The following is a 72089-nucleotide window of genomic DNA, read 5'->3' on the forward strand; positions in this document are numbered from 1 at the left end:
AAGCCTTCATAAATTCCAATGACAAAAACGTATAAAAAGTAGAAGTCCTAGAAATTAACTACAAAGGCATTAAAAAGAATACATAGATGCTACACCCTATGGTTGTGACCCACACTACTCGGTTACCCTAGTCTTAAGTCTCCATACTTTCCTATCAGAGGTCATGTCCTCGGTAAGGGCTAAATCCTTCAAATCAGATCTCAAGAAGTCTACCCACTTCCTCCTTAGTCGTCCTCTCCTTTTGACACCTTCGACTGTAATCGACTCTACCCTCCTGACCGCATCCGACAGTTGTCGCCTAAGGACATGCCCAAACCACCGTAGTCTTCCCTCCCTCTATTATTCGGATCCAGGCACCACCCCCATGGACATCCGAATTACAGAGTTTGGTGTCATGTTCCACAGAGTCCTACCACATGCCCATCGAAGTAATAAATATAAACAAATAAAGTTAATCTAGTTAAATAATTCAAATAAAGGATAAATATAAACAAATATCATTGTCAATGATAAATAATATTATTATCAACGCTAAAATAAATTTATATATAATAATCAGGCAAAATTCGTGAGATAATGGTGTGGAAAAAAATTCATGAGATAATGTTATTGGAGAATTAATTGCTGAGATAGGGTGTTTGTACAGGAAGAACATTGGTCACCAAGCCGTCTGAGCGTCCTCTGTGCAATGCTGAAGCTGTGCATGGGCCATGCACATGATCCCATCCCACAATGGAGGTCGACAAGTATGACAGGCGACTTTATTTCATGCACGTGATCCCATCCCACAATGGTGAATTAGATCTTTGATTGTATAATTGAGTTGCTTAGTGCATTACAATGTTTTCACATTATCCATTTATGACATTCTTTGTGTTTATTGGATTAAAAATATTAAACTCAAATATTTTAACTAAAAATATCCCATGTTGTAGCCTTAATTCAAGTATTACTCGTGTTTGTTGCTAGTTGATTTCAAAGAGGCGTGAACCTAGAACTAAACTGTCGTGATTCCCTACTGCTCCCCTCATGCATGCATCCCTTCCATTCAGCTATAATAGTTGCATTATTGCAGCATTCACGGGTTCAATTATTGTAGCTGCATTATTACAGCATTCACGGGGTTCAAATGCAATAATTGTTGCATGAATTTTTGGCAACCCGTGATCCCTTATTGCATGCAATAATTTGATGTATTTGTAGCTAGGTTTAGGGTTATATATTGGGTGGGAGGGGGTTCGATTGTAAGAAGAAAGAAAGGGAGAAGAAAGAAAAGGAGAAGAAAGAAAGGAAAGGAAGAAGAAGAAGGGCCCGTAAGGTAATTTTTTAATTTTTAAATTAGTTTAAATTATTAGTTTGTTAGTTAGTTAGGGCATGGTTTAGGGTTAGTTATATAATATTAGTTTTAATTTTTGTTAGTGTTGTTGAAGAATTATATTTAATTTGTTTGTTGAATTATATTAAATTATATTAAATTTATTATATGTCATTATTTTATTAAAAATAGTTATAATTTAAATTATATTAATTTTTTTATTTTATGTCGTTTAATTTATATTAGTTTGTTTGTTTGTTGAAGTTATATTAAATGAAAAAAATTAGTTAATTATGTTTTTAGTTTGTTAGTTTAAGTTAAGTTAGATTATAATAAAAAAATAATTTATTAGTTTAAGTTATAATTTGTTATTTTTTGTTCTTGTGTAGTGTAAATTAGTTAGTTAACATTAGATTATATTAAATGATTTTTTAAATATTTTTGTTTAATTTTTTACAGATTCATTCGAATGGCTGAACAAAATCCACTGCTGAGACTTGACAATCAATATATTTCTACTCATTTGGGAATAATGATGTTATTATTATTTAATAAAATAAAATATTTGTTTAATGAATTATTATTATTAAATATTTGAAAATTATTTTATGATTGTGATAAATTTTTTGAATTTTTTAATTGCAGGAGGACGAGCATCGAGTCATTCATCATCAGCTAAATATTCCGGCCAAGCCACACCAATTGATAGAAGAAAACTTGCAACATGTTGGATTTTACTATGTAACATTTGTGCGAGAATACAAGTTGGTCCCAGGTTTGATCAGTGCGTTGATTGAACGTTGGAGACTAGAAACGCACACATTTCATTTTTCGTGTGGAGAATGTACGATAACTCTGGAGGATGTGGTAATTCAACTCGGGGTCCAAATAAATGGGATGCCAGTGGTAATGACAAATGAGTACAATAATATGGAACAACTTTGCAGTGCATTTCTTGGGAAAATGCCTATAACACCAGAGTGTAAAGGGTTGCGTGTGAAGTTGTCATGGTTGAAGAATCAATTTCAGCTCCAACCATATAGTACGAAACAAGAAATTATATATGCAACACGAGCATATATATTGCAGTTGATTGGGGGAATTTTGATGCCGGATAAATTCGGTAATTTTGTTCACGCTCAGTATCTTCTATTTTTAAGAATTTTTGTGAATACTAGGCAATATAGTTGGGGATCGACAATATTGGCGTTCTTGTATCGTGAGATGTGCAAGGCGTCATTAGTTGTGAATAATAATAATATAGTAGAAATCGATGGATGTCTGATGCTGCTACAATCATGAGCTTGTCATAGACTTCTGTTTTTTACACCGATTAGTCGGACTACGGTTGACTTTCCACTTGCCGGAAGGTAATATGAATTCTCTATTTTAATATAAAATATTAATTATAAATTATTTATTTTGATTAAAAATATTGAACAAAATGGTCATATTTTTGTTTTGATTTATATACAGATGGAGGCATAAAATAGAAGATACGGGGTTGGTGCACAACAATATTAAAAAGTTTAGGTTGAAGATCAATATTAAGGGCAAAAAGGAGGTATATATAATATGTTATTATTAATTAATTTAACTATATTATTTTATTTAAATCAATTTTATTGTTATTTTAATTTTACAGTTTAATTGGAGACCATACGTAGATGCAGAAATTATGGCGTGTGTGTCGCACGATGTTTTTGATGGGTGTAAATATTGGTGTGCTGTTACACCATTGATTAATTTTGTTTTTGTTGAGATATAATTTGCGGATAGAGTGTTGAGGAAATTCGACTTCCACTAACCTATTCCGCAAAGTCCATGGGATCATGACCTCCTCCACAAATTATATGATTGTCGTCAAGTGAATTAGGTTGAGACGCATGACCACCTCTACAAATTAGATGGTCGCCGTAAAGAAAAGGTGAATTGGGTTGAGAAGCATGCAACCTATATTAATGTTTGGAATAATAGAGCTTCATTCTTGCCAACTCTTGAACCCATTCAAGACGATGACTTTAATTTTAAGACTTCGACTTACCTTGATTATTATTGGGATAATGGAAAGTCGTTCTTAAAAACAAGGGTAGAAAGGCGACAGCTTTTGAAATTTAAGAAAAAATTTGGTAAAGCTGAATACTCTCTACCGAGTGGGAGTGGGAGTTCATCTCAACAACCTAAAGCGGAAATAACTCATATGGATAATAGCGCACCACAACCGTTCGACGATACGGGATCGTTGCATCATGCATTGGATGACTCTACTATCCCGACATACGTACCAGAGTTTGTGCAGCCTCAGGCACCGATCTACTCTCCCATGTTTGAGTAGACGTATGAATTTGACCAAAAGACATCTATGATGTCAAATACCAGTATTTGCCAGTCAACGTTTTCAAGTGGAATGGAAGAGCAAACTGGTGGAATGACAGAGTGGTTGGAATATATTGACAACACCAGTTGAAATGCCCCCAATGAATGAGGAGGATGGGTACTATACTCCTGAGCAACCGCAATGACCACAATGCATTAGACGTCCGCTCGACATTATCATTCAACAACACCCCGACATCGAAAATAATTATAAACTCATTTGTTATTTGTTTAAAATTAAATATTTAAATTAGACTAGAATTTTATTTTGTAAACATAAGTTATGTATTTAGATTTTTTTTAACCTTAACTTAAAAACTTAAATTTCAATTTAAAATAAACTTAAATATGTTATGTTAAATATTATTAAAACTTAAATATTATAATATTAAATTCGACTATTTATAAATATAAATTCGACTAGTTATAAATAGAAAAATTTGTGAGATAATGGTGTGGAAAAAAAATCGTGAGATAATGTTATTGGAGAATTATTATAATATTAAATTCAACTATTTATAAATTTGATTTAAATTGAATAAATTATATTTAAATATTTAATCATTATTAAATAATTATTAGTAATCATTATTAAATCATTATTAGTAATTATTATAATTTCATTATTACTAATCATTACTAAATCGTTAGTATCAAATCATTAAATATTAATAATAAATCATTATTAGTAATCATTATTAAATCATTAAATATCAAATCATTAAATATTAATAAAAATGAACTTAAATATTATTTAAAAAACATAAATTCGATATAATAATTATTAGTTATAAAACATAAATTCAACTTAAATTCGATAATTCAAAATTTTGAATGGCGGATACTAAATGAAACAAATACTAAACTTTATGTATGATTTTGAAAATATTGAAAATTTAGGTACTAAAACAAATCAAAACTGATAGTTTATATACTAAATATGAAATTTACCCTAAATACAAATACTAATCAAATTACTAATTTTCATCACATATATTATATTAATAATATATTTATTTATCTAATAAGAGCATAGAAAAAAATCATCATTTTTTAAAACAAAAATTAAAAATTTAAATGAAATTATTGAATTTTAAGTCGATCAAATTATAATTTCTCTATCAACAATTGGTTGATATAGTGGGATGAAATATTACATCCCTTAAATAGTATCAAGAGTTTGAGTCTTAGTATTTATGAAAGGAGAAAACTTAATTGAGAGAGTCGTCTCATAATAGATCTATTTAAAATTCGATCTGATATAATCGATTAACACATTAGATAAAATACTGCAAAAATTACCTATAATTTCTCTAGTTCATCAAGTGGGTCATGCCCCTATTTGCCTCTAGGTTCACGCCTCTTTGAAATCAACTAGCAACAAACACGAGTAATACTTGAATCAAGCCTACAACATGGGTTATTATTAGTTAAAATATTTGAGTTTAATATTTTTAATCCAATAAACACAAAGAATGTTATAAATGGAAAATGTGAAAATATTGTAATACACTAAGCGACTCATTTATACAGTCAAATATCCAATTCACCATTGTGGGATAGGATCACGTGCATGGAATAAGGTCGTTCGGCATACTTGGCGACCTCTATTGTGAGATGGGATCATGTGCATGGCCCATGTACAGCTTCAACAACGCACACAGGACGTTTGAACGGTTTGGCGACCTCCTTGGTCGCCTGGAGCACCTGGCGACCAATGTTCTTCCTGTAGCAAACACTCTATCTCAGCAATTAATTCTCTAATAACATTATCTCACGAATTTTTTTCCACACCATTATCTCACGAATTTTTCCTAATAATCTTCATTATTTGATAAACTTACATTACTATAATTTAACTATAATTTATATTGGATAATTATTGGCGTTTATATAATCCAATCTAATGTGGATCAAATAATCACATTAGTAGTGATGTTCTAGAGAGGGTGAAGAAGGAAATCCGGCTCATCACGTCATTCGTGGTCTTTACCAATAATATTTTTTCATCTCATTTTTACCAAGGTAAAATGGAAGGCGAGATATTGCGATTGGATGCTAATCACATTTCAAGTCATTTTGCCAATATGATAAAAATATTAAACTATGTTATTTTTAAATTTTTGAATATTTTATTTATTTAATTTTTTTTAAATATTATTTCAAATTTTAATTCGTAAAGTTTATTAATTAGGAAATTGATTTTATATTAGAAGTTTTTATTTGTAACAACAAGATGAACACACCGCGTTGTATATGGTGGTATTTATCTAAGGTTGAATTCAGTTACGTAGCCAAAATTGTTGGAGTTTGTAAACTTGAACTCACCCTCATTTCTACACTAATTGAGAGGTCGATGATAGAGACACACATTTCATCTGCTATGGGGGAGTGCACCATTACCCTAGAGGATATTTTAATGCATTTGGGCTCCTAGTAGATAGAACTATTATTTGTGGTGTGGCTGATAGTAATTGGCATTCTTTGTGCATTGAGTATCTTGGAGCTTTCTTGACGAATTTCAACGATGGTTGAATAACTTTATCGTGGTTGTAATATAATTTTAAAGAGTTGAACAAAAATTGTTTCAAGGATGAGGAAAAAGTATTTTTCCGAGCATACATATTATGAATCATTGGAGGGATATTGATGCTTGACAAATCTTGCAACAAGGTCCATTGTATATGGTTACCCCATCGATTTTGAAGTAGCCGACACATTGAGTTAGGGCTCTATAGTTTTGGGATTTGTATAGAAAAATGTGTTGGGCAACGAATTATAGTAAAACTGCTATTGTGGGTTGTCACATTCTTCTCCAATGTTGGGCATGGTATCACATGTATTTTTATGTTCGATCGTGAATGAGTCATTTGTCTTCCCGTTATTATTAAGGTAATTTCAATATTAAATTTATTTATAAATTATTTTTTGAGTATATAATGAAATATATTTTTATATTAAATAGGTGGTCATCAAATGAAAAAAGTCTTCGTAATATCCCTGATGAATTATAAGATATCCGATTACTCATTGATCAAAAAGCTGGTTTAGATGTACGTTTTTAAATTTTGATTTTGATTTAATTATCTTTATATAATTAGAATATTATTTTAATTTTGATAAGAAATATATATTTTTGTTTTAGTTCCTTAAAGAATGATGATGTGCTTATAGATTACACTCAGGAAAGGCTAATGTAGTGGCAGGTAAGACAATTATGTTCTGGGAGTTTCGAATACGTAATTATCTTTAAAGAAAGATGGTGTTTTGATTGTAGAATTAAAGTTAAAGCCTATGTTGCTAGACCGAGTAAAGCATCTTAAAAAAATGATGAAAAGTGATTGTCAAAGCTTGAACAAATGGAAAAAGTTGAAACCAAAGACCTTGAAGTTGAGTCTGATAGATGTTTGTATTATCAAGGAAAGAGTTGATACTAGTGGAATGCATGAAAAGAATCATCACTGAGTTTGTTTCTAAATGATGGATATGTTGACAAGTTAAAGTAGAACATTAAGTACCTTCTTAATTATGGTAACCGATTTCCAACCCTTAGTGGGAATAGGAACAAGTTACAATGGACTTTTTAATAGGTAAAGATTATATAAGATAATCTCAAGAGAGATGTCAATCCTCAAAAGACATATTCAGATTTGAAAAGAAAATATATATTATATTAATCTGGTGATAAGTGTTTTAAAAGTATCAATTAGACATTTCTTATTTTATCACACCAGAATATATTAAATTCAGTCAGAATTTGACCTATGAAATCAATACTTATAAAAGTTCGTTAGAGAAATCAAAAGTTGGAAAAGTTATTTGGAATAGAGAATAAGATATGAAAGAGAAGTATCCTCATCTATTTACATCATGTGTGCATTGAAAATTTGAGGATGAATTTTATTAAAGGAGAAGAATTGTAACACCCTAAAATTTTGGTTAGTGACCAAAATATAAATTTTGAAAGTTTAGCAGCCGAAGTATAAAATTTAGAAAGGTTTAGGGACCAAAAATGTAATTTTCAAAATTTAGGTTTATTGACACCATAAATGAAAATTTCACCCCCAAGAATGAAGTTTTGGTGGGAATCGAATTTTTGATCCGGAATTTATGTTAAAAGTTGTAAAGTGTTAAAGTCTCGTAAAATTTAATAAATCGGATCAAACATAAATTTTGAGAATATTTGAAGGATTTTGAGGTTGTTGAGGCTGTAGAATCATTTCCAAGTTTCTTTAATGATCAAAACTACCTAGAAATGTTATATTGATTTGTGGTCTAAACCCTAAATTAGGGGAAGTTTGTGATTTAATGACATTGAGTTAGGGGTTTGATTGTAGAGGTTTTGAAATGTTGAATAGAGGTTGATTTCATGCTCAAATCAAATTTAAATCATCAAACCCTTCCACTTAACATTCGACCTAAGCTTTTGGAAGTCAGAAAAATTATGGAAAAATTACACAAGGGTTATAAATGATGTAAGAATGATCCTATAAGCTTTAGAAAGTTATTTTGATCAATTTGTAATTTGAAAAAGTTGGGGGCCTATTTATAAATTATGATAAGTTATGGGGTTAATGTGTAGTTGTTAAATAGTTATACTATGCAGGAAACTTATGTTAGAGTGTTGAAATTGATGTTAAAATGTGGAATTTGGTCATTTTGGGAAGTTGAGAAAAGTTAAGGATAAAATCATAAATATGGAAAAGTTGGGAACTTAAATGAAAGAGTTATGTGAAATTTGGATAAATTGGATAAAAAGGAGTTGGAATGGTCAACTTGAAGTGATAAAGTCAATATTTATGTTGTGATATGGAAATTGTATCGAATGAGTATCGAAATGTTTTTAGGAATTTATTTTCCATTGTGAGCCTATGTTTGTGAGATTCTAACATGTGGCTTGAAATGTATATGTTTTATAATGATGTTCATTTAGATTATGATTAAAGTCAAGATCAAGCAAAATTAGAGTTAAGGATTAATGTGAATTTTTAAGGAAGATTTGCAAGCTAAGGATGCCAGTGTGATGTGATCACAATGACACAAATAGATCCTGAAGTCATGCCTGAAGGACCTATCACTCGTGCAAAGGCAAAACAATCCAGGGAAGTACTTTCTCATAAGTGCCTTAACGTTTTTAAATCTTTTAATGAGAAAGAACCCTTAGATAATAGGTTGTTTAATATGTTACATATTGAATATTAAATAACCTATAGTTCACATTCTTATATTATACATTATGTAAGTTTATATAATTAGTTTATTTCTTTATATTATGCATGTAGGCACATTCAACCAATACTTGGGAGCTACATTGGAGCTAAATGTAGCATGCAACAGCAAGGATACTTACATGGGAATGATTAAGAGAACATAAGGAGCAAATTGGTGAAAAATTGTCTAGAAGCCGTGAGCTCATAGCTGGATTGAGCTGAAGATTTGAGCTACAAGATGACCTCCTTTCAGCTGGGGAGATGCACCATCATCATCACCACTTAGGACACTTCAAATATGTCCTAAGTCAAAATTTGTGAAATAATACCTTTTCGCGAATAGTTGCCACCTCAAGAGGTACCTTTTCACAAGGAGCTTCCATAATGTTCACCATGCTACAAGTCACCTATGGCCAGCTCACCTTTAGCTCATTTACACCATAAGTAGCTCAAACATGAAGGGTTACCTTTCTCAAACATTGTGACCTTTCATGAATGATGCTGCCCATGAAAATGCCTTTACATCCAAAACCATGCTGGTGAAGACATTGTAATCATTGGAGGCTTAAATCACCATGGGACATGATATAAAGCTTCATATATATTCGGCCATAACACATGCTATGCACATGAGAGTATTTGGCGCCAACATAAGGAGATACAAGCCCATTCGGCCAAAGAGAAGAAAATGGCGCCAAGATGAACAAGCATGCCTATTCGGCCAAGGAAGTTGCCTTCCCATCCTTAGTCGAATCATCAAGCCCCTTCATGAAGGGATAGTCGAACCAACACCAAGCCTATAGACATGTTCTTTTATTTTGAAGCATTATGTATCTTCCTAAAGTCATGTATCTAGCCGAAACATCATGTAACCATTCGGCCAAGCCATCTCATTTCCTATAAATAGAGTGGTTTGCCATCATTTATACTCATCTCATCTCATATATAAAAATTACTCTTGTGAGTTAATTTCTCTTCAAAGTTCTTTGTGAACTTTATCAATTAAACATGTATAATTCCTATACTTGTGGCGTCATTCATTCCATCCTGATTCCAAAATTCCTAGATTAATATCTAGAAGGTTGAAGACACTATCACCACCCCTCAAGCAAGTTTGTGAAGATCGGGATTGTGCTCTTTAGCATTGTTTCATCTTTGGCGTGCTTAAGATACAACATCATCACCATCTCCATTTCATTAACATCATCCATAAAGACCATCAATTCCACAGCCATCTCTATCCCTTCTTTATTTCATTTCATTTCTTATCTTTATTATTTCATTTATTCTTCCTTTATTAATCATCTTCCTTTTCTTATCTTTGTTGTAGCTAAACTTATAATTCCAGGACATCAGTACTTGTCAATCCTAGATCGGGACACAATAAGGCTATCTACTCTCTTTCATCAAAGAGTATAGATCAACCTACATCAAGCGGTAATTAGAGCATAGTTGGATTGACAACAAAAGTGTCATTGGTGTGAAAAACAAAAGAAAAAGACTCATTCAACAAAATTAGAGTGCAAAAAGAAGAAAAAAATTCAGAAAAGAAGAAAAGAAAAAGAAATTCAAAAAGAGAAAGCAAACCAAGGAAAGTGCTCTACCATTGCAAATACATCAAAGAGGCTTATCTATACTAAGAGAAGATAACCTTATTGTTTCTTGAGAAAGGTTGCAGTAAGTGTTGTTTCTTGAATTGTAAGTCACCTCTTCCTTTTCTATACCTTCATTTTCCTTGTTTTCAACCATTTCTTTCTTTTAATACATTTGAATCCTTTCTTCTACCTTTCCAGTTTTCTTCTATTCGTTCTACCCTAATCTATTTACAGCCGACGCATACAAGGAAAGAATTAACTTGTTCTAATCTTGAGTAAGTTCATCAAAGGACTTAGAAAGAGAAATTGAGTGGAAAAAGGCTATTAAGAGAGTGAGATCAGAAGGGGAATTGTTAAAAACCAAGATATATTCTCGAGAGTAAACGCGAGTGTTGAGTGGAGTGATCTTATCATTTCTTTGGAGTGAATTTGTGAGACTTTGTGAGTGTGTTGGTAAGGTTTATTTTCGTTTTATTTACTAACAATGTCTCAAGTTTCAGGACAAATTTTTGTAGTGAAAAGAGCCTTGAATATTCAGTCCATGGAGGATAACCAGAGAAAGATCATTTTTCACACTAGATGTCATGTAAACAACAAAGTTTTTTTCATGATTATTGATGGGGGAAGTTGTACCAATGTTTCAATCACTTTATTGGTGGCTAAACTTGGACTCAAGACCATTAAACATCCTACACCATACAAGCTACAATGGCTAAATGATGGGGGAGAAGTTAAAGTCACCAAGCAAGTCAACATTTTCTTTTCAATTGGGAAATATCAAGACCAAGTCCTTTGTGATGTCATTCCAATGAATGTGTGCTATATACTCCTAGGGAGGCCTTGGCAATTTGATAAGAAGGCTATCCATGATGGTTTCACAAACCGGTACTCTTTCTATCACAATGAAAAGAAATTCATTTTAACTCCTCGTTCACTAAATCAAGTTTCTGAAGATCAAGACGCTTTGAAGAAAAGCATCGAAGTTTTCAAATCTATCAAGAAGGAGGAACCAACGAAGATGAACATATATGCTGGCGGAAAAGACATTAGGAAACATTTGTTATCCTATAAAGCTCTAATTGTACTTAGGTACAAGGAAAGCTTAATTTTGACTAATATTCCAGAAGGCTTGCCTTCCTCTATTTCATCTTTATTGCAGGAATTTGAAGAGTTATTTCCGGAAGATATCCCTAGTGGATTGCCACCTATTAGAGGGATCAAGCATCAAATTGACTTTACACTCGGTGCATCCATTCCAAACAGACCAGCATATAGAAGTAACCCCGAAGAAACCAAGGAACTTCAAAAACAAGTTGAAGAATTGATGGGACTACCAAGGACAAAGAATGGACGAGACTCAATATTTGTTGTAGTAGATCGTTTTTCCAAGATGGCACATTTCATACTATGCCACAATACAGACGATGTAATGCATGTGGCCAACTTGTTTTTTAAAGAAAGTGTGAGATTACATGGCGTTCCAAGAACCATAGTCTCCGATAGAGATGTCAAATTTCTTAGTCATTTCTGGAGGACATTGTGGAGTAAGATTGGAAAAAAACTGCTATTCTCCACAACATGCCACCCTCAAACAGATGGGCAAATCGAAGTGATGAATCGAGTATTATCAACATTATTGAGATCTATCATCAAAAAGAACATCAAAGCTTGGGAGGAATGCTTACCACACGTTGAGTTTGTATACAATCGGGCAGTCCATTCAACAACCAAGATGTCACCATTTGAGGTAGTGTATGGATTTAACCCCTTGACACCTCTAGATCTTCTTCCTCTGCCTCAAGAAGACATGATCAACAAAGATGGCAAGAACAAAGCTGAGTTCGTTAAGAAACTTCATCAGCAAGTTCGAGAAAATATAGAAAAACGAACAAGGCAATATGAACAGCAATCGAATAAGGGACACAAGCAACTAAAATTAGAGGAAGGTGATTGGGTGTGGGTGCATTTTAGCAAAGAACGTTTTCCTTCCCAAAGGAAATCCAAGTTGTTACCAAGAGGAGATGAACCGTTCCAAATCATCAAAAAGATCAATGATAATGCCTACAAATTGGATTTACCTGGTGAATACAATGTAAGTGCAACTTTTAATATTTCAGATCTCTCTCTATTTGAAGACAACGATTTGAGGACAAATCGCTCAAAAAAAGGGAGGATGATGTGATCACAATGACACAAATAGATCCTAAAGTCATGCTGAAGGACCTATCACTCGTGCAAAGGCAAAATAATTCAGGGAAGTACTTTCTCATAAGTGCCTTAATGTTTTTAAATATTTTAATGAGAAAGAACCCTTAGATAATAGGTTGTTTAATATGTTACATATTGAATATTAAATAACCTATAGTTCACATTCTTATATTATACATTATATAAGTTTATATAATTAGTTTATTTCTTTATGTTATGCATGTAGGCACATTCAGCCAATACTTGGGAGCTACATTAGAGCTAAATTGAGCATGCAACAGCAAGGATACTTACATGGGAACGATTAAGAGAACATAAGGAGCAAATTGGTGAAAATTTGTCTAGAGGACGTGAGCTCATAGGTGGATTGAGCTGAAGATTTGAGCTACAAGATGACATCCTTTCAGCTGGGGAGATGCACTATCATCATCACCACTTAGGACACTTAAAAGATTTCCTTAGTTAAAATTTGTGAGTGTATTTACTATGTACTTATAAGATATGAGGACGACTTGCAATGAGTCAACCTCGGGTGCTTTTACTAAGCATGTTTTTAATGCATTCTGAAGTATTTTCATAAAGTTTATGAAAATGATTTTATTGAAGGATTTTAGGGTATGAAATGCTCTAAAACAATTGGATGTGTTTTACTCTATTTAACTTCTATTAGTGTTTAAGAATAAATGTTTAATGTGCATTTTGGGGATATAATAGCGTATTGTATGTACATTGAGAGTTATAGGTGCATTTTGACATACTTTGAGTATGATGATTATTGATCGATTTTGTTTAATGCATTATTGCATTTTTTTTACTAGTACTTTGTGTACTTGAAGTAGTACTTTGTGTACTATGGCACTATGTTTGCAATGATGGTGTTCATAATGAGCACTTGTTAATACCTTCAATAAGGTGGTTATCGATCGATTTTGTTTAATGCATTTGTTGCATTTTTCGTATTAGTACCTTTGCGTACTTTCGACACTATATGTGCATTGATAGTGTTCATAATGAGTTTGTGAATTATTATCTATATATATATTAGTATAGTGTTATTGTTACTACGCCACCTATACTTTCGTTTAGCACTTATGTGCAATTTATGTACCTTGCATTCTCATTTGTCATACATTGGATTGTGAATGGATATTTTCAAATAGACCAATTGATAAGTATGCAATGCATATGAAATAATGTTTCACGTGTTATGTGACAAAAATTTGGCTTATCAAGTCAGTTTTATATGTTTATATATATATATATATTATATGATTTAATTCGTATTTTGATCTTTTATGGCTTACTTATGATTTAAAATGTTTTACTTATTCTTCTTATGTCTCACTAAGTGTATACTTAGCGTGTGATGATTTTCACGCATGGGTAAAAGGAACGAGTGGAGTAAGGAGCTGAGCTTGGCATTATTCATTAAAGACCACTTATCGGTATCAGTAATGACATACTACTGTCGTTTTAAATTTCTAGTTGGCATGTATACGTGTAAAAAGTGTTCGTATTGTTTTAATATGGGTTTTGAGACATGTTATAGTAGAATAATATTTATTTATTAAACCATTTTATTTTAAAAAACCAAATTTTATTGGTTTCAAGTACATAAACGTTTTAAAAGACATGTAAAATCTACGACTCATGTACGGGGACATATATGGAAGATGAGTGTTACATTTATTGGTATCATAGCTATAGGTTTAGCCAATTCTCGGTCAAAAATGTGTGTATTTTATGCAAAAAGTGTGTAAATACCACTAGGATGTCATTATTATTGATATGATGATTATATGATTCGATTGATGGCACTTCTTACTCACGAAAATGAATAAGTATAGTGTAAGTATTAAATGTTTGAAATAGAGGGTTCGAGGAATAAGCGGATAGTAGTTGTAACGTAGTTAATTACAACCCTTCTGTTCAGATTGATTTGTATAATGCACTGGCACGATAGGAAGTTCTAGCTCAAGATTAAAGAAACTGTCATTCATAAGTATGTACAGTATTGGCTAAAGAAAAAGGACATTCAATTAGAATTGATCCTAAGTGATACATGTGTGACTAACCCTTTAGGCCAGAGTGCGAGGGTGAGTCATATTTGTAGACAACAACTACCTGTTAAAGATTCAATGTGTTAAGTTTTATAGAATCGATAGAATTACCTTTCGAAGGTAAATTTTAGTATGGATTAGTGGCCTTCTACCATGTTACAATGAATTATCGCTTAAAGCGATTGATTTTAAAGAACTTGAGAAGTATCGAGATGATTTTGGTAGGAAAAAGAGTAAATCCATTTATTAATGTGATTTTAGCAATAACTGCTATGAAGTCATTACTACAAGGTTGTTAAGCCTTCCTAGTAAAGAATGTGGATACTCAAGCTTTCAAGGTTAAGTTGGAAGATATTCCAACTGCTCAAGAATATCCATAGGGGTTACAATGAGAGTTAATTAGATAATCTCCATATTGAAATGTAGAATTTAATATAAAGGTACTATTAAGTATAATGTTATTCTGTAACCCTGTATGGAATGGCTCCGATTGGGCTTATATAATTAAAGGCATAATTACTAGAATTGTTATGAATGGGGACTTTATAGACCAAGCGTGTCATATGGGATGTACTAGTGATAGTGGTGAAAAAAAAAGATGGATATATGCAATAATATATGGATTATCATCAGTTAAATAATGTAGCAGGGAGGAATTATCCTCTTTCAAGGATTGATGATCTTTTGATCAGTTAAAAGGGTGCATTGCGTTTACAAAAGCTTGATCTTTGATTTGAATGTTATCAGTTAAAGGTGAAGGAAGAAAGATCTTCCTAAGAAGTTTCCAGGACTCAGTATAATGCTACAAGTTTGTAGTAAATCCATTTGGTTTTGATGAACCGAGTATTTTAGTTATACTTGGACTAACTATGATAATGTTCATCAATGATGTTCGAATATATTGAGAGACTAAGGAAGACAAGATGCATATCTTCATATATTGTTTCCAACTCTTCAAGAGAAAAGTTGTATGCTAAGTTAACAGAGTGTGAGTCTGGTTGTCTAAGATTGTATTTTTTTGGACATGTAGTTTGGTAGAGGGTTTAAGGACAAATCCCAAGAAAGCAGACTATGGTGGAGTGTGAAACTCCCAAGTAGGTCCAAGGTTCAAAGTTCTTGGGATTTGTTAATTACTATCGAAGGTTTGTAAAGAAATTTTCAATGTTTTTCTCTTCTCTAACCAAGTTATTGAGAAAATATGTGTCATTCATTTGGATTGACTAGTGACAAGAGAATTTCAAGACATTAAAAAGAATACTGACAGAAGCCCCATTGTCAGTGTGATCCAATATGGAAAATATATGGTTTATGCTTCATAGAAACTAAGAATAATGAAAGGAACTATCTTACTTATGATCTTGAGTTAGCAAGAGTTGCGTTCATGTAACACCCCCGACCTGTACCCGACCCGGATACGACTCTAAGGTGTCACATTGACTTCTAAATCTTTGACTCTCTAAAAATTCGACTAAAATTTAACTTTTATTGGACAAATGAAAACATTTTTATAAAACATATCAGAGCATCTACAATTTAAACATTTATAGTACATGCCAACAACAATTTAAAGAACAAAACACATACAATTTTCATTTCACTGATCTGACAGTCTTCACTGGTATGTTGTCATTCCCTTGCTAATCGACTTACTCCTCGAAGCTCTTTGTACCTACGTGTGAAACACTCACACGCTAAGTCATTGACTTAGTGAGGCATTATGAGCAATATGAAACAATAAAACATTTGTATAAATTTATAAAAGAAAGTTTAAATTACAAAACATCACAAATCTTATAACTTATAACATCTCTTATTAATCACTGAAGAATTTATACTTATTTTATTCTTGATTATACTTTTCATGTCATTAATAATATAGACTTTTAGGTAATGTACACTTTCATAATCATTTTTAGTTTCATATAAACTACATATAACTTATACACTTTTCATTTCATATTCATTTGTTTAAGTGGCCCAATGTATAATACTGAGAACTCAAGATATGTGAGTACATTGGGTTGTGCACTAATGTTGTCACCACAACTCACATAATTTACACCGAAGTGCCACATAGATTTGCACCAAAGTGCCACATAGATTTGCACCGAAGTGCCACATAGGTATTTAATGAAGTGCCACATAGGTTTGTCCCGAATGACCACATAGATTGTCCCGAAGGACCACATAAAACCCTTGACTCTTGGCATGCCAATTGTACCTCTAATTCTTATACATATACCTTGGGCTTTAACTTATAATTATTTTGTCACTAATTAAAGTGTATCTTAATCACATAGAGTACTTTCTCGTAGTTTACTTTCATGTAGAATAATTTCACAGAGATCACATTTTTCACTAGATCATTTTTGCATCACATCATTTATGTTCCATAAACATATACACTTATCACATATTCATATATACTTCCTGTAGATCTTTGTCACATAGCCTTATCAAATTTTCTTATTTATTCACATTCAAACATTTATTCAAAGTATTTTATTTTTCATAGCATTTTTCAATATTTTCCTTTAATCACATAACATATATTCATAGTGATTCACATAACTATTTCATATTATATATCATTATTTCACTTATTCATTACTCATATGAATCATACTCATATCGAAAATCTTCACATAAATTTATGTCATTTCATTTTATTTAAAAATATTTTTAGGTTGGCTCATCGAAAGCCTTCCTCCAATCATAAATTATTTAAATAAATAGCTTTCACCTTTGCCTCAATTAAGTCCTAAGAAACACCTCTTTCACTTTAGCTTACTAACTTTGCATGTCCATTCGTTCAACACTTGTTTCTGATCAAATCTACACATTAATATGACCCATGAATGTTAGATCTCAATTACACATACCCAATTAATCTTTACTTAAACGAAATAAAACACTAAATTTAACCTTTCAAACTAACTAGTATCGATACTCTGCCTACAGTACCGATACTTATCTTCTATGGTACCGATACCCACTTCAATACCGATACCATTTTAGCATTATGGAAATCCCTTTTCAACTACAGTATCGATATTATCCTCTTGGTATCGATACCTCCACCTAGGTACCTATACTAATTGAATTAGTATCGATATTATCCTTTGGTTCATACAAAATTCTTTAAATTTAACCTTAACCTTACCCAGAATTATTCTGGTTCATTTCGAAAATTTACCCATCTTCACTTAAATCTCCTACTTTATACCCCATTCATGCCTTTAAACTTACTTACACTTACCCCAACTAACTCCCCAACTAACTTATATACAATAATCCCTTTAAAATATCCAAATTTATCCATATAACTCTTAAGACTAAAAATCATATCACTTCTTCACACATGTTCTTAAACCTTTTTGATACTTTTAATCCCTTAATTAAACCCTTGACAAGTCAAATATTCCTTTAGAATTCAAATATTCATCATTTCCTAACAATTCCCTCAAAACCCCATTTTACTAAATCACTATTAATTTATCCATCTCTTAGTTTCAACTCATATTGAAGCTCTATTAAGCTTATATATTACCAAAAGAACTAAAACCAAATCAAAAATGAAGGAATGAAACAACTTCAATTAACTTACCTTAAAAATGGAAGCATATGTTGGAAGAGAAGACTATCCAGAATCCTCATTTCCTATTTTTTTTCCCTCATTTCCCACATGCTTAAATAACCTTATAAATGAATTTTTAATTCCTTTCCTGGCAAAAGACCACTTTACCCTTCCATCCTTCAATCTTTAATAATAAGTCCTATATACAAAATTTTCCAAATTAGTCCTTGAACTTTTCTATTTATCAAAATTAAACCACTAACTTTTAAATTCTTACACTTTAGTCACTAACCTAATATTTGGGGTGTTACAGTTCACCTCATAAATATAACGCCACTAACTATCTGGTGAGTGGTGTTATATTTACATTGATCGCAAAGGTCAAAAGTATGTGTTAACATAAAGGATTGAAAAATAAAGGAAATGGAATAAGTTACTTAAAGAATGAGGATGTGCTTATAGATTACACTCAGGAAAGGCTAATGTGGTGGTTGATATGATAAGATCGAAAGATAATTATGTTCTGCGAGTTTCAAATACGTAATTGTCTTTTAAGATAGATGGTATTTTGATTATAAAATTAAAGTTAAAGACTATGTTGCTAGATCGAGTAAAGGATCTTCAAAGAAATGATGAAAAGTGCTTGTCAATGATTAAACAAGTGGAAAAAGTTGAAATCAAAGACCTTGAAGTTGAGTCTGATGGTTATTTGTATTATCAAGGAAAGAGTTGATACTAGTGATAGTCATAGAAAGAATCATCACTAAATTTGTTTCTAAATACTTTATATGTCGACAAGTTAAAGTACAACATTAAGTACCTTCTAGATCTTTCTTATTAAGTACCCTTAATAGAATATCTATATTTTTTTCTAAATATTAGTGACAAGCATAGAAAGAATCATCACTGAATTTGTTTCTAAATCTTTCTCATTTTATCACATCGAAGGATATTAAATTCAGTCAGAATTTGACTTATGAAATCAATACTTATAAAAGTTCGTTAGAAAATCAAAAGTTGAAAAAGCTATTTGGAACAGAGAACATGATATGAAAGAGCAGTATCTTTATCCATTTACATCATGTGCGCATTGAAAATTTGAGGATGAATTTTATTAAGGGGGAAGAATTGTAACACCCCAAAATTTTGGTTAGTGACCAAAATGTAAATTTTGAAAGTTTAGCGGCCAAAGTATAAAGTTTGGAAAAGTTTAGAGTCCAAAAGTGTAATTTAAAAAAGTGAAGTGTTTTGACCCCATAAATGAATAGTTCACCCCCAATAATGAAGTTTTGGTGGGAATCAGATTTTTGATCCGGAATTTATATTAAAAGTTGTAAAATGTTAAAGTCCAGTAAAATTCGCTAAATCGGACCGAACTGAAATTTTGAGAAAATTTGAAGGATATTAAATTCAGCTTAAAAATATTATTTGCACAATTTAAAATGATTGAAAATAATATTGACCATTGGATTTGAGAATTTATTTTCATGTTCAATTTGGACCGTTGGATGAAAAAGACAAGATTGAAATTCTTGGAAAGTTGCATGGATAAAGTTGTCAAGGGTATAATATTTTGTTCATATTTGAATTTGGAAGATGACAGCCAGTTTGTGGCTTGGTATGAATGTAATTATCAAGTTTCATTAAAGGTGAAATTCTCATTTCCTAATTAAATTAATTTCAAATTCATTTAAGCTTAATAAATAACAAATTAACATGAAATTATTCAAACTCCATTCCTTGCTCCTCGTAACCTAGGTAAGAGAGTTTTTTCATTTTTGAGCAATTTCCTTTGGATTTTGGATCGAACCGTGAAATAGAAAATTATTCTATTCGAAGAGCTCAATCATTTGGTACCATTATTGCATGTTAATATTTCTTGAATGTTAAGTTTCCAAATTTTAGGGTTTATGTTCATGTTAGGATTTTATGAATTGATGATGGATTTTTGAGGTTGTTGAGGTTATAGAATCATTTCAAAGCTTGTTTTATGATCAAAACTACCTAGAAATGATATATTGATTTTTGGACTAAACCCTAAATTAGGGAAAGTTTGTAATTTGATGAAATTATGTTAGGAGTTTGATTGTAGAGGTTTTAAAATGTTGAATAGATGTTGAGTTCATGCTCGAATCAAATTGAAATCAAGTGAAATCATGAAACCCTACCCCCTTAACATTTGACCTAAGCTTTTGGAAGTGAGAAAAATTATAGAAATATTATGCAAGGGTTATTAATGATGTAAGAATGATCCTACAAGCTTTAAAAAGTTATTTTGATCAATTTATAATTTGAAAAAGTTGGGGGACCTATTTGATAATTATGATCAGTTATGGGGTTAATATGTAATTGTTATATAGTTGTTGTTCTATGCTTTACTTTTATGTTAGAGTATTGAAATTGATGTTAGAATGTGAAATTGGGTCATTTTGGGAATTTGAGAAAAGTTGAGGATGAAATCATAAATATGAAAAAGTTGGGAACTTAAATGAAAGTGTTGTGTGAAGTTTGGATAAATTGGATAAAAAGGAGTTTAAATGGTCATCTTGAAGTGATAAAGTCAACATTTATTTTGTGACATGAAAATTGTATCGAATGAGCATCGAAATGTTTTTAGGAATTTATTTTCCATTGTGAGCCTATGTTAGTGAGATTCTAACACGTGGTTTGAAAATGTTTATGTTTTATAATGGTGTTCATTTAGATTATGATTGAAGTCAAGATCAAGCAAAATTAGAGTTAATGATGAATGTGAATTTTTAAGGAAGGTTTGTAAGCTAATGACGCTAGGTGAGTGTATTTTTTCTGTATTTATGCTATTGTGAGACATTGGCTTGCGATGAGCCAATGGCGGAGTTGTTATGGTAAGAAGTGACTCCTAATGTTGTGTGATTTTTTGATTCATGCATATATGTGCAATTGGTGAACTAATAAAATTAGTGAATAAGCTGAAAATACAATTTGGTGAAATCTTCCCGGATTTGTGATAAAAAAGTAAGTTTAGAAAATTACCGAAAGTTATATAGAAACGATTAGAGGATGAATTTTATACTTTTGATTATTTTATGAGTCTATTTTGGTTTAAAACAAACATTTACACATTTTGAGGAGTCTACAAAAAGATATGAATTTTTAATCGATTATAGGTCAGAAAACATGGTAGCAGATTCTGCTCAAAACAACATCTATAAGTTAACTTTGAAAATTCACTATAAATTGTACACATTGAACTAGAGAAAGTGCCTTATATGGTTCGATTCATATTAGAGTTTAATTTCTATTGATATAAACAAAATAATTTTTGAGTGATTATATTAATATATAATAATATTTCTTTAAAGATAATACAAACTGCCAAAATACGAAATTGTAATGAACTTCTTAATATACGCGAATTTAAAGCAGAGGATCAAGCTTAAAGCTTGCTAAGGCTTAAATTTTGACTTGTATAAATATTGTTAATGGGAGTGTTTTTACTACTTATATGATATGAGGACGACTTGTGATGAGTCAACCTAGAGTGTTTTATTAAGCATGTTTTTAACGCATTCTAAAGTATTTTCATAAAGTTTATGAAAATGATTTTATTGAAGTATTTTAGGGTATGAACTGTCCTAAAATAATTGGATGTATTTTACTCTATTTAACATCTATTGGTGTTTCAGAATAAATGTATAATATGTGTTTTCGGGATATAACAACCTATTGTATGTTCATTGAGAGTCATAGGTGCATTTTGACATACTTTGAGTATGATGGTTTCGATCGATTTTGTTTAATGCATTATTGCATTTTCGAACCAATACTTTGTGTACTTGGAGTATTACATTTTTTATTATGGCACTATGTGTGCAATGACGGTGTTCATAATGAGCACTTATTAATATATTCAATAAGGTGGTTATCGAACGATTTTGTTTAATGCATTTGTTGCATTTTCTTATTTGTACCTTTGCGTACTTTCGACAATATGTCTGCATTGATGGTGTTCATAATGAGTTTTTGAATTATCATCCCGATATATTTGTATAGTGTTGTGATATGATTTAAGTCAAGATCAAGCAAAATTAGAGTTAATGATGAACGTGAATTTTTAAGGAAGGTTTGCAAGCTAAGGACGCTAGGTTGAGTGTATTTTTTTCCTGTATTTGTGCTATTGTGAGACATTGGCTTGCGATGAACCAATAACGAAGTTGTTATGGTAAGAAGTGACTCCTAATGTTGTGTGACTTTTTTATTCATGCATATATGTGCAATTGGTGAACTAATAAAATTAGTGAATAAGCTGAAAATACAATTTGGTGAAATCTTCCCGGATTTGTGATAAAAAAGTAAGTTTAGAAAATTACCAAAATTATACAGAAACAATTAATGGATGAATTTTATACTTTTCATTATTTTATCAGTCTATTTTGGTTTAAAACAAACATTTACATATTTTGAGTAGTATACAAAAAGATATAATTTTTAATCGATGATAGGTCAGAAAAAAGGGCAGCAGATTCTACTCAAAACAACATCTATAAGTCAACTTGGAAAATTCACTATAAATTTTAAAAATTGAAATAGAAGAAGTGCCTTATATGGTTCGATTCATATTAGAGTTTACTTTCTATTGATATAAATAAAATAATTTTTGAGTGATTAGATTAATACATTATAATATTTCTTTAAAGATAGTTCAAACTGCCAAAATACGAAATTGTGATAAACTTCTTAATATAAGCGAATTTAAAGCAGAGGATCAAGCTTAAAGCTTAGTGAGCCTTAAATTTTGACTTGTATAAATATTGTTAAAGGGAGTGTTTTTACTACTTACTTATATGATATGAGGACGACTTGTGATGAGTCAACCTAGAGTGTTTTATTAAGCATGTTTTTAACACATTCTAAAGTATTTTCATAAAGTTTATGAAAATGATGAACTTCCTATTGAAGATTTGTATGGGTATGACTATTTTGTCTCTAACATCTATTGGTGTTCAGAATAAATGTTTATATGCGTTTTCAGGATATGACAACCTATTGTTCATTGAGAGTTATAGGTGCATTTTACAGTACTTTGTTTAATGTATTGGTTATAATTGACTTTGTTACCTAATGGCACTATGTGTGCAATGATGGTGTTCATAATGAGCACTTGTTAATATCTTCAATAAGGTGGTTATCGATCGATTTTGTTTAATGCATTTGTTGTATTTTCTTATTTGTACCTTTGCGTACTTTCGACAATATGTCTGCATTGATGGTGTTCATAATGAGTTTTTGAATTATCATCTCGATATATTTGTATATTGTTGTGATATGATTGAAGTCAAGATCAATCAAAATTAGAGTTAATGATGAATGTGAATTTTTAAGGAAGGTTTGCAAGCTAAGGACGCCAAGTGAGTGTGTTTTTTTCTGTATTTATGCTATTGTGAGACATTGGCTTGCGATGAACCAATAACGGAGTTGTTATGGTAAAAAGTGACTCCTAATGTTGTGTGAATTTTTTATTCATGCATATATGTGCAATTGGTGAACTAATAAAATTAGTGAATAAGTTGAAAATACAATTTGGTGAAATCTTCTCGGATTTGTGATAAAAAGGTAAGTTTAGAAAATTACCGAAAATTATACAGAAATGATTAGAGGATGAATTTTATACCTTTGATTATTTTATCAGTATATTTTGGTTTAAAACAAACATTTACATATTTTGAGGAGTATACAAAAAGATATGAATTTTTAATCAACGATATGTCAAAAAACAGGGCAGCAGATTCTGCTCAAAACAGCTTCTATAAGTCAACTTTGAAAATTCACTATAAATTGTACAAATTGAACTAGAAGAAGTGCCTTGTATGGTTCGATTCATATTAGAGTCCACTTTCTATTGATATAAACAAAATAATTTTTGAGTGAGTAGATTAATACATTATAATATTTCTTTAAAGATAGTACAAACTGCCAAAATACGAAATTGTGATGAACTTCTTAATATAAGAGAATTCAAAGTAGAGGATCAAGCTTAAAGCTTAGTGAGTCTTAAATTTTGACTTGTATAAATATTGTTAAAGTGAGTGTTTTTACTACTTACTTATATGATATGAGGACGACTTGTGATTAGACAACCTAGAGTGTTTTATTTAGCATGTTTTTAACGCATTCTAAAGTATTTTCATAAAGTTTATGAAAATGATTTTATTGAAGTATTTTAGGGTATAAACTGCCCTAAAGATGTATTTTACTCTATTTAACATCTATCAGTGTTTCAAAATAAAATTTTAATATGCTTTTTCGGGATATAACAACCTATTGTATATTCATTTAGAGTCATAGGTGCATTTTGACATACTTTGAGTATGATGGTTATCGATCGATTTTGTTTAATGCATTATTGCATTTCCGTACCAGTACTTTGTGTACTTGGAGTATTACTTTTTTTACTATGGCACTATGTGTGCAATGATGGTGTTCATAATGAGCACTTGTTAATATCTTCAATAAGGTGGTTATCGATCGATTTTGTTTAATGCATTTGTTGCATTTTCTTATTTGTACCTTTATGTACTTTCGACAATATGTCTGCATTGATGGTGTTCATAATGAGTTTTTGAATTATCATCTCGATATTTTCTTACTTGTACCTTGCATTCTCATTTGTCATACATTGGGTTGTGAAAGGATATTTTTAATAGATCGATTGATAAGTATTCTGTGCATATGAAATAATGTTTCACAAGTTATGTGACAAAAATTTAGCTTATCAAGTCAGTTTTATGCGTTTATATATATTTTATATGATTTAATTCTTTTTTTGATATTTTATGGCTTACTTATGTTTAAAAATGTTTTACTCACTCTTCTTATGCCTCACTAAGTGTATACTTAGCGTGTGATGATTTTCACGCGTATATAAAAGGAGCGAGTGGAGTAAGGAGCTGAGTTTGGCATCAATCATCGAAGATTACTTACCGATATCAGTAATTACATACTACTGTTGTTTTAAATTTCTAGTTAGTATGTATACGTGTAAAAAGAGTTTGTATTATTTTAATATTGGTTTTGACACATGTTATAGTAGAAGTATATTTATATATTAAATCGTTTTATTTAAAGAAATCAAATTTTATTGGGTTTCAAGTACAAAAATGTTTTAAAAGACATGTGATATCTATGACTCGTGTACGGGGACATATACGGGAAATGGGTGTTACAATCATCGTCCCCCCATGGAATAAGAAAAGACACTTTCAACTCTTCCTCAATAACACCACCTGAACCATCACAACATCCACCATCTCCACCGATTATGAGCACCACATGCTACATCCCAAGCCCACCTATTTACATGGGTACTCCATTGGTTCATATGCCATCAACAATCATCGTCCCCCCATGGAATAAGAAAAGACACTTTCAACTCTTCCTCAATAACACCACCTGAACCATCACAACATCCACCATCTCCACCGATTATGAGCACCACATGCTACATCCCAAGCCCACCTATTTACATGGGTACTCCATTGGTTCATATGCCATCACACCACGTTCATATGCCACCGTTGATGGTTTAGATGCAACCGTCGTTGGTTCATATGTCACCATCGCAAGGTTACGTACAGAGCTCGTAAGGTTTTATGATACCCCTTAGTGGATATTATACGGTCATGCCTATTGATCCATCATTTGCTTCATATGTTGTTTATCTGGCGGGTGGTGCTCCACCACAAACACCTCCACCTCAGTATGAATCGTATGCATCAATGTCAATTTTTTCACAGTTTTTACAATTATCATTGAGCAGTGGGATGGTTAGTCATAACCTCCATGGTCATTATTCTATTCAGGTCCTTCATCATCATCCATCTTTAATGAACAAAATGTACGTGTTGTCGATGATGTCGATTATGATGATGAGTAAGAGGAGGATGAGGATGAGGAGAGTGAAGAGGAAGACCAACTTATAAGAAAAAATCATCATCGAAATAAACAACCGTCGCCTTTTAGAACACATTCAAGAATGATAAATCGATAAAATTTAATTAATTATAATGTTATTATTTAATGTTCTTACGTTTTTCATAAATTTAAATGAATCATGTTTTTTATATTAATTGTAATGTTTTTTAGGTTTTTTTAAAAAAAAACCTAAACCAATTTAATAAAAAACTCATGAACCACTTTAATCTAAAAAACCCTAACCCTAAACTACATTCACCATAAAAACTCTAAACAATTGAAATGTAACCCTAAACCAATTATAAAGGCGTGTGGCATATAACACGCCTTCAAAGGTGTGTCCCTTGCGGGGAGCGTCTTCCACCGTGTCAACACATGTCGGATGAAGACGCATCCTTGCGAAGCTTTTTATTACCACATTAAATAGTTGTGTCTCACAAAATGTGTCTTTCCCTTTTTATATAAGAAAGGGTACTACTTTGTTAAATGTTTGGGAAAAGATATAAATCGGTGCTATTTATTTATTTTTTTAGTGATTTCTGGATAAAATTACCGTTTCATGGGAACACCTAAAACTCTCTTTTACTTTATTTTTTTATATATATTTTTAAATTTTTGGAAGCTTTTGAATCACTTTTTAGGGCTGATGATCGATACACGTAGTAAAGATTTGATATTTTTAAATAATATTGTAAAGATTTTGTCATTTGACTCAGTAAATAATCCTAATTCATAAATCATAGTTCATTTAAAATCTAAGGACAAAAATAAAGGGGTCAAGCAAGCCGGTACATGACGATGAATGCAGTAAACTTGTATGTAATAATATTGTAATAAATAAATGATCAATATAAGATAGACCAAAAACAAATGTGACTGCCCATGTAATTTGCCCCGTTTTTTTCCAGTTTGTGTTGTTGTTTCTTCGTTCCTTCATTATAAAATATAAAGTAGAAACGAATCACCATATTGCTTTATTATTATCTATTGCCTAATTTATTTATTTTTTGGATAAATAATTGTTGCCTAATTTAGTTTATAATAAAATGCCAATATGAGTAACATAAAATAACTATAGCTTAATCTTCTAAATAAATCATAAATTTAAATTTAAATATTATAAATAAAATTTAAAATCATCTTTAAAATAAACATTTATAGTATTTAATCTAAATTAATTGATTAAGACCCATAACTATATTCGCTAACATGTCATGAGTATAAGGAGAGGATAGCTTAGGAAAGTGAATGGTTGCACTTTAATATTCGTATAAACATAGAAAGAGAAGTAAAACAACATGGCTAATATTTATTAACATTAGCAAATGATATTTTTAGGATTTCAATAAATTTAAGAAAAGAATCAAAGCAGGTGTCAAATTCTAGATATGTGTACGTCCACTTTGTTTTTGTATTTTCTTTAAGTGTAAGTAAGATAAGAGTTAGACCACATGAGGGCCACATTCTAGGTGCACAGAAGCTGGCTATTGGAATTTAATAAAAATATAATGTTAGAGCATATGGACAGCAGATATACCGTAATTGAATACTATTTATTATTATAAAGAGTTTATCCATATTGGAGGCGTATACTATATTTAGAGATAGGCATGGGTTGAGTTTAGGTCAACCTAACTCGAAAATTTTACATTATTCACTCAATTCAATCCGACTCGAAAAATATATACCCTTCACCTTATCTAAACCCAATCCGATTTTTTGAGATAAAATTCAAACCCAACTCGACTCGAGCCGACTCAAAATAATAATAAAATATTATTTTTATTCAATAAAAATAGTAATTTAATTGAAAAAAAATAATATATAGAGGGGTATTATTGTAATTATTCTTAAATATATAAGCTAAAATTATTTTTTTTCGGGTCGGATATTTTTCACTCTAAACCCGACCCCGACCCCTACCCGAACATCACCTTTAAAAATTCCGAGCAGAGTCGACCCGAACCCAATTTTTTTTAAAAAACCTGACCTGATTGGGTCGGATCGAAACTCGTCAGATTCAGATCCCATGCCCATCCCTAATTATATTTAAGGTTAATTGAATTTTGATAATCAAATAAAGTATGAATCATATATTCAAATAATTAATGTTTAATTGATAGCAGATTGGATAGGAATTAAATTTTTGTTAAAAAAATCATTGATAGTGTAAGTCGGATGTTAATCTGCTGATTGAGATATGGTAAAATATGATATCGGAATCTCAAGTGATTATCATATCTTAGTCAGTAGGTTAACATTCAACTCAGAGGACATTTATTTTTTAACAAAAAAATAATAAGTTTAGAACATATGAATAGTCGATATATCATTTATATACTTTACTATTAAATTTTATTTATTAGGGTTATCGTCATCAAAATATATATGAATTTCTTTCATATATATATATATATATATGAATTGATATTTTTGACATCTCATCTTTAAGGAAAAGAGATATAAGCTTTTCTCTAAAATACTTGTGTACTAATTAAAAAAAAAACTAAATATTCAAGATTCAATGTTAAGATTGGAAGTATTCTATTCATCAATAAATTCAGTTCATTTCCACATTTAATTTATTATTATTTTGATAATTTTAAATGACAAATCTTATATTATTTGTGTTTTAATTTCGATTCTATGGAATATATTACTCATTGTAGTGCTCTTAACCTTGTGGTCGTGGGATTGAGTCCTACTGAGGGCAATTCATAACGGAGGTCTTCTACGGAAACTGTTCTCAATCTGACGTTGGGGCAACCTATTACCCTATCTCCCCTTACCCCTATTACATATAGGAATATGTCAGCTAATATATTGTAGTGCATGATTGTCTGAAGTACAAAATGTGAAGATGTGAGTTACTAGTGTTATTTGGGTGGCTAAGAAAGCAAAGCAAAAAGCTGGTAAAAAAGAAGAAGCTTCTTAACCGTTAGGTTCAACGACTCCAAAACTCACCAAACTCAACGGTAAAAAAAGATCAAAAGGACGATAATGAAAATTAACTTTTTGACTATTCAAATTTTAAAGAAAATACTCCAACTTTAGAGAGTTAAAGGGAATCCAAAAATTTAGATTTTAGAGAAAAGTTTCAGACTTTTTGCATACATTTATCCAAAAAATTAATATAGTTAGATATTTAACTATCAAACATAGAAAAAAATTGAAAGCTAGATGATAAATTAAAAAAAATCAAAATTAAGTGACCAAAAAAGAAATAAATTGAAAGTTGAGAGACAAAATTACCCCTTTTAACAAGGCAAGAACCATGGAGTTGTAGTTAGAGATGGGTATAGGTCGAGTTTTTGATCAATTTGATCTACCCAAAAATATATACCCTTCACTAGAAATTCGAGTTGACTTGAGTTTAGGGATGACTTTACCTAACCTGAATTTGATCCAACTTGAAATAAATTATAAATAATAAGGATCTAATTTAAAAAAAATAATATATAGAGGATTATTATTATAATTTTTCTAAATATAAGGTAAATTTACATTTTTTTTATTCGGATTGGGTCGGGTGTTTTTACCCTCTACCCGAAATCTGAGCCAACCCAAACATATTTAGGGACGACTTTACCTAACCTGAATTTTGAGATAAAACCCGAAACTGATTGTCGTAACCGTTTTTTGATTGGGCCCCGAATTGGGCTTCGACTTGAAATAATTGGGTTGGGAGTCGCCATCGATCATTTATTTTATGAAAAATGGGTTGATCGGATACTTTATTTCTTACCTGATCTGCGTCGTACCAAAGATGTGTTGGATTCGGGAGTCGGTTACAGTCAAGAAAGGGTTAGCACCCTTGAACTGCCCTTTCGGTACTATGTAATTTCCAATTATCTCTAATTAAGAAAATTGAAAGTTTAACTTGAAAGGTAAAATAACGATACCAAATACTTACCTTTGATAGTTTTAAAAGTGTACCCTTTAGGAAGTCAAGAAACATGTTAGATAAAAATGTAGTAAAAATGAATAAAATAAAGAAGGTGAAATAAAAATAAATGCAATAAAGTAGAGAAAATAAAACAGATAAAGAAGATGTAAGCAAGATAAATAAAATAAAATAAAGAGGCACAAAAACAAATATAAAAAAATATATAAATAAAATACATAAAATAAAGAAGATAATAATAATAACAATACAAAAATAAAAATAGAAGATAAAAAAATAAAAGATAAAATGAAGTATATAAAATAATAAATATATATAACATATAATTATAGTAATAAAAATATATACAAATAATAAGATATATGAAAAGAATTAAAGTATATATATATATATATATATATATATATATATATATATATATATATATATATATATATATATATATATAACGATAGAATATAGAAAATAAAAAAATAGCAAATAAAGATAATTAATATATATATATATATAATAAGAATAATAAAAAATATGCATGTAACAACAAAGGACTATTATAAAAGAAAAACTAAAATGGGGACCAAATTTGAAAGACAATTAACGTTGATATTGCGCATTAGGGTGGCGAAATGAATGTTTTAACTTTAAGCTTTTCTTCTATATTTTTCAAAAATCCAAATAATTTTCTAAGATCGGGCCTCGGGATTACTAGATCTACAAGATATATCTTTAAAAAAAACCTTCCCGTTCATCGGCCAAAAATGATTTTATTTGGGTTTGACTCGAGTAAAAATAATGGAGAAACACACATGCAAAGTCTTAAAGCGATAAAGGTATAAGCTTTTACATTTTCTACTTATTTTCCTCTTCGAGAATCACGTCTTTTGCTCCGATTTGCTAGTAATTCTGCTGTTTATTTGTATATCGTGTGTTACAAATAGGGAGGATTACATGAATTATAGTGAAAAAAACTAACTAACAATAAAAATCCTAATGCAACTAGACTCCTTGCGGTTGTTGCACGTTTGTTGGTGTGGTTGTTGCTTTAAAAGATATAGTGGTGGAAGAGTCCTCTTAGGAGAGGAACTCTTGCTAGCTCTATCTTTTAAGAAAATTGGTGTCTACAGCTGCCCCTCTTTGTCCTTTTTCGTGGAACAAAAAATAGGACAAAGATAAAAAGACACAAATTTTCGTTCAATGGAGTTGAAGAATAATTCCATGTCGAATTGAGTTGCGGATGGCTCCTCCGTCGCGAAGTCGAGTTAATCTTGAAATGATTTGAATCAGAGAATGTAGATTCTCGTTGTAGTTCACTTTGGTCTTCTTCTCGATTTAAAGACATTGGCTAAAAATTTGACTGGAAAGTAATCTTTCGACTCCACAATGTGGTTGATATGCCCTCGAGCTGAATGAAACCGAACTCGAAAAGTCTTCGCTGACAGATAGCTTTTCTCGACTTAAGCTATGCTGATGGAAAAAATGCTTCTTGCTACTAAGGCACTGCTAACTCAGATCTTCTTCTCGCTTGAAAACCTCGATTGCAGCCGAACAATAGTGTGATTGAGGTGTTATCGAGCTGAATAGAATCGAACTCGATAATTTTATTGACATATACCCCTTCTTGCATTGAGCTATGTTGTAAATGATGTGCCTTGGAGCTGAGCGTAGTCGAACTCGAAGGTCTTTGTTGATAGATAACCCTTCTTTGAGTTGGATATCCATCGTCATGAAATTGAAATCCAATCTAGAGATGGATGCTGCTTGTGTGCACGATTCCCTTCGTCGTGAAGTTGAAACCGCGAGTGGCACTTTCGTCGTGAAGTTGAGCCTAGTAATTGGATATCCTTCATCGTGAAGTTGAAATCCAAGTAGGTAGTATTGTTCCAAGTCCAATATCCTCCGTTGTGAAGTTGAAATTGGCTCTAGAAATTGTTTGTTGACAGTAAGCCGCCCCTTCGCTGTGAAGTTGAGCTTGTGTTGTCTCGAGTTCAATATCATTCGCTGTGAAGTTGAAATTGACTCTGAATGAAACTGAAAAGTTGTTTGTTGACAATCAGTCGCCCCTTCATTGTGAAGTTGAGCTTTGTGTTGTCTTGAGTCCAATATCCCTCGCTGTGAAGTTGAAATTGGCTCTGAAACTGGGAAGCCTCTTCGTCGTGAAGTTGAGCCTCAAATGGCATGATATCCTCCTTCGTGGAGTTGAAATTGTGGATGTGCGGGTACGATATCCTCTGTCGTTGAGATGAAATCGCGGATGACCCATTCATCGTGAAGTTGAGCCTTGACTTGGATATCATTCGTGAAGTTGAAATCCAAGTATTGCATGTTGCGGGTGGACACGATTCCCTTCGCCGTGAGGTTGAAATCGTGGATGTCCCTTTTATTGTGAAGTTTGGCTTCGAGCTAGATATCCTCCGTTGCGAGGTTGAAATCTACTCTCGAACCAATTGTGTCGCTTCGAGTTCAATATCCTTCGCTGCGAAGTTGATATTGACTCTAGCTAAGACCTGTCTGGAATTTTGATTCTGGAATCTTGAAGTTTCGATCCCTGATCTTGAATTCTTCAAATGTTCAAATCTGATATTTGGTTTTTATCCTTGATATGGGAAATACTTCTCGACCATCTCAAGTATATGCATGAGCCTTGATCGGCTTCCGAGTACATATACTTTTCAATGAATCTTTGTACAGTAATATGCAAATATCTTTTGCATAAGTAAATAAATCATTAAGCTTAAGCTCAATCCAAGATGCTCAAAAGGAATTGGTTTGGAGAAAAAAAAGATTGTCTTTTATTCATGAGGAAAAAAAAGAACAAATAACACATGGCAAATATTCTGGAAGACAAAGACATGATGAGGTGTAAATGAATGTCTTAGATTTCAATAATATGGGCACTTCTAAGCTGAAAAGTCGTTAGGTGACCTTGAATACAACCTTTTCCAAAGGATTTTTGAGAGTGCGACAACATTCAGGAGAGTGCAACCTTTCTCCGACTCGTTGAGTCTGTGGAAAATTCAGATGCCGGGGAGTTTCAACTGTCTGGATTTCTTGAATTATCCAAATCGCCCTTTCGGGTTTTCAACTTGGACCCATCCTTGGTTCCAAGATGCCCTTTGCGGGTTTTCATCTTGAACCCACCTTATTTTTTGTTCTTTACTCTTTTTTGTTCTTTTTTCTCTTTTTTTCAATTTTTTCAATTTAGGGCGCCCTTTCAGGTTTTCACCCTAAACGTTTTTCATTTTTGTTTTTTTTTACTTAGGACACCCTTTTGGGTTTTCATCCTAAGCAAAGTATTTCTTGACTGCATCCGAATTAATGGGATGTGTCATTTCGGGTCCGTCCATTTCAGCCATGACAAGGGCTCATCCGGAGAAGGCCTTTTTCACGACATAAGGTCCTTCCCAATTTGGTGTCCATTTTCCTCGGAAATCTTTCTGACTGGCAAAATTCTCTTTAGCACCAGATCTCCTTCACGGAATATTCTCAGGCGTACCTTCTTGTCATGTGCTCGAATCATTCGTTTCTTATAGATTTGACCATGGTGAATGGCTTTTAGTCTCTTTTCATCTATCAGATTAAGCTGGTCATATCTGGATTGCACCAATTCTGTGTCATCCAATTTAACTTCTCTCAAGACCCGTAATGACGGAATCTCTACTTCAATGGGCAGACTGCTTCCATTCCATAAGCTAATGAAAATGGAGTTGCTCCAGTCGAGGTTCGTACTGAGGTTCGATAAGCGAACAAAGCAAAAGGCAACTTCTCATGCCAGTCTTTGTAGGTCTCGGTCGTTTTCTCTACTATCTTTTTGATGTTTTTGTTTGCTGCTTCTATTGTGCCATTCATCTTTAGTCTGTAGGTAGTAGAATTGTGAGGCTTTATGTTGAATTGTTCACAAGCAACTTTCATCATTTTATTGTTCAAGTTTGTAGCGTTATTGGTAATGATCCTTTCAGGTAAACCATACCGACATATGATTTCTTTTTTCAAAAACTTGCAAATAACAGATTGAGTGGTACTGACATAGAAAGCAACCTCTACCCACTTGGTGAAATAATCGATGGCTACAAGGATGAAACAATGACCATTCGAAGCCTTCGGATGGATTTGCCCAATAACATCTATGCCCTACATAGAGAAAGGCCATGGTGACGTCATGACATGAAGTGGATGAGGTGGAACATTTATTTTATCTCTGTAAACCTGACATTTATGACATCTTCTAGCATAGTTGATGCAATCACTTTCCAGTGTGGACCAGAAATATCCGTATCTTATTATTTGTCTCGACATCATATGTCTATTTGTATGTACTCCACAAAATCTGTCATGTACTTCTTCCATTATCATTTTTGCCTCTTCAGTATCGACGCACCTTAACAGAACTTGATTATGGTTTTTCTTATACAAGACTCCCATCAAGGACGTATCCAGCTGACATCCTTCTAATGGTTCTTTATCAGTTTTAGTGGCTTCCTCTGGATAACTTCGATGCTTGATATACTGCAAAATGTCGTAATACCAAGGCTTAGTGTCTTTTACTTCTTCAATCTGGTAGTAATGAGCCGAGTACTCATACGACTGTATGTCAATTGGCATCATTTCAGACTCCCCGCCAACTTTGAATGCGACTGCCAAGGTAGCTAAAGCGTCAGCCATTTGATTCTCTTCTCTTGGCACATAGTGGAAAGTGACTTCATCGAACTCTTCGAACAGATCCAGTATTAGCTTCCGGTATTCCATCAATTTTGTATCTTTGGTTTCCCATTCTCCAAGGAGCTGATAGATTACTAATGTTGAATCTCCGTATATCCGCAAGGTCTTTACATTTTGCCCCAGTGCATCTCGAATTCCCAAGACACATGCCTCATATTCTGCCATGTTATTGGTATAATCGAAGTTCAGTCTACTGGTAAATGGGTAGTGACTCCCTTCTGGAGAGATCAGTATTGTCCCGATACCATATTCTAATGCATTTAACGCCCCATCGAAATACATTCTCCAGGAGCTGTCTGTTGAAGTACTTGTTTCTTCTAAGGATAAAGCCATCAAGTCTTCGTCTGGGAAATCAAAGTCTAACTACTCATAATTCTCATCGGTTATGCTTGCCAAGAAATATGATATGGCACTTCCTTTTATGGCCTTCTGGCTCACGTATTCGATGTCGAATTCAGACAATAACATTTGCCATCATCGGGCTAACCTTCCAGATAGAGCAGGCACACCCATCATGTATTTTAGTGGATCCAGCTTGGAAATCAGCCAAGTGGTATGATACAACATACATTGCCAGAGTCTTTTTGTAGCCCAAACTAAAGAACAACAAACCTTCTCAATAGGAGGATATCTGACCTCGCAACCAGTGAACTTTTTGCTTAAATAGTATATGGCTCTTTCCTTTCTTCCATATTCATCATGTTGACCCAGGACACACCCTATTGAGTTCTCGAATATGGATAGATACAAGAATAGAGGTTTGCCTGGGATGTGGGATATTAAGATGGGAGTATGAGACAAATACTCTTTTACCTTCTCGAATGCAATCTGACAGTTTTCATCCCATGCTCCAGGGCTGTTCTTTCGGAGAAGGCGAAAGATTGGATCACACTTATCAGTTAACTGAGATATGAACCGAGCTATGTAATTCAATCTGCCTAGAAAACCTCATACCTCTTTTTATGTTTGAGGTTGAGGTAGATTCTGGATAGCCTTAACTTTGTCAGGATCAACCTCAATGCCTTTTCTGTTGACCACGAAGCCTAACAGTTTTCCAGACGTCACCTCGAAAGTACACTTGCTAGGGTTTAGTTATAGCTGGAACTTCCTCAATCTATAGAAGAGCTTTCTCAAATGCTCGATATGTTTATTTTCGGTATGTGCTTTGACAATCATGTCGTCGACATAAACCTCAATTTCTTTGTGCATCATGTCATGGAACATGGTCACCATAGCTCTCTGGTATGTTGCCCCATCGTTCTTTAATCCGAAAGGCATCACTTTGTACAGAAAGTTTCCCACATTGTGACGAAAGTGGTATTCTCCATGTCTTCAGGGTGCATCTTGATCTGATTATACCCCGAGAATCCATCCATGAATGAAAAGTAGTTGTTCCCAGTTGTATTGTCCCACCAGAGTGTCTATGTGTGGCAGAGAAAAGTTATCCTTGGGACTTGCATTGTTAAGGTCCCGGTAATCGACACACATGCGTACTTTCCCGTCGTTCTTCGATACATGCACTATGTTGGCCATCCACTCCGGATATTTGGCCACTTGAAGAAAATCGGCATCAAATTGTTTCTTGACTTCTTCCTTGATCTTAAGGAGCATTTCTAGTCGCATCTTTCTCAGTTTCTACTGCACTGGTTTATATTCTGGTTTGATAGGCAATATATGGACTACAAAATCTGTGTTTAATCCGACATGTTTGATATGGACTAGGCGAACACTCTATGTACTCCTGAAGTAGACTATTAGGTTGTTTCCCGTCGTTCTTCGATACATGCACTATGTTGGCCATCCACTCCGGATATTTGGCCACTTGAAGAAAATCGGCATCAAATTGTTTCTTGACTTCTTCCTTGATCTTAAGGAGCATTTCTAGTCGCATCTTTCTCAGTTTCTACTGCACTGGTTTATATTCTGGTTTGATAGGCAATATATGGACTACAAAATCTGTGTTTAATCCCGACATGTCTTGATATGACTAGGCGAACACCTCTATGTACTCCTGAAGTAAGACTATTAGGTTGTGTCTTGCTTCTGTCGAAAGAGTTGTGCCGATTTTAACCTCCTTTCGATCTTCCTCAATGCCCAGATTCAAGATTTCGATTGCCTCTTTATGGGGCAGTATTTGTTTATCTTCTCTTTATACTATTCTCAACAATTCGATAGGCAAGTTATATTCCTCTTCAGTGTCGCATTCATCAAATTCCCCGAGACAAATAGCTAATTCAAAATCCACCTCCGAATCAGGATCATTAGTGCCTATATTATTGTTATCTGGGGATCTGAAAAAAAGGGAAAATGTGCATGTGTGAGAGGAAAATATCCCACACGAAATAATCAAGAATTAAATTCGAGAGAAAGGAAATGAAGTACCGAAATGAAGTACCGAAATGAAGAAGATAGAAAATGAATTCAAAAGGAAATAAAGGAAAATTTGTTTGCCATGGGAAGAGAAAAATGCATCTTTTATTGAACTTAAAACAAATGTTTATTCGCCCTTACAAAAGATTACCTATTGCCCCGGGTATAGGCAAATAGAGATAGTTCGAATATTACTCTGAAAGACTCTTGTAAACCACAGGTAGTTCTTCGACCGACCAACTACTAGGCACAAACCTAGGTGGCAGAGGGCATATCCCAGATTCATCTTCGCTGTCAGCATTTCCAGTGGTCACGGCATTGATGCTCAGATCTTCCAAATCTGCTTCTAAGTCTGATAAGGTGGTCTCAAATACATAATCACTTGACTTGAATGTGTGGCAAAGAGGCAGGAATGTCATGGGTTCCCATTGAAGTTCACTTCCAGTCAACCTGGCTAGTCTTCTCTCTCGGTTCTTCTGAACTTCTTTTCTCTTCTCATGGTAACTGGGTTGAAAGCTGAGCCTAAACCGGTCTGGCTTTGAAATAGGAAGGACTGGATCAATCCTCCCTTGCAAAAACTTCCCAAACCCTTTTTCAGTCTTGTTACCTCGTCCCAATGTTTGCATGATCTCCAGCCTAGTACACTTGGAAAGCCGGGGGTCCAGGAATCGTTCTTCCTTCTGCCATAAAGGTGGCATTCACAAATTCCAAGGAACGGAATGAACATTCCATGGTCACACATGCCACAATATCTTCTTCAACATTGATAATTACTAAGGCCCCGTCAATAACAAATTTCACCTTTTGGTGCAGTTAGGATGGTACTGCACCAGCTTGATGAATCCATGGCCTTTCCAAAAGATAGTTATAAGAAGGCATAATATCCATCACCAGAAACTCAATGTTGTAGGTGGTTGGTCTGATCGTTAACGGTACCTCAATCTTGCCAATTACCTTTCTCTTGGTCCTGTCAAATGCTCGGACCACATTCTGGTAGGCTCTCATATGAGAGGTATCTATTGGCAGCCTCTTCAATGTCACCAAAGGCATCACGTTCAAGGCTGAGCAGTTATCGATCAACACACTCGGTAAGACATGCCCCTTACAATAGGTAGTGATGTGTAATGCCTTAGTTCGACCTCTTTCTCTGGATGGAATCTCATCATCTGAGAATGAGATGAGATTATCAGCTTGAATATTACTTACCAGTCGATCCATCTTGCTGACTGGTATGTCTTGTGGCACAAACGTTTGATTCTGGACTTTCAAACAGTACCTCCCGATGTGCTTCATAGTTTAATAAAAGTGCCAACATTGAAGTGTGTGTTGGCAAGCTGTGGAGCTATTCTACAATACTGTACTCGCTATGCTTCAAGAATTTGAGGAATTCTTTAGCTTCCTTCTCCTTTATAGGTTCATTGATAGCCATCACATCTTCCTTGAAGGGTTCTAGTGGTCTTTGCCCCACCTTGCTGTCACATTCTTTGGAAGCGCTTACCTGGCATTCGTACTTCCAATGCACTTGCCGACTATCCTTGTATTGAAAAGGTCAAGGTACCGTGATCACCACCTTTGCTTGCGGAGTTGCTGTTATCATCTTTGGTTTAGGAGTAATAACCAAAGAACTACCTCTACCGAGTCTTTTGTCTGATGATTTTCCGGTAGCGTAAACATCTGCCTCCAGGGAATCCTGAACTTCTTCGTAAAACTCCAACTCTTTCTGGTCCATCATGAGCTGGACTAATGTCCTGAAATCATAGCATTCTTGCACTTTATGTCCCTCTTCGTTGTGATAACAACAATAGTTACCACATTCACCCTTTGCTGCACATGACTGTGGTGTAAGAAGCTCTGCCTTTACCATTTGGCTCCATACCCAAGCCAAAGGAGCTTTGACTTCTGAAACACTGGTTTTAATTCTCCTACCATTTTCAGTGGTGATTGCATTAATTCCGGTCTCTGGATGATTAGGCAAGGGATTCTGGGCAACGCTTGGTGTTTCAGAGTCGAAAGTGATCCAATTCTTGTTCGCATTCATTGTACAAGCCTCTTGAATGTGAGACAACCTTTGATTGAATGTCCCTGCACACCGCCATGATATTCACAGTGAGCGTTTTCGTCATACCATTTCGGGTACGGGGGCTTCATCGGATCCATTGGGTAAGGCGACACTACATGAGTGTCGAAGAGTTGTTTATATAGCTCTTTATATGTCATGGGAATGGGATCGATCTGCTCCCTTTCCCTTTCTTTCCTTGGTTCTCTCTGAGCTTGGTTTGAATTACCAGATGGTACAACTGTAGTATTTTTTGAGCTTGAGATCGTAACACCCTTGTTGATGTTGTAAGTATTGACATTGTTGATCTCTCGGTCTTTGTTCTTGTGGGAGGCTTTTTACTGGAGTCTCCTCCCTCGATTTTTCCTTGTTTAATGGTCAACTCGATCATTTCACCGGCCATGACTAGGTCTGAAAAACCTCCTAACGTAATTGCCACCAGGTGCCTGAAGTAAGGTGTCTTCAGGGTTTGAACAAACAACTTTCTAATCTCCTTTTCATTCAATGGTCGATGAACCTGCACAGACAAATCCCTCCAACGCTGTGCGTATTGTCAGAAACTCTCGTTGTGCTTCTTTTTCAGGCCTTGTAGCATAACTCGATCTGGTCTCATATCATTAATATATTTGTATTGCTCCAGGAAAGACTTGGCTAGGTCTTTCCATGTCTTGATATGAGTTTGGCTGAGTTGGTTGTACTACCGGATAGCTGAACCGGACAGGCTCTCCTGAAAGCAGTGGATCAAGAGTTGGTCATTCTCTCCATATCCTATCATCTTCCGACAGAACATAGTGATATGGGCTGATGGGCAGCTATTCCCATCGAACTTCTCAAACTCAGGAACTTTAAACTTTGGCGGAAGCACCAAATCTGGAACTAGGGTCAGCTCTCTTGCGTCCACTCCATAATAATCATGGTCCCCTTGGACCATCTTTATTCGATCTTCTAACATCTTGATCTTCTATTATATCTTTCTTGCTTTGTCATCTTCATTGAAATCTGGGATATTGTAATCATCCAGATAATTATCAGGATTAGTTGTGGAAGTTTGCACCTTTACAACAGATGATGCTTTTCATTTGATAGCAGAGGAGTTTTCTTTTGGTTTGGGTAAGATCCCGGGTGAAATAACCACTTGTGGGTTGGTGATATGGTTACCCCCTCGGAGGGACTTCCCCCTACTGTACTAGCTTGTTGTAATCCCGATAACTTGGCTACAATTTGGTCGACCAAGGACTCCTGATTTTTCTTGATGGACTTCAGGGTGCTCTGATTGTTTTGAGCCATCTTATCTTCTAGTTCTTTTTGCAGTCTTACCATGTTCTCCTCGAGTTTTCCCATTCTGGCCTCCATTTGTCTCTTCTTTGCTCGAGTATTATGTGGATGGTGCGTATTTAATGCTTGCGGTGGTAAATTTGGTGTTTGCTCTTTCCCTTTATGAGACATGTTCTGTTAGTTAATATGAATGTAAAAACATGAAAAATATAAAAATAAATATGAAATATAAAATGCAAAGTATGCAATGCAGAATGTATGCAATTTTAGAGGCATTGATCCAAAAAAGTGTCTATTATTATAAATAATCCTTATGTAGACAGAAATGTTTTATCTTGTAAGAGACATAAAAAAACAATCAAAACGTTCGGCCTAAATCCTCTAGACCCAAACAACTTCTAGTAGGTTAACAAGTCTTCTGCCTTCATCTGTCATTGGTTGAATGCCTTGTCGAACCACTCCAGCTTCCCTTGCCAGGCCGTGAAGATGACGGGCTGCTTTTTGCACTTGATCCAGGAAATCTCGGATGACTGCGTCTCTAGCTTTCACCCTATATTGTGCTTGCTCCCAATGGAAACGCCACTACAGACCTCTGTCGAAGGGTACTATCTGAAGCTCGACTGCTTGCTTCTTGAATCCATCCACAATAACTTCTAACTCGGATATTGTTTTTCCATCTCTCTCATGTTGTTTTTCTAGGTCAACCATCTGGATTCTCAAGCATTGATTTTGATGCTGACTGTCTACTAAGCGCCTCTGAGCAATTTTCAACTGTTCTTTCCAAGCTCTTTCATCAGACCCCTCGAACTTTCTTTTTAAGCTATGAACTTCGTCTTTCCATTATTCAGAGGTTACTTTCAACTTGGAATTATCCTTGACTTTATCTTGATACCATTTTCTCAAATCCTCGAGCTCAAAACAGACTCTTTTCTGTTCCTTTTCCAGCTTGTCTACTCTATCTTTCTGAGATTCGACATATAGCTTCCATTGATAAAGTTCAGCTTCCATTTCTTTAACCTTCTGTTTTAGCTCGTTATTCACAGCTTCAAACTCCGCCTTAGCTATCTCAAGTTCAGAAGGGATATGCCTGAGATGTTCCTCCATGGTCCGGGTGTCTTCACATTCTGGCACCTGGATGTTATCATTCTTTCTCAGTCTTCATCACTCCATATAATCTGGAGTAAGTATGTCTCTGGCAGCCACAACATCCATACGATATACTTTCTTCCACAAATCAGCTGCTTCCTTGATCCTCTTCTTATAACTGTCATCATTATACACAAGCTCTGATCTAGCTAGCCCGCATGTTACCGGGACAAACTGATGTGCCCCATACTGTCTAAGTGCTAACAACGGAGCATACCCAACTACACCCCAAAGTCCGAGTAAGGTCATAGTATCAGAATCCTCACACCGGAAAAGAACGTGACCGAGGAACAACCAGGGGGCTCTCCAGGTAATATCCCGATCCTGAAGATGTGTAAAAACTTTCATCCACTTTTCCTTTGAAGAACCTTCATTCCATTTCCTAGTGATGAATTCTCCTAAAGGTGAATAGGTAGTGCTGAATCGACGATAGGCTACCCCATTAGTCTTCCAAAAGTGGTTGTGAATCCAGACTTGAAGGAGCTGAATACACCCAACGAACCTTCCTCCGCTAGTTCTTCTGCAATGGTTGAGAGATCGAAAGGTTTCGGCTAAGATGGTCGGTGCTGGGTTGACTCGCCTTGGAAGTTATTCGAATAGCTCTACCACGGTTGCGTCGATGCAGCCCAAAGTCTTAGGAAAGATAACCAGACCGTACAGACCTAGTGAAAAAAGGTCTATAGTCTTCCATTCATCAGGTTGGTTCTTCATTAATTGCCTTATGTGAATCCACTCGATTTCTTCTCCATTACCTTTGTGTCGAAGTCGATCAGTCACCCATTTTTCATCAACCCTTGCAATCTTAGCTAGTCCATTCTTGAAAGGCTGACTCTTGATGTGTTTGATATATGCCCTCTCTAGTCTGATGTTTTCGCAGTGCAGTAGGGTAGTATACTCTTCAATTATGGGCACCATGTCCTCCCGGTTAAAGGTGAAACAACTATATCCCGGGTTCCAGAATTGAATTAATGCTCGGAGCAGGGGCTCATCAGTCTTGACATGGAGTAAGAGGGCAATATCACCATATCGTTGGCTGAACTTCTGCTTTCTGTCATTCCCCCAACTGTCCCAAATATTTCACAGTTCTTGGACATCGTTTTATTTCAGGCTGACAGATGTGTAACTAACAAGCTCTGACACATAATTTCCTTGAAGACTGTCTCCCTTCTCTTTCTGAGTCTTCTCGGACCATAGTCGTGCCTCAACGTTTTTAATCTCTTGTATTACAACACCTTTGTCCATTAATTCAGATTTATTTTATGTTTAACAAACGCTTTTTAAGGATCAATAGCTTCTTGTTATGATGCAAATGCTAGAAAACAAACACAAAGGCAAAAGGATTAATAAAATAAAAATAAATAAAAAAATAAAAAATGACGAAAGAAAAAAACACAAAAAGAAAATGGTTAGGGTAAAAATATCCTAGGTTTTGAAATGTGGTTTCGGGGTAGGCTCTAATTCTCCATGGTTTCCTGGTTTAGGTTCTAAAAACGGTACCCGAGTTATCCTTGCCGGTGTCCCCTTGGGCTTGCCAGACCCTTAGTCCTAAACCCATCACAGGCTTGTGTGGACTAAGTTAAACTCGAGAGGACACATTCTCTTATGCCCGCATGGTGAATAAATTCACACGAAGACATAAGGTATATGAATCTCGAAGGCTACTTGCTAGGCCCGCACGGTGAATAAATTCACACGAAGACGTCGCTTTTACCCCCACTTAAGACAAGGTTTGGAGCTCGGGTATAGAGCCTTAAATGAAAAAGATTTGAAGGTTGAAATCATGAGAAAACGATTAATACAACTATTTACCTAAAAATATAATCAAAAGTAAGTAAAAAAGGATCGAAATGTTACCTTAAAATTTAAACTTACCATTTTCGTTAAAAAGACAACTGGAAATTACCTTAGCCTGACTCACTTACCTGTCGCCAAGCTGTCGTAACCGTTTCTCGGTTGGGCCCCGAATTAGGCTTCGACTTGAAAAAATTGGGTTGGGAGTTGCCACCAATCATTTATTTTATGAAAAAATAGGTTGATCGGATACCTTATTTCTTACCTGATCTGCGTCGTACCAAAGATGTGTCGGATTCAGGAGTCGATTACAGTCAAGGAAGAGTTAGCACCCTTGAACTGCACTTTCGGTACTATGTAATTTCCAATTATCTTTAATTAAGAAAATTGAAAGTTTAACTTGAAAGGTAAAATAACGATCCCAAATACTTACCCTTGATAGTTTTAAAAGTGTACCCTTTAAGAAGTCAAGAAACATGTTAGATAAAAATGTAGTAAAAATGAATAAAATAAAAAAGGTTAAATAAAAAATAAATGCAATAAAGTAGAGAAAATAAAACAGATAAAGAAGATGTAAGCAAAATAAATAAAATAAAATAAAGAGGCACAAAAACAAATATAAAATATATATATATAAATAAAATACATAAAATAAAGAAGATAATAACAATAACAATACAAAAATAAAAATAGAAGATAAAAAAATAAAAGATAAAATGAAGTATATAAAATAATAAATATATATAACATATAATTATAGTAATAAAAATATATATAAATAATAATGATATATGAAAAAGAATTAAAAGTATATATATATATATATAACGATAGAATATAGAAAATAAAAAAAATAGCCAAATGAAGATAATTAATATATATATATATATATAGAATAAGAATAATAAAAAATACGCATGTAACAACAAAGGACTATTATAAAAGAAAAGTTAAAATTGAGACCAAATTTAAAAGACAATTAACGTTGATATTGCGTATTAGGGGGGCGAAATGAATGTTTTAACTTTAAGCTTTTCTTCTCTATTTTTCGAAAATCTAAATAATTTTCTATGATCGGGCCTCGGGATTACTAGATTTAGAAGATAGATCTTTAAAAAAAAACCTTCCTGTTCATCGGCCAAAAATGATTTTATTTAGGTTTGACTCGAGCAAAAATAATGGAGAAACACACATGTAAAGACTTAAAGCGATAAAGGTACAAGCTTTTACATTTTCTACTTATTTTCCTCTTCGAGAATCACGTCTTTTGCTCCGATTTGCTAGTAATTTCTGCTGTTTATTTCGTATATCGTGTGTTACAAATGGGGAGGATTACATGTATTTATAGTGAAAAAAACTAACTAACAATAGAATCCTAATGCAACTAGACTCCTTACTCGGTTGTTGCACGTTTGTTGGTGTGATTGTTGCTTTAAAAGATATGGTGGTGGAAGAGTCCTCTTAGGAGAGGAACTCTTGCTAGCTCTATCTTTTAAGAAAATTGGTGTCTACACCGATACGACCCGAAATAAATATATTTATGAAAATATTATTTTTATTCAATAAGAATAAAGATTTAATTGAAAAAATAATATATAGGGGATTATTATTATAATTTTCCCTAAATATAAGGTAAATTTATATTATTTTTCAAGGTAAATTTATATTATTTTTCAAGTCATATATTTTTACTCTAAACCTGAATTCGATCCAAACAAAATATGTTTTTTTTAAAATTCGACCTCAATCCAATTTTTTTTTTTTAAAAAAAATCTGATCTAAACCAATCGAAATGAGTCAAAACCGACTAATTTGACTCGTAGCCCATTCCTACTTATAAGTTTCCCAGTCTGCCTAACGATAAAGGACCCAGCCCAATGAATACGGTCATTTGGTTCAATTTATACGACCATATCAAATCAATCAGCTGCCCAACTTACAGCATCTTGGTTCAAATGGAAATGGATGTGGACTTTCAATAAATGTTTTAGGTTCACCTCTCAATTTTAGTTTAAATTCAATTTATTTTAGCATTTTAATATGATTTTATAGTGATAAAATTGTTTGATTAATGAGGTGACGAAAAAAATACTTATACAAGGGATAGTACACATTAATTTTTGAATTAAGATCTTTACTATATTATTTAGTGAAAATCATTAAGGTTATATTACAATTTTTTAAAGTTATCAGAATTACACATTGATTTTTTATACAGATATATACATATCTATAAATATAATTGTTTAAACTTATGATATCTAAAAAAATAATATTTTCTTTTATCATTAATATTTATTTAATAAAATTTTAACTAAAAATTATAATACATTCAATAATTAAAATTATTTTGTTAAATTTGAGTTCATTTATATTTTAAACTAGAAATAGTTGACATCCGTGTAACAAAAATGATATCGTAATGGGCTCCTGGGGATTTCTATTTACCACAAAATTTTTAATTGTATTAATGATCGGACTTAAATTTGTAAATTGAAAAATGAAAAGATAATATTCCTAAAAACATAAGTAGTGAGACAAATTTCAAATATATGAAGAGTATAAGGATTTGAAACGTATTTTAACCATTTGTTTATCGTCGTCTTTCTCCTCTTTCCATGGACCAATTTGTTTCGTTATTATTATTTCAGTCCTTACGATTCCACAACTCTGCCATTTTTGTGCATTCGTGTATGTTTCCATACTATTCACACCGTCGCTCGGCGTTTCTGAAGCGGTTAAGGTGACTCATCGTCAGCTCGAGGAAAGCAATGTTTGAACAACAAACCAGAGAGTAATTTAGCGTTTATGATTTGGTCTTTGTCGCGTTATTTATTGAATTCTTTATGATAGAAAAATGAACAAGAAAGCATTGGCCATTTTGATGCGAGCCAGAATGAGACCTAATCATCACACTAATTTCGCCCTTACTCCCATCTCTGTAAGTTTTTCTTTTCTTCTTTTTAAAGTTATCACAACGTCAATTTTGTCCAAAATTACGTTTGATTCATCTTATTCTGTTAAGCGAATTGTTTGATTAATCACGGATTTAATGAAGCTGTTATTAATTAGTTTGAATTATTAATTTTACCCCAGAATGAGGTGAATCAACTGCTACCGAATTCTCAAGGTAACCGATCCGGTTCAGACGGACATGGAAATGAAAATCTCAACAATCAAAGGTCTGTTATTTGTTGTAAAGTATTCATGTTATACAATTTATGTTACCCGAACTTGGGTGTGAGTGTGTAACTTGAAGATTCTTGGAGGTTGTATCCTATATTCATTTGTCTGATACTTGTATCGGACACAGGTATTTTAAGAAAAATGAAGAGTCCGAGCAACATGGATCATATGTACATTCTTGATTTTGAAATCTGGAAACTGGTTTTTTTTTTCTTTTCTTTTTTCGTTAAACTAGATCGTTCGAAGCTGTACGAGAATCGATGCACTCTGAGACGTTGATGCATAAAACTGAAGTTCTAGATTCTGCACTTAATGATTTTTCGGAGGTGAGTTATTGTTAACAACTAACCAGCAATTATTAATTATCTAGCGTTCTCATTGTGTATGACTGTGCTTGATCATGCTGTGAATTGTGATATACTGCAGGGTTATTTCATCCTTTCTTTCGAGAACCGGCGGAAACTATTGATCACACTTGCCAAAGAGTATGATCTCAACAGGACACAAGTTCGCGAGCTGATAAAACTGTATCTTGGACTTCAACCACCTGGTGATGAACTTACTGTTGGTATTTAACCTTTTTATGGAATATTGCATTCATGTTTAGCGAGGTTAAATGGTGCGGAAGTTAATTGTTTCAAGGAATGAAGCTCAATCAGGAGTAGTTGAAGATGAATGCTCTCTTTCGACTTTCTATCGCATAGAGAGAAATTTGAGACATTCCCTTAAGCCAGTGTATGAAACTCTATTCGAGAGAATTAACACGCACCCAGAAGGGCTGAAGTTTTTGACCGTCCTTCGGGCTGATATATTATCCATTCTCGTGTAATGTTATTGTCCTTTCTGTTTTATTTAACTGAAAAGTGTGTTGGAGAATGTCAGAAACTCGAGTTTTTCACTTCTAATTTATCATTCAAAGTCATAAAAAACACATGCTACGGTTGTAAGGAACTTCCTAAGGGCTTTGGATTATCGTGTATGATTATCAATCACTTGTGTATTATCTTGCATCATAATCAATCTTTTGGGCATTGGTATTTTCTTTCTTAAAGTAGAATTTAGGTATACATTGCAATGCTGAAAGAGTATAAGAACTGAATTGTTAAAAAATTTCTAAGGTATTGTTGCTGACCTGTTGCAGATCTAGAACTTAGAATACATTCATTTCTATTAAAAATTGAAATATGATTACTTCAAATGCAACTATTTTTTTTTTATTTCAGAGAAGGAAATATGGCCTCACTGCGAGCAATGGATTCCAATCTGAAAGACAAGCTTAGCACTTGGCTTTCTCCTGCTGCTTTAGAGCTCCATCAGATTACATGGGATGATCCTGCTTCTTTGCTGGAGAAAATTGTAGCTTATGAGGTTTGTTTTTTATTCTCCCTCTTGCTTTCTTGAATTCTATATTTTGTATTGTGCAGCCTTGTATTGTTTAATGATCAAATTTTGGCCAGGCAGTGCATCCGATCAGTAATCTTATAGATCTTAAGAGAAGACTAGGAGTTGGTCGTCGTTGTTTTGCGTATTTTCATTCAGCCATACCTTGTAAGTAGTTCCTTTCACTGATTGGGGGGGACTCAGGGTGTTAAGTACTGTATTGCCTGCAATTCCACCTGTTCTCGCTGGTCGCCGTCTCTCTCTATCTATCTAGGCATTCTGTATTTCAGGTGAACCTCTTATTTTTATTGAAGTAGCACTTTTGAAGAGCATAACAGAGACAATACAGGTGAACTTTCTTTTAACTGTACCATACTCCAATCATCTTCTTGTTGGTAATATTTCTGTGAATGATAGGAAGTTCTGTGGGATAATCCTCCAATTGCTGAAAGTGAGGCAGCATGCGCATTATTTTACTCAATATCATCAACTCAGGTATAATGTTCTTCCCCCACCCCCTTATTTGTAAAAGATATTAACTATAGCATGAAGAAAGATATCATAGCAGCTGTTTACATGGTCTATGCAAATAGTGTAGTTTCTTGTGCTAATGGGCTTTTCACACGCTCCTGATTACGTTTCCTTGAACCTGACCGCCTTTTTCCAACTTTCTCAGCCTGGTTTGGCAGGAATCAACCTAGGAAAGTTTCTTATTAAACGCGTTATTACATTGGTTAAAAGAGATATGCCACATATTTCTGTAAGTCTTCCTTTTCTCCGATCTGATTTCTTGATCAAACTAGCTACAAGATTATTTTTGCATGTTCAGTTATAATATAAGTTTACTTTTTCCTGTTTTATGCTTGATGGAATTGCTCATCCTTTAATGATATCAGGCATTAATCATTTTAATTTCTGAAAATGTTGTTATGTTGCACTCTCTGCAATCTGTGTTTTGAGTCATGTTTGGTCTTTGTTAGTCCTCCTGCACAAGACATTAGATATTTCAACAGATTTTCAATAATATACTTGGCACTATACAGGATGTTCCCTCGACCGGTTTTCTTACATAGTCCTTGACATCTGTGTACTGGGTTGCACAGCTTAAGTTTTGCTTGGGATGATGCTTACTGACACTTCTTTTCCGCTTAAGGTGTTTGCTACGCTTAGCCCTATCCCGGGATTCATGCCTTGGCTTTTATCCAAGTTGGCTTCTCAATCAAGACTTGCTGAAGCAGAGGACATATCATGCTCATCAGCTGATAAATCTGGATTACCTTTTTATGAGAACGTACTTGAACCAGAAGAAGAAAGAGCACTAATAAACTCATTGGGGTACGCTCCATTTTGTGTGTATGCCTATGGTCGATGAGATTTCTGGATTTTATGAAGATTAATGGTTTCTAGAACATTGGCCTGTAATGCATATTGATTTCCCAGTTTGGGAGCAGTGTTTTTCTTGGAGCTTAATGGAGTGACAATGAAGCATATCGAGTTATGAAAATGATATTGATTGATTGCTTTTCCAATTAAATAGAAATAGTTTACCCTCAGATTATTTGTTCAAGCTCTACACTTAAGTAGAGGGGAAGATCAACTTTTGGAAACATTTATGGGGGGATTTAGCTCACAAGTCACGGCTGTCATCATTATTCTGTATTCTCCAACCCTTATTGTGATCCTGAAATGTGATTTACGGAGTCTGCATATTGCCATAATGTCATTATCTGTTGCAGGGATCTTGCTGCTGGAAAAAGTGGCATGGAAATACTGTTGAACGTGCTAACACCGACAACTCATGAATGGATTAATTCAGATAAATTGCTTTCTGCATTAAAATCACCTCTAATGCGACTATGTGCGAGGTATGTTACTCCATTTGAAATTTCTGTTTTTTGATCAAATAGCTTTATATTTAATTTCTTTTATTCTTGCGTCAGATTAATTGATTCTGCACCTAACATACGGAGCTTGTGTTTCTTTGGGTAAAATCAATTAATGCTGATTCTTCAAATGTAGGTACCTTCTGCTAGAGAAAAAGCGAGGAAAAGCTCTGGATTCTGTCGCAAACTTCCATTTGCATAATGGAGCGGTACGTAATCAGATTGCAATAATAGACCAACGAAGTCCTATTGACAAAACATATTGATTAGTTACTAGATTTTCCTCTACACGTATAAACCAGTCGTTCATCAAGAATAGGGTAACCGTGAGAAAATGTTCTTGATGCACACTCCTCTCTCTCTCTCTCTTGCTTGCACATTCACATCCTATTGTTTAAGTGCCGGTTTCTACACTCATTTAATCGCTTTAAATATGGAACAGATGGTTCAAAGAATAAACTGGATGGCCGACCGATCAGAAAAAGCCTTGAGCCAAAGTGCAGGTATCATGGTGAACTATGTCTACAGGTAAATTTTCTGTCCCAACTGAAACCAATTTTTATAGTTTATTTAATGTCCGGGCAATTCGTGATATGTACTGTAGATCTACTACATACGTCAGGACTACAGTTGGCGACACCGAGGCTTTCTCGGTGGAAATCGGACTCCACCAGAGGTCGGCTCTTAGCCCTTACATCTTCGCCTTGATTATGGACGACATCTATTGTGCGACACCAGACGGTGTTCCATGGTGTATGCTTTTCGCTGACGACATTGTCCTAGTTGCTGAAACAAAAACTGACCTGAATAGTAGACTGGCTACCTGGAAGACTGCTTTGGAAGAAAAAGGTCTAAGGATCAATATTGAAAAGACAGAGTATTTATGTTCAAACTTCAGTGGGAACCAAAACGATGAAGATATAGAAGTATGCATCGAATGAAACGTTCTCCCCTCAAAAGATTGTTTCAAGTACCTAGGGTCTATGATACATAAAGATGGGGGTGTAAATGATGACATTACACACCGTATAAAGGCGGGATGACTAAAGTGGATGATTACTACTGGAGTTTTGTGTGGCAAGAAGGTGTCTCTAAAACTTAAGGGAAAATTTTATAGAATGACAATAAGACCAATGTTGCTGTATGGATCAGAATGTTGGGCAATCAAGAAGGGTCACGTAATGAGGATGGAGACCGTAGAAATGAGAATGCTTTGTGGGCATGCGGTAGGACTCTGTGGGACTTGACACTATACTCTGCAATTAGGATGTCCTTGGGGGTGGTGCTTGTATCCGAAAAATTGAGGGAGGAAAGACTACGGTGGTTTGGGCATATCCTTAGACGACAACCATCGGATGCGGTCAGGAGGGTAGAGTTGATTACAGTCGACGGTGCCAGAAAGAGAGGACGATCAAGGAGGAAGTGGGTAGACTGCTTGAGATCTGATTTGAAGGATTTAGCACTTACCGATGACATGACCTCTGATAGGAAAGTATGGAGACCTAAGACGAGGGTAGTCGAGTAGTGTGGGTCACAGCCATAAGGTGTAGTATCTCTGTATTCTTTTTAATGCCTTTGTAGTAATTTTCAATGACTTCTACTTTTTATACGTTTCAGTCATTGGAAATTATGAAGCCTTAGAACTAGGGTAGCGGAGTAGTGTTGCCTTAGTTTACGTTTTAACTCATTTGACTTTATTCCTTCTCGTAGCTTGCTATCGTTAACTTTTGTGCATCATTCTCTTCATGTTTTCTCTTTCTAAATTTAGCCGGGACTTACGTTTCTGTCTATATGCAGAGATTTTTACACATAGATTTATTTGCAGGGATTACTTACCCTTACAGACGCGCATATGATTACTGTTCATCTATGTATTTATTTATTTATTTATTTATACATGCATTGTATTTTATCTTTATTTTTAATTTTCTGACTGCCGGAGGTCTTCCACGGAAACTGCTCTCAACCTGGCGTCGGGGGCAGTCTACTACTCTATCTCCCCCTTACCTCATTGCATATGAGAATATGATTTTGTTATTGTTGTTGTTAATGTCAGAAATTTATACTTTAAGAAACTTCTAAATTAATTAGTCTCGATGTGCTTGCTTCCTGCTTTGATGTCTGGAGAAGTAAAATAAGGTGTAATTGCCATTTAAACCTTTTTGAAATCCTTGCTGTATTGAACACCAAACTATTCATGTAATTATGTCTATTTTGAACCTAAAATGGATTTCCAGCCTCATAACAATAGTTATACCTTTATTAGAATTTCTCTCTTTGAGCATCGTACTTACATTATACGATGACTCACTGCAGGCCAGAGAATATCAATGAGTATGCTCAGTCGTATTTCATTAAAGGACATATCCACTCTTCCGATGACGTGAAACGGTACACTCAGGTATTTAAGTTGTGCATTCAAGAATAAGACTTTTCGCTTTACATCGATAATTGATGGTTCGTCAAAGATTTGCTTATTGGCACGCTCCCATGTCATACCATTGCATTAACAGTTTGATGTCTGCCCTTTGCCTTGCTTGATTTTGCTATTGCTATTGTTTCAGCCATTAACGGAAAATGAATCCAAGAACAACTTAGGATGACCGAGGGGAGACGATTTAAGTATGTTTTACGGATTACAAACTTGTTTGTACACTTCTGATTTCTCTAGATTCAAATTAAGGTACTTGATGTTGCTGCCTGTGTATTTGCCTTAATAAAGCAATTTCCGCTTCCATGAAAAACGCAAAAACGCCACCAGCTGTAAACCTTTTCCAGGGAATTATTGATCAAAGAAACCACATCCAAGAAACTGTTCTTAACATTCAATAATGCTTCAATATGTTTCTTCTTCTTTTTTCCGAATAGAAATGAGCCTAGAGAAATACAAGGCAAATTAACAAAATCGGATATGGGAGGCCCTATGACGTCCTGATCCAAAATCTCGTGTAATCCACGAGGAGCATTGTCGAAAATCAGGAAGTCATCTACCACATCCCGAGCCAATCTTGTTAAGAAATCCGGTGCCATGCTAGCTTCTCGTTTTATAAGCTTGAATTCAGCTTGCCAATCTTGTCTAATCAAAGTCAAAATACCACGAACTAGAGAAAGAGAACTGGAATCAAAGCCGAAGTAATTAATTCAAAAGCATCCGTACCATCCATTTGAACAACTAAATGGCGAAAACCTCTATCCCAAGCAAGATTGAGACCATCAAGAATCCCCCATAATTCAGAATTGATGACCGTGGAGGTGCCCAAGTTATGATCAAAACCAGCAATGAACCCTCCATCATGACACCGCAAGATACCACCCGAGGAGCTGTAATTAGAATGGCCAACCGATCCATCAGTGTTGAGGTAAACAAAACCCAGGGAAGAGTGTTCCCAACTGATTTCGGTGGCAATGGAACGGGCACTGACGACAGAAGCACCAGAGCTGAAGATATTCGCCCAAGAGAGAGCTTGGTGGAGCAAAGAGTCAAGTGCCTGTCGATCTTGCTGGAAAACCCAATTATTCCGCCGCTTCCAAACATACCAAAGTAGAGAGGAGAAAACAGTATTCCAAGGAATGCAAAAACCAGCGTACAACGGAGAAGAAGCTAACAGATTAACCAATTTTTTTAAAAATAAACATTTTATTATCGATAAGGGGTAGAGGAGCATTGATCAATCGTGTAAAAAATTAATCGGCTCCGACAGCATAGCAATAGAAATACCCCCACAACGAGAGGAAAAGAACCCCAAACTTTCCACGCAGCCCCACATTTGAAAAATAGATGGTCAACCGACTCTGGGGAGCCTAAACAAAACGGGTAAATTTCCATCCGGTTTGCAAATTTCCTTCCAGCTTACCCAATGAATGATCTTTTTCACTTCTGCACTGCCCCACAAAAACCTTGCAAATTTGTGCCTTAGATCCACGAACCCTAAACCCCCAGCTTCCACCGGTTTGCAAATTTCCTTCCAGCTTACCCAATGAATGGTCTTTTTCGCTTCTGCACTGCCCCACAAAAACCTTGCAAACAAGCTGTTAAGCCTTTCGTACACTGAGACCGGTAATCTGAAAAGAGGCAAGAAAAATATGAAGGGAGGTTAGATAACACAGTCTTAATCAAAGCAACCCGCCCGCCAAAGGCCAACAACACCGATTTCCATCCAGCGAGTCTGTTTTCCACTTTTTTGATCACTGGTTCCCACAATCGGGCGGAGTTTCGAGTTGCTCCTAGAGGAAGGCCCAGATAAGTTGATGGAAACGCTCCAGCCAAACATCCGATAGACTCCGCCCATCGATTAATCTCTACTTCTTCAATGTTTATGACAAAAACCGTGCACTTTTTCAGATTCAGTTCCAGTTGAGAAGAAATCTCGTGAGGGCCAACAATCTGTCAAAGAATTCCAAAGAGGCTTGGTCCAGGGACAGTCTCTAATAACGTGAGATGTCGACTCCTCAAGGGCTCCACAGCAGGAACAAGAGGGATCCTGGGCGGTGTCCCGCTTACAGCGATTAACATTAGATAGGATCATGTCGTGAGTAACCAGCCATAAGAAAGTTCGAATTCTCTCAGGGACAGCCAGCTTCCTAATAGTCTACCAAATAGAATCGTTGTTATACCACGTGTCAGATGCTAGGGCGGAGTAAGTACTACCGACAGAAAACACGCCTTTCTTTCCATGCTTCCAACGGCACTGATTCGGGCCAAGAGCATTATTAGGGGGTGGGGGGGAACGCTCCAAATATGATCCAGAAGTCTATCCGACGAGCTCAAGCCGGAAGTCCGGTCACATTCCGGTTTCTTTTTCAGTTTCTTGTCCGGTTTCCTATGAGCTATGTTGTGGAATCATATACCCGAATTATCTTCTTTGGATGAACACAAATCCCTCAAGATTTTAACAGAGACTGAACATTGATAAATCTACATTCCTAGACCTTTTTGCCTTGGTGATTCCGTCATCAAGCTCAAGTCCTTGTAAGCTTCAGGGTTGTAGCTCTCCTCAAGGAAATTAATGGGTTAACAGATGAAATATGCATGATTTTGAGTTGGTCTAATTATGTCCTCAGTTCCTGTAGTTTACCAACCTTCCAAATTTAGTCCCATCGTATTAGATATATTATCAATTAGACTTGGGATAAAATAGAATGGAATTGGAGGCTGTTTCTTTGATCGGGTGAAATGTGTCGTTTTATTGTCAAAATAATTACAGCTTCTCGAAAATAAATAAATAAAGAGAGATGGTAGTTAAGAGAAGTAGGGTCGGTCCACAAGGACTTTGGAGTTTATGATGAAGTAAACTTTATAATTCTGGATAAGGATGAGATAAGGTAGAGATTTGGATGAGGATGAGATTAAACAGGAGGCTTTAAAATTGTTTTTAAAATAAAATATAAGGATGAAATAAATAAATTTAAAATAAATTTAGATAAAGAAAAACTTATTATGAAATTAACCTCAGGCTTCAGCTTTTGCCTCAATTCCAGTTAATCCTCGAAATAAATTTTTGCTTCGGTTATTTAGTGGTTACATTCTACAGAGCCCAACCCCTGTAACTTATTTTTCTCTCTTGTGAACCGATAACCCAAAATCTATTTTTGGATATCAGTCCTTTATGGAGACTAACTACGACTATCGTCGTCAGCACACCTATTTTATAGATCTAGAAAAATTGGACTCATACTATGTTGCCTCAATAAGAATTGAATCCGATCTCAATTTCGCTTAGTGGACCGCCGCTAAGTGTATTCACAGGAAGTCGAACTTGCTACCAGTCGCTTATTCCTCCCAACTATAAATCAGAACAACTTTCGAACCAACATCGACTTTTTGATTAAAAATCGTTTTGATTTTAAAAACATAGGTCGATTACCAATCGTATTCCTCCAGAAAATTGAGAAAATAACTCGAAGTTATTTTACTGCTTTTCAATCCTCAAAATAAGAATTGAGTCATCGCTTCAGCTCTTGGCTATGGAGAAATTAGCTAAGTATGACAATCATACTTAGCATCTTTAAAAATAAAAATAAAAATGAAAACTTTGAAAATAAGAAAAGAAAAACTTTTATTTAAACCAAAACAAAGAAGAAGAATGAAATCTGATTGTGTTTTTAGGCTTACCCTGAGAGGGTATTTATAGCCTTCAAAAAATCCTAAAAACAAGGAAAAAATAATTCCTAAAAACAAAAGATAATTATTAAACTATTTAAACTAAAATCCTGAAAACAAAGATAAGATAAAAGATAACTCTTAAAATATTTAAACTAAAATCCTAAAAACATGAGTTTGACTTAAATTCGAATTTCAAAAATGCAGAAGACCTATTCGTCCTTTTAGAAGCGTTGACTAGACCTTATGGAAGGTGATGACTCATTGCCTCGTCAAACACATCATGCCCAGAGTTATGCCCACTAATTAGCCTTGATTCCAAAAATAAAAAATTGCAGAATTCTGTCATTTTAGTGCAATTTCTAGAATCTATTGTCATGTACAGAAAATGAATCAAAACAAACAAATCAACCACAAAAACCTACAACTAAGGAGCAATATAAAGACAAAATATTAACTAAATAAACCATATATCAGATTCCCTCTCACTTATTCAATGTTTGTCCTCAAGCATTCCTCAGTTAACACATTAAAATCATAATTTGCCATCTTCAATTTCACGTTATTCCTCAAACTTCTAGTCGAACTAAGTCCATGACAATTGTCTAATTCAAGGTATAATCAAGCAAAGACACAACTAAGAAAAATTTTAAGCAAGCAAGATATCCCAGTTAATTGCCAACTTTAATGAAACATGACTCAATACCTCACAAAGATTGGCACATATCCGCTCAAAGTGTTTATATGGTAAATTGAAATCGCTTAGACCGGAACTAACCAAGATATTACCATAAGCTTGGAATCCAATCACGTCTCCACTACTAAAAGTAAACATAATGCAATAATCAAGGGGTCTTTAAATCAAGGTGTAATAGGATAGGAAAAAGGCCATGATGATCGGTTTAAGTACCAAGACAAGAGATTTACTAATTACTCCTAATCTTCATAAAATAAAATAAAAGTAAATAGATAAACATAAATATAAATCATCCTCTTTTTTGTTTTTCAGATTTTTTGTTTTTTTGTTTTCTAGTTTCTTTTCTTTTGCTATTTTCAACACTGTAATGCTATTTGAACCATTTTTTTTGCAAATATAAAATAAAAAAATAGTAAAATAATGTAATAATAATATAAAGAATATACATCAATGTAAACAAGTAATCTACTTGTCTTGATAAGGGTAGAAAAGAGGGATAAAAAAATAAAGGTTTGGATTTAAGTATGTGGTAAAAACAAAGAAAAAGGATAAAGGCTTAAAAAGTGGTTCACCAGTGGATATATAAATGGGTAGGCTTTTTGGGGAAAACTGTGTTTAATCTTAAGTGCCCCTATCACATTAAAACATTATGTCCAACATGTAGTCTCGATATATATTAAGATTACGAGTTCTAGAATATCATAATTAGTCTGACGCACTCAGTTAAACAATGAGAAAGAAAGAAAATATATGCTCGTTAGGCTCAAATCTCACAAGAAAGATTTATATGTACTGAGTCAAGTTCATATTCATCAACAAATGCATGAAATATCAATACTTAACAGAAAATCACCAGCTATGCCAATAACCATCATGCAAATTAAGTTCGATCAAAACAGAGTCACAATCCAAAAAAAAGAAAGAGTTAAAATGAATTTCAAGAAAAACAACTAAAGATTCCAACACATAAATATCAAAACAACTTAATTCCAACTAATCAAATAAGCAAGCAAAAAATTTGATAGCAAATTCTACCCCTCACTTAGATTATATTATCCCAATATGAATAGAAAAGAACATAAGAGGGAACAGAAGTACTCCTCTGGTTTAATGGCGGCCTCAGCATCCGACAGTGTGGCGGTAGGTTAGAGTGAATTGGCCGGTTAAGGAAAAATAAATGAGAGGGCAAGAAAGGGGTGGTGTTGTGTGGCTGGGTAAAGAAATTATGAGGGTTTGGTTTTTAATTCACGTGGGTATATAGAAGAAAAGGGGAAAAGAATTTTGAAAAGGAATTCAAAAAGGTCAAATTAATTATAAGAAAATTAAAATAAATGGATAAGTGATAAGTGATAAAACAGAAGAGTTGGTATTTGAGATGGAGAATAAGTTTTGTCGGGTAGGATTACTATAAACATGGGGTTTAAATTTTTAATTATTTGAAAAAGAAGGTGGGGTCCATAAGGAGTTAAAATATAGGAAAAAAATATAAAAAAGTTGAATTAGATTGAAAGTGTGGTCGGTCAAAATAAAAGAAAATAGGGATTGTTAAATAATTTAAAAGTATTAGATACTGATAGGTAAAGAGTTAGGTAGGCCCCATGAGAAGTTTAAAAAGAAGAAAATTGGTTTAAGGTCGGCTGCGACGCCTAAAAAACGGCTAATATACGGCGTGACTGGTTAAATAAGTGACCGGTTAAAATTTAGACCGGTTATGTTATATTATTTAACCGGAAATATTATAAAGTACAATAACATACTAGGTAGCGCTTATCTAATGTAATAGGTAGCGCTTATATTTACCTATTTTATAAGTAAACCGGTATATTTATACCGATAGCATTGCAAATTTACCTATTACATTATATTATATTGAAAATGTCCATACTTTTTATAAAAAGGATCGATACTTTAACAGTGTTTCATGTTTTCCACCTACAATATTAATTTAATAATTTCATTTGCACAAAAAATTATTTGATTGTTTTGATATTTTATAAAATAATATTTAGAATTTTTAATTTAATAATAATATATATCGTAACGTAAAAAATAAATCATTAGACGCCTATAATTACTAAATTAATATCTTAAAACTCACTCAAAAGATAACCTTAAATTAATGTTTTCCACAGTGAAAAAAGTATGGACACTTTTATAAAAAGGATAGACACTTTACAATATAACCACTACCTATTACATTATATAAACGATACCTATTACATTATATAAGGGCTACCTATTACATCATATGTTTACCTATTATATTGAAAGTGTCCATACTTTTTATAAAAAGGATCGATACTTTTTTTAAAACTTATGTAATTTATGTTTCAATTTTTTTAACAGTGTTTCATGTTTTTCACCTACAATATTAATTTAATAATTTAATTTGCACAAAAAATTATTTGATTGTTTTTATATTTTATAAAATAATATTTAGAATTTTTAATTTAATAATAATATATATCGTAACGTAAGAAATAAATCATTAGACGCTTTTATAAAAAGGTATCGACACATTTTTATACCGGTTATATTACAAAATTATCTATTACATTATAAATCTGGGTTCCGATGTGTAAATGTCGACACTTTTTTAAATGGTATCGACACATTTTTCTTCCAATCTGGACATAAAGTACCGACACAACATTATAAAGTGTCGATATAGGTTGTAGACCTATTCGCTCATAAAACCGGTATATTTATACCGGTTATATTACAAAATTATCTATTACATTATAATTATGGGTTCCGATGTGTAAAATGTCGACACTTTTTTAAATCGTATCGACACATTTTTCTTCCAATATGGACCTATTTTATTATAATATGTTGAAAATGTCCATACTTTTTATAAAAAGGATCGATACTTTTTTTTAAAGATATGTAATTTATGTTTCAATATTTTTTAAGTATGTTTCATGTTTTCCACCTACAATATTAATTTAATAATTTCATTTGCACAAAAAATTAGTTGAGTGTTTTGATATTTTATAAAATAATATTAAGAATTTTTAATTTAATAATAATATACCGTAACGTAAAAAATTAATCATTAGACGCCTATAATTACTAAATTAATATCTTAAAACTCACTCAAAAGATAACCTTAAATTAATGTTTTCCACAGTGAAAAAAGTATAGACACTTTTATAAAAAGGTATCGACACATTTTTATACCGGTTATATTACAAAATTATCTATTACATTATAAATCTGGGTTCCGATGTGTAAATGTCGACACTTTTTTAAATGGTATCGACACATTTTTCTTCCAATCTGAACATAAAGTACCGACACAATATTAGAAAGTGTCGATAAAGGTTGTAGACCTATTCGCTCATAAAACCGGTATTTTTATACCGGTTATATTACAAAATTATCTATTACATTATAAATCTGGGTTCCGATGTGTAAATGTCGACACTTTTTTAAATGGTATCGACACATTTTTCTTCCAATCTGGACATAAAGTACCGACACAATATTAGAAAGTGTCGATATAGGTTGTAGACCTATTCGCTCATAAAACCGGTATATTTATACCGGTTATATTACAAAATTATCTATTACATTATAAATCTGGGTTCCGATGTTTTTTCAATCGACACTTTTTTAAATGGTATCGACACATTTTTCTTTCATTCTGGACATAAAGTACAGACACAATATTAAAAAGTGTGAAAACTTTGTTGTGGATATCGAAAACAATGCTATAGTCATGTGTTTCGATACATTTGCAAGTAGATGTAAAATATATTAGTATTGATATTTCAACAATCCTCAAATGTATATGTACACATAGAAGCGAATATGGAATAATTAATGAAAATATACACACAATATAATCACACCAAATTATAAATACACAAGAATGTTCAAATAATGTACCGACAAACAAAATTAATCCGATGAAAAAGGGTTGTTTCTAACGAAGTCCGGAATATTAGAGGCCTTCAACAAATTTTCCAAATACTCTCGTATGTTTCCGCCTTTTTCTGAGGACATACATAAATAATTTCAATTATCAAACTAATGATGTGCAATTTTACTAACAATAAATTAAATTCGCATAAGCATGAATAAATTTGTGTCATACCTAGAGCTTTGTCGTTCGAATGGGAAGCAGCGTCAAAGGTATGTGGACATATGTAATTATATTTCTATATAAACACATAAGTTGTTAAAATAATCAATGTCTGAACACCTGTTCAACTGGAAAAACATATTGCATAAATGCAACTTACCGGATTATAAATCATTTTTTCCGCTGAATCATCGACCAGAAGTGTATTTAGCTCGTTAAAATCTGGACACGCGTTCCAAACATCATTGAGATCTTTACAGTAGGTAACAGAATCGTATGTTTTGCATTTTTTTTGATCCTGTTCACAAACAGTCGAACATAAATATGTAGGAATCATAGACAACGAAAAGTCAGCAAACTGTAATGACATTCATCTTACCCACACGAATAGAAAATGCTCGGAAAATACAGGTAGTTTCTCAAGTACACGGTCGACGTTATGCCTGAGATTGTAATCAAGTTTGAATGTTAACATTCAAATGTATATTAACGATTTTGACTACAGTAATTCAATTGCCTCAAACATGTTCTAACCTCATCTTTGAAGACCAAAGGGCAACAACAAAATTGTCGACACAAAATTGCATAAATTCAAATAATCCTCTTCTGAGGACAACATCTACAACATGAAGAAAATGAGATTAAAGTTCTACGCTTATATGTTAAAATAATGGATACAAAAGAATAGAATTAAAACCTGCCGGCAGTCTTGGGATGTAGGCAAGGACACCATTGAGATCAAAAATTAAAAGTTTTCTTGAAGGCGGCGTTGCAGACACGATATACTTGTTTGGATCATCATCTTCATCATCATCATCATCGTCGTCATCATCTTCATCGCCAGCTTCATCGTCATCATCATCATCATCGTCAGCTTCATCTTCTGCGACCGCTTGGTTGTCCACATCTGTTAAAAGAAAATAAAATAAAGTTCAGAACGTGTAAATGTTAAGAAACATAGATAATGAATTACCTAACTCGTTTGATGTCGTTGACGTAATTCGTTACGCAACATGGAGACTTCACGTTGCAATGATGAAATATCGGATCGCATTCCACTCACAAGGGAATCAATATGCTCCCGAAAATTGACCATGTATTCCATCACGGTCTTAATTGTGACATCCTCTGCAACTGGAGCTTCTTCCATCATTGCGTCTCCACTTGGTTGCTCTTCTTCATGGCCAACGGGGTCCATTTCCTCCCTCTCTTGATCTAATCCGACCTCCTTGACACGCTTCCAACCGAGTTTTTCAACAAAATCATATCCCGTTTTTTAATAAATACCATGTCAATCTTGCGGGTTAATCGAACAGGGGCATCATGCGAAAAATCAACTTCCTTCTTCTTCAACAGATGGGTGATGACACATCCATATGGTAGTGTAGTTGAAATTGTTGCTCCCTTTGTGACCATATATACAATTGTATTAAATATGAGTTTTGCAATGTTTGGAGCCGTTTTGGATTTATACTTTGCTATCCACCAATAATCGCTGTCTCGAAGCGTTGAATGTTTTCCCCCACTAGGCCGGATATACCATGTGAGCATTTTGTGAAACACTCTCGACTCTACATCGAGGTGAATTGGGCTATTTCTAGTAACCCGTTTAATTGTAGACCAATCTACACCATTTTCATCTGAATCCCCTGTATTCGCTACACCTAAACCCTCCGCAATCGTTTCTGGAGATATATATATCCTTCCCCATGACATGTGTATTAATTCCTATTATATTAGTCTTATTAGGCTCGTGCTGTAAGGAAGCATTGTTGTAGAAGACTCTAACTAGGTTGGGATAATATCTTGGTTCTACACCAAGGAATTCAAGCCAACCCCAAGATGTAAATGTGGATTTAAAACTAAATGCATATTTATCATCAAACAAGAAACCCAGGTCAATGACACGTTCGGGACGAATCTTCCTTACTTTAAAACTCGTATGCCATCTTTGTTTCTCCATGTCGGATCTAAAGTTCAGAGTTTCGTAGGACCTGATTTCCTCAGAAGAATCGTTTGTTACAGAAGGAGGTGGTTGAGAAGAACTGGGTTGAGAAGAGCTTTGAGAAAGACCTCGCTTCTGACGCTGACGTTTTGGAGCCATTTTGGTTGGATGCTACCCCTATTACAATGGAACACAAACACATTCAGGATAAAAACTCCAATATAGAAATCAATCAAACCCATAGAATATCGATAAATTTACCTGAATATCTGATCGTCACTTATGATAACGGTAGAAGAAAGAGGAAGATCTGCCTGCTTGCATTTATGTTTAGGGTTTCTCGATTAAGAGTACTATATATCGTAAACGGTGGAAAACACTTGATATTTAAATTAGTATCGACACAAACTATATTAGTGTCGACACATTATTTAGACATATTCTCTCATAAAACCGGTATAATTGTACCGGTTAGATTGAAAAATTACATATTACATTATACTTTTGGGTTCGATGATTTTGGGATCGACACTTTTTATATATGGATCGACACTTTATGGGTGCACCTTGTTTTCCATTCATTCTGGGAAAAAAGTATCGACACAAACTATATTAGTGTCGACACATTATTTAGACATATTCTCTCATAAAACCGGTATAATTGTACCGGTTAGATTGAAAAATTACATATTACATTATACTTTTGGGTTCGATGATTTTGGGATCGACACTTTTTATATATGGATCGACACTTTATGGGTGCACCTTGTTTCCATTCATGCTGGGAAAAAAGTATCGACACAAACTATATTAGTGTCGACACATTATTTAGACATATTCTCTCATAAAACCGGTATAATTGTACCGGTTAGATTGAAAAATTACATATTACATTATACTTTTGGGTTCGATGATTTTGGGATCGACACTTTTTATATGGATCGACACTTTATGGGTGCACCTTGTTTTCCATTCATTCTGGGAAAAAAGTATCGACACAAACTATATTAGTGTCGACACATTATTTAGACATATTCTCTCATAAAACCGGTATAATTGTACCGGTTAGATTGAAAAATTACATATTACTTTATACTTTTGGGTTCGATGATTTTGGGATCGACACTTTTTATATATGGATCGACACTTTATGGGTGCACCTTGTTTTCCATTCATTCTGGGAAAAAAGTATCGACACAAACTATATTAGTGTCGACACATTATTTAGACATATTCTCTCATAAAACCGGTATAATTGTACCGGTTAGATTGAAAATTACATATTACATTATACTTTTGGGTTCGATGATTTTGGGATCGACACTTTTTATATATGGATCGACACTTTATGGGTGCACCTTGTTTTCCATTCATTCTGGGAAAAAAGTATCGACACAAACTATATTAGTGTCGACACATTATTTAGACATATTCTCTCATAAAACCGGTATAATTGTACCGGTTAGATTGAAAAATTACATATTACATTATACTTTTGGGTTCGATGATTTTGGGATTGACACTTTTTTATATATGGGTCGACACTTTATGGGTGCACCCTGTTGGCCATATTGTAAATTTGCCTTTTACTTCCAAGTATCGACATGACCCTTAATGTGTATAAGAAACATGTACAACAACATACTGCTAACTTTTCTCATCTCATTCATAATTATATTCACATACAAAAATATAAATCGTATACAAAATTATAAATCTTATACAAAATTAACTCGACATTTACATCATTGCATCCTTTTGTTATTCTTATGTAATATTGCAGCTTTTGTTATCTCCTGTCTTCGTTCATTTTGATTGTGGCTTACGAGATCGTTTAATACTCGAGATCGATCCCAGTCTCCAACAACCTATATTCAAATTGTCAGAACGTTAAGTATTGTCAACTACAGTATTCAATCTACGACTTTTAACAATTTTACCACAAACAATTTTTTCTATCCACTTACAAAATCACCAGTTGCCCCTGTAGAACCGATCGATTCCATCCACATCATCACATACATGCCGCAATCATATCTGTTACAAAATTTGAAAACCACACATGTCAATTATGATGAATACTGCATAAATTAAGCTTTCTATTTGTGATAACATCTCATACCCATTCAATTGCTTATTCTTCTTATGCTCCACAAATTTGAAATTTTTCAAGGGATACTTTCCTAGAGATCCACATGACTCAACCCAAATGCGTTTCTTATTATAAGAATCTAATATTTTAATCTGCATTAAAATAGAAGAAGTTATGCACAAAAAAAATTATGCATTATAATTTACATAATGTCCTTTCATACAGACATACATACCAATCTCTTAGCATCCTTCACTCTCTGTTTAGCTGCTTCAGTTGTAAACATACTATCATATATTGTTACAACATGATCTACCATATCCAACACCAACAGATACCAATGTGAATTATGGTAGTTTATTGTGATCATTATCTGCAACAAATTTCACACCCAATTTGACAAAATTCAACATTCTATATCCGAAAACATCATTTGCAATTGGTATGGTGTCTTACCTTCTCACAGTCGGTGAATTTCACATAGTTATCCAATATGACACCCCAGAAGGTAGAAATATTCTCAACACTTTCTTTGTTGTTGGCTTCCAACGCCTGTTGCTGTAATTACGCAACAAACATTATTAATTTACCGTCTATAACACTACTTTTCAATATTTATTAATTTAACTCACCACTAAGAGGTATGGAAGGTAGCCAATCCTCCGGTGTGACTTTTGAGAATCGTAGCATATGGTCCAGGCGAGCAAATCGATAACCTAACAAAATTAATTACACAATCAGAACATATTCAATAAGTTTTATTTATTTTCTACTTTCTACTTACCACACCGCCAACCCATTCCGTAGGCTTCAACGTTGCAACGTCGTATACAGTAGCGAATTGATTTCCCATTGATATTACAGAATATCTGTATGAATCATTAGGATTAATATCTTGTCATGAAATATTTAAATATCACTCACAAAACAATATATTTCACTTACCCCGATTCTAACTCGCTATTCCATAAATAATCACAAATTGCAGCTTCGATGTCATCAATTCCGGTTGGAATATCCGCTTTTTCAACCTACAATTTTGCATACAAATTTTTGTCACAACAACATAATAAAAATCAAATTAAGTATTCTTTTATTAAACTTACCTTCTGCTTCTTCTTCTGGGGTGCAGGACATTCCGAATCCAAAACTGCTGCTATAACACTCTCCGGTGTATAAATGACATCGACTTCCTTCCTCCTCATTTCTTCCATCTCTTCTTCTTCCTCCTCCCTCTTTTCTTCTTCATATTTTTTCAGTTCATCGTACTTTTTTTCTACATAGCTCTTCATATCTTTTATTTCACCCTTCAATTGAGCTCCTTCATCCGAGTATTTATCAACCACCCCCTTCACCCCCGTAAGTTCACTCCTCAAATCAACAACCTCCTTCACCACTCCCTCAAAATTTTCTCCCGTCACCATCTTAATATCACCCCTTAACACCCCAACTTCTTTCACCACTTCACCCCTCAACACCTCTACTTCTTTCACCACTCCATCTATTTTTCCTTCCACTACCCCCTTATTCCTCTCGAGTGTATCTTCGACTCTCTCGAGTTTCTCTACGACTTGATCAAGTTTCTCTTCGACTCTTGATTGTCTTTGCATGATTTCAAATTGGATTTTTTTGATATCAGCCAATTCAGACATCAAAATGTCGAAGTTACTCTGTTTTGCTTCACCGTCGTCCCACTCACCTTCATCCCCCAATACAACCATCCCTCCTTTCTTCTCCTCTGCCTCCTCTACATCCTTGCCAATAACCTTCAAAAAATTAAATTACAATATTAAGACATTGATTATATTCTTAATATTATTTAATTACATTTATTACCATTTCTTGCTTCTTCTCTCTATCCAACTTCAACTTCACCATCACTCTAACCACCTCTTCCTTCCCCCATGCACGGATGCGTGCCACTCCGGTTCTTTCATAAGCCGGCACTGCCTCACAGCCCGACCAAAAATCGAACAGTGCAACCTGCATTTATAATAAAATTTATATTTTTATATAAAAACACAAAAAAGTGATTCAACTCATTTACCTCTAAGATTGCTATGCACCCTTTGAGGTATCTCTGGCTGCCCTTTTTAAAGGTGATTATTGATTCAATCAATCTCGAATGGATATATTCAGCCCAATTGAATTCACCCTTCAAGCCTTCATCGCAAATGAGCTTCATATATTCCTTGTTCGTTGACGTATCACCCGTTGGACAAAGAAATATCCCGACAAGGTACAATAGAACTCGGGCCTTCAGCTCATCCCCCAAGTAAGATCCACTTTTGATATCCTCTTCAACTTCAGTATATGTCACCTTATGATTCAAACCATATTTGGAGGCAAGTGCTTTCCAGTTCTTACTCCTACAGACTTCTATAACACTTTTGCCTTTGTTTTGTACCCCCAATACGGCTGCAGCAGTCGATACCCCCAGAGGGAATGAATAATCACCATACTTAGCCATACATTGACTGACGTCAAATTGTGCCATCAAGGATCGACACAATTCCCTCCGAATAGGTCGATCCCTTACTCCGATCAACGATCCAAAACCTATTTCTCCCAGCACATTCAACTGACCCTTCTCCTTAAGGTGTTTAATTAATAAATTCACCCATTTAATACTGCATCTTGTCGACACTTCCTACATTTTTTAACAATATATAATGTTATAGTTCTTATATATTTTGTATCAACGTATTTACAAGTTTAATGAATACCTTATTTTCATGTGCTTTCCTCCGTTCTTTGTATTCTTTACTATCATTCCTTGACTGTGTGATGTAAGGTTCCTTTTCAGCATCACTCATTGAATTCCATTTGGACCTCACATCTTTTTTCACCTAATATTAAACATAAACGTTTCTTAATCAATACATTAACACTAAATACTAATACTACTCAATGTCAATTTCATTTTACATACCGAACCGCTCTGTGTGCCATCTCCCTTCATCCTTTTGCATTCGGCCATACTGTTAACATTTAAAATTTGTAATCAATTTAAAGTTTATCGATACTTTAATCCAATTACCATTTCAACAATAATAACAAAAAGACATTGATACTTACTAGAAGTACATATATCCACCCTTTGGTTGCTTTCGAGTCTCGGCCTCAATTTCAAAGTCATCTGCTCCACCAACAATTTTCCAACCCATTGACTCCATTTTTCCTTCATATATCAGTTTACGCAAATCAAATTATTTTGTTACATACACTTTTCAATATACAAATATAGATAACTACTCTTGTGGTAAAACGGTTTTCTTCTAAAGAATTTGAATGGCCACACCAAAATGTGTCGGCACATTTATACAACCTATAATATCATTTTCTACCTATAATATTTAATAAAAGTATCGACATTTATATTTTTCCTTGAATATCTATTTCTACCTGCAATCGGTCCCAAATGCTTCCTTACTCCAAAACCCCAAACAACACATAAAAAACCCTATCGCGATTACTGTAATAATAAAAAATTAGGGTTTCGACAACATACTTTTCGATTCGACTGCAGCAACAAACAAACAAACTTCGCTTTAGAAACGCCTTCTGAAATGCAGCAACAATTACTCTTCGATTTCAAAAACTCGTCCGTTCTATCTTTTTTCAGAGGATATTTAGCTATGGCCTTTATATTTTCATCGGATATGTTATTTATATTTAATCGATACAAATACAAAAGTGTCGATACTTTTATGTCAGGTGTCGATACTTTCGAAAGGATAATTACCTATTTCTTTGAAAGTGTCGATAATTTATTACACGTACTTACGAAAGTGTCGACACTTTCAATATATCCGGTATCATTTTACCGGTTTTATCATTTTGTTACCGGTTTTATCATATTTTTACCTGTTATATCGTTGTGGATCGATATATTTTTTTAAAGTATCGACACATTATAGGCGCTATAACTGCATCTCTTTTAAATTCACAAAGTGTCGATCCTTATATAACGTATCGACACTTTTAAATTTACCGGTTTTATCATTTTGTTACCGGTTTTATCATATTTTACCTGGTATATCGTTTTGGATCGATATATTTTTTAAAAGTATCGACACTTTTTAGGATTTAAAACTGCTTTTAAAGTTATGTAATTTATGTTTCAATTTATTTAATAGTGTTTCATATTTTCCACCTACAATATTAATTTAATAATTTAATTTACACAAAATTATATTTGATTGTTTTGATATTTTATAAAATATTATTTAGAATTTAAATTTAACAATATTAACCAAATATAATAATAAATATGTTTTCAACAGTGAAATAAGTATGGACACTTTTATAAAAATGATATATACTTTTTTGAAAGTTATGTAATTTATGTTTCAATTTTTTTAATAGTGTTTCATGTTTTCCACCTACAATATTAATTTAATAATTTCATTTACACAAAAAATTATTTGATTGTTTTGATATTTTATAAAATATTATTTAGATTTTAAATTTAACAATATTAACTAAAGATAATAATAAATATATTTTCACAGTGAAATAAGTATGGACACTTTTATAAAAAGGATAGATAATTTACAATATAACAGGTAAAAATATGACAAAACCAGATTCATTATGACAAAACCGGTAAAATTTACTTGATATGTTAAACGTATGGACACTTTTATAAAAAGGATAGATACTTACCGATAACCAAAGTTTACCGGTTACCAAATTTTTTAATAGTTTTTCATATTTTCTACCTAAAACATTATTAGTTGTCAACATAATAGGTACCGCTAAACCGAATTTATTAAATACATTTTAATGTATCCGATAATGCTGTATATTAGCCGTATATTAACCCGCCTTTCCTGAGACAATCCCTTTAAGGTCGGATCCGCTGAACTTTTGAAACAAAAATTCAAGTTTCATAAAATTTGAGTTGGCGACAGAATATAACAAAATTGGCTTTGGGAGTTGTTATCATGCACCATAAGGGGGGGGGGGCGGGGGGTTTGGATTATGTTAACTTGCGTCGCCTCCTGTCTCTAAATGTTATCCCTAAATATGAAACACTGCTCCTATGTCTGGACATTCGATTGAAATTTGAATATGTTTAAAGAAAAAACAAAATAAAATAAACTAAGCATTTGATAAACTAAAATAAAAATAAAATGAAATGGCGGGGGCGGTGGGTTTGGATTATGTTAACTTGCGTCGCCTCCTGTCTCTAAATGTTGTCCCTAAATATGAAACACTTCTCCTATGTCTGGACATTCGATTGAAATTTGAATATGTTCAAAGAAAAAACAAAATAAAATAAACTAAGCATTTGATAAACTAAAATAAAAATAAAATGAAATGAATTTAAATGAAACAAAGCGTGCAAGGAAAACGAAAATAAAATGAAATGGGTTGCATCCCATCAAACGCTTTGTTTAACGTCATTAGCTCGACGACCTATTTTTCATATTGTAGGTTCTAAGAGAAATACTTCCTCCATTTCATACACTTTTTCTAACTAAGAAATTCCTTATGATAAATTCTACGATCATATAATTCTTTTATTATTTTCTTGTAGATTTTGACATTCTCATAGGCTTTTCTACAAATCTTATCCATCTTGTCCGAAATAATTACTGACAAAGTAACTCTTTTTCCCAAAAATGTGTTTTTCAAGTGGTCTGACAACTTCATTAAATTGATTTGAGGAGCCTACAAAACAAAATGTAGCATTTTAGGATTTGAGGAAGTAAAACATGAGTCAAAATTAACTGAAAATATTTTCTCAAACTTCTTGATTTCATTTTCAAATTCCCTATATAGATTATCAATAAAGTTAGATTCCATAAAATCATCAACGGGAGGCTCAATAATATCAATAAAATTAATACTAGCAACTTTATTTGGATGCCGTATTGCTTTGTATACATCAAATTTTACGATCTCACCATCAAACTCCATTGTAAGAATTCCACTTCTTACATCAATTTTTGTATTTGCTATGCTAAGGAAGGGACGAGTCAAAACTATCTCTAAACAAGTATTTGTTCGGTCGTTTTCCATGTCAATGACATAGAAATCTGCTGGAAATATAAGCTCATTTACTAGCTAAGATATTGATGCAGGGGGATCTGAGACAGATGATGCTGAGCTGTCAGATTGCACGTTGATGGCGCTGAGATACCATGAGTTGGCAGATCAGCGCAAAGGCGGGAATTGATTGTGACATGTTCCTTATTGGGGTCGTTTTGAGTATGTTTCAGTCTTTTGGCCATAACTTTGGCTACAGGTGTCAGAATCGCGCATAAGACCCCAATCCGGAAAGCTCTTTTCGACGCGCACGCTCTTTTTGACGCGCACGCTCCATGTGGCCTTTTTTTCAACCTCAAATTCTGCCGTTTTCCCCTCCGAATCACTAGATTTAGTTATTTTTTACTATTTATGGTAATATTTCGATTGTTAATTAGGAAGTCAATTTAAATCCGATTTAGACCGGATTTTTGGGAGATTGCTTATTTTATTTCGAATTTCAATTTAGAGTGATTTTCGGGATTTTGCTATTTTTGGCAAAATTCGAATAAATACGATTTTTGCTATTTTTGGCAAAATTCGAATAAAGACGATTTTTTTAGCTATAACAGTCCGGCTTGTGGACTGCTTTTGACAATTATTGATTTTATAATATTTTATTAAACCCTAGAGACTTTTTTTCTCTGGTTTTTGGGCGAATTTTCTCTTGTGAATCGTCTGTCGGAGCTAGCCTACAGGATAATCACTATTCTGTCTGGCGTCAGATATCTTCCAAGAGTCATTCGGGATAAATTATCTATCAATCCGTCAGTTGTATTGTTACTCTTGTATCCTTCAAAGGCTCATTAGAAAGTAAGTTGTACTCAAATAAAGGCATAATATTTATAAAATCTCCTAAATCACATATTGCACGTTTAAGAGAAAATCGCCTCAGTGACCAAAAATGCCTTATAATATACGATTTTAACCAACTTTTTTTGGATTTGCCAAAATGACAAACAAAATCGCAATGCGAAATAAAAATCGCAACGCGATCTCCAGAATCGCAAATCAGTTCCCAGAATCGCAATGCGATAGTACAAATTCGCATTGCGATTTTCCATAATCGCAACGCGAATATGAAAAGCGCAACGCGAACATATAAATCGCAACGCGATTCTGACTATCGCA

General features: G+C 33.8%; 1 protein-coding gene across 1 annotated transcript; it reads left to right on the forward strand.

The window, feature by feature from the left end:
* Positions 1-46387: 46387 nt before the first annotated feature.
* Positions 46388-52761, forward strand: LOC120127416 (malonyl-CoA decarboxylase, mitochondrial-like). Its single transcript, XM_039145334.1, has 16 exons — positions 46388-46490; positions 46646-46731; positions 46971-47061; positions 47162-47285; positions 47377-47560; positions 47959-48103; positions 48193-48283; positions 48406-48464; positions 48533-48610; positions 48792-48875; positions 49269-49450; positions 49852-49980; positions 50135-50207; positions 50441-50526; positions 52315-52399; positions 52563-52761. Exons 1-16 carry the CDS (start codon positions 46407-46409, stop codon positions 52599-52601), a joined length of 1620 nt encoding a protein of 539 aa, XP_039001265.1. The 5' UTR covers positions 46388-46406; the 3' UTR covers positions 52602-52761.
* Positions 52762-72089: the final 19328 nt, after the last annotated feature.

The sequence above is a fragment of the Hibiscus syriacus genome, unplaced genomic scaffold, assembly GCF_006381635.1.
Source record: "Hibiscus syriacus cultivar Baekdansim isolate YM2019G1 unplaced genomic scaffold, ASM638163v2 tig00001478_pilon, whole genome shotgun sequence".
Classification (NCBI taxonomy): Eukaryota; Viridiplantae; Streptophyta; class Magnoliopsida; order Malvales; family Malvaceae; genus Hibiscus; species Hibiscus syriacus.

Coding starts and splice junctions, on each gene's coding strand:
- LOC120127416 (XM_039145334.1), top strand. CDS start 46,407: ATGAACAAGAAAGCATTGGCCATTTTGATGCGAGCCAGAATGAGACCT. Junction 46,491..46,645: donor TCGCCCTTACTCCCATCTCT/GTAAGTTTTTCT, acceptor ATTTTACCCCAG/AATGAGGTGAATCAACTGCT. Junction 48,876..49,268: donor GAGATATGCCACATATTTCT/GTAAGTCTTCCT, acceptor TTTCCGCTTAAG/GTGTTTGCTACGCTTAGCCC.